At 36.4% G+C, this 72,089-nt stretch overlaps 4 protein-coding genes and 1 pseudogene across 4 annotated transcripts; 3 read left to right on the top strand and 2 right to left on the bottom strand.

The window, feature by feature from the left end:
- Positions 1-6,795: 6,795 nt before the first annotated feature.
- On the top strand, positions 6,796-14,225 carry LOC103433727 (uncharacterized). Its single transcript, XM_008371999.4, has 24 exons — positions 6,796-7,222; positions 7,347-7,418; positions 7,505-7,548; positions 7,624-7,735; positions 7,852-7,923; positions 8,027-8,089; positions 8,408-8,485; positions 8,592-8,684; positions 8,894-9,013; positions 9,177-9,254; positions 9,372-9,581; positions 9,670-9,717; positions 10,044-10,292; positions 10,749-10,831; positions 10,931-11,175; positions 11,390-11,458; positions 11,543-11,607; positions 11,721-11,890; positions 12,055-12,133; positions 12,640-12,895; positions 12,981-13,026; positions 13,370-13,478; positions 13,589-13,651; positions 13,930-14,225. The coding sequence occupies exons 1-24, from the start codon at positions 6,899-6,901 to the stop codon at positions 14,017-14,019; spliced, it is 2,838 nt and encodes a 945-aa protein (XP_008370221.1). The 5' UTR covers positions 6,796-6,898; the 3' UTR covers positions 14,020-14,225.
- Positions 14,226-16,869: 2,644 nt separating this feature from the next.
- On the top strand, positions 16,870-20,258 carry LOC103433728 (probable inactive purple acid phosphatase 28). Its single transcript, XM_008372001.4, has 5 exons — positions 16,870-17,540; positions 17,632-17,779; positions 18,528-18,946; positions 19,315-19,793; positions 20,087-20,258. Exons 1-4 carry the CDS (start codon positions 17,280-17,282, stop codon positions 19,777-19,779), a joined length of 1,293 nt encoding a protein of 430 aa, XP_008370223.1. The 5' UTR covers positions 16,870-17,279; the 3' UTR covers positions 19,780-19,793; positions 20,087-20,258.
- Positions 20,259-32,684: 12,426 nt separating this feature from the next.
- On the top strand, positions 32,685-33,979 carry LOC103434020 (uncharacterized; annotated as a pseudogene).
- A 3,624-nt stretch (positions 33,980-37,603) lies between these two features.
- On the bottom strand, positions 37,604-38,308 carry LOC103433726 (wound-induced protein 1-like; the record flags this gene model as incomplete). Its single annotated transcript, XM_008371998.3, has 1 exon — positions 37,604-38,308. A coding segment is annotated over one exon (510 nt), but the record flags the coding sequence as incomplete, so codon positions are not given.
- A 29,891-nt stretch (positions 38,309-68,199) lies between these two features.
- On the bottom strand, positions 68,200-68,820 carry LOC103434019 (uncharacterized). The gene is made up of 2 exons (XM_008372332.1): positions 68,589-68,820; positions 68,200-68,468 (listed from the first exon to the last, which is right to left on the bottom strand). Exons 1-2 carry the CDS (start codon positions 68,818-68,820, stop codon positions 68,200-68,202), a joined length of 501 nt encoding a protein of 166 aa, XP_008370554.1.
- Between the last annotated feature and the right edge of the window lie 3,269 nt (positions 68,821-72,089).

Below are 72,089 nucleotides of genomic sequence, written 5' to 3'. Positions count from 1 at the left end.
TTGGACAGTTTTTCCAAGTCCAGTGCATGCAGTCCATGCTTCTAATCATGCCAGGGAAGCCTCGCATCTCACCATTCCTCAGAAGCCTTCGCATGTCCCTTGGCGTGGGTGTCCGGAGGTACTCATTGGTGTAGAGGGCTTCAATTGCAGAGCAAAACCGCATCAGGGACTCCAAAACAGTTGTTTTTCCCATCCTCGCGATCTCATCCACTTGATCTGTAGATGCTCCATATGCAAGCATTCGCAAGGATGCCGTAATTTTTTGCTTGGGAATAAGACCTAGAACATGAAAATCATCCTTTTTTTGCACAAAGTATCAATCATGGTTGCAAATATCACTCATGATTTTGTTGAACAAATTTCGTTGCATTCTAAAACGCTGTCTAAAAATATGATCAGGGAATATGCTATTGGGAATAAAATAATCTTCCAATAGATTTTTACCTCGTTTTTCCCTTTTTCTATCGAGGTTTGCAACATGTCTTGGTTTGGCTATCTGACCCATGGCTTCCATGACACGGCGGGAATGTGAGGCCTTCTGCCTTCTATGGTGATCATCCTCATCCTCCTCCATGAAGAAAGCCTCATCTCCACCTCCACTTCCACCTTCCTCGAGATTGGCCAATTCTGCCTGTTGTGCCAACAACCTTTGTTGTTGCTCCTGCAACTGTTTATACACCATTCTTGAAGAAGACATTGTAATAAGAACTCAAGATTTGAAAACGATGAACAAGGATTCTGAGCTAAAAAGAAGGATTGAGCTTGGTGTGAGGATGGATGTAGGGATGTAGGGTTTATATTGACAAAAAAAGAAAGGATGAGGTTCTGGACAATGCCACGTGGCACTACGTGATTGGTTGAAAATCTTATCGAAATCTTGGCTAAATTATTGTAAACCGGAAGTGACATGTGGCGTGTCGGGATTGGTCGAAAATATTATCGGAAATCTATCCACAAAATAGTACGTTCAAATAATGACACGTGGCATGACGTGATTGGTTGAAAATCTTATCGAAATCTTGGCTAAATTATTGTAAAACGGAAGTGACACGTGGCATGTCGGGATTGGTTGAAAATCTTAGCGGAAATCTATTCACAAAATAGTACGTTCAGATAATGACATGTGACGTGACAAGATTGGTTAAAAATCCTATCCGAAATTAAAACTATTTTATTTTTTTATTCTTTTAGACAAAATTTAAAAATATTTTAAATGGGCTGGGTGCCAACGCATTTTGTAGGGATGGAGATCGTTTGTGCCAACGCATTTTTTCACTAGGTGCCAGCGCATTTTTTTAGGGGTGGAGATGCCTTGGCCTATTACTGTTCATTGGAGTCTGTTACTGTTCATTTGAGTGGATAAATGCGCTGGGTGCTGGCGCAAAGTCCTTAGGGGTGAAATTGCTCTAAAGTTAAGAGACCATAGCTAGAATTTACTCTAATAAAAAGACACGAAAATTCACTGTAGCTCTTACATATTATTTTGTCTTAATTCACCATGTGTACTCATCTTTTGTGCATGGCAGTAAATATAGGAATACGTTAACCAAAAAAAAAAAAAAACTGAGACCATTTTCAGTATTGAGATAATAATTATTTTCGCCAACACTAATTTACTTATCCATTTTTTTTTAGGTTTATTTTAGCTATATATTCTTTGTACATTACATAAAATTTAACTTTAGCTCTTACATTTTGTTCTGTCTTAATTCACAATTTGTACTCATCTCTTTGGTGACATTTGTACTCATTTCTTTGGTGACAGTGAACATAAAAATACATTAAAAATAGAATCTTTCAGTATTGAGAAAATAGTTATTTTCTCCATCACTAATTTACTATATTTACATGTCCAAGTGCGTGTAATTATTTAATCTTTGTTGTCTCACAAACTGACGATTGAGTCAACATGACCAACAGGTGATGGACAAAGCTCCTTAGCTGTAAGCCTTAATCTAATCTTACGCTTATCATTTTGCAACTAATTGAAGGAGTTAACAGCAGTAATTAAGAAGGTCTACATTTACACAAAACGTTACTTTTATATATCAAGCGGCGCCGGCGACTAGAATTCTTTAAAAACGACTTAAAGTTTGCAATATTGTTGTAAGTGACATAGTAGCTTTGCTGTTACCCTTCAGTTTGTACAGAAATTATAAAGGGGTGTAATATCTACACATTCTATTTTACTTCTCACACACCTTTCTAATTTTTGACCGTCAGATCGGATGAATTGAAGAAAATCAAAGGATAAAAATTAATAAAAAGTGTGTGAGAAATAATTTGAAGTGTATAGATAGCATATCTCATTATAAAATAACAAATAACAATTCCTTGCTTACCGAAAAAGAAGATTATCATTGGAATTAGAGACTGGGCCATTCGTGTTACATATCTGCCTGCCCTACATCCATGTATAACTTTATGATCTTTCCAAGATATATAAAACCATATCCTGATTCCTGAGCATGAGGCAGCGTCATGGTGGCGTAAGGTCTAGGCATCAACTTTGTTAGGGTTTTAGGGTTTCCATCCAGAACCCTAAAATGGATTATGCTGACTATTACCAGTTATAAACAGTAAGTACAATGGGATTGGGTAAAATGTAAGCATTACGTTATCTTCAGACTTCACGAAGTAGGCCGCTGCAATAATCAGCCGCTTACATTCATTTACGTGCGGTTAAGAGAACTTCATGCACTTGAAATGACATGAAAATAACGGTGTATAAATATTTGAGATATTGACATCGAGACATTTCAGTAAAAGCAATTAATTTCTCTCTACGTATAAGTAACCGAGCTTAAATGTATTTATGCAAAAAGTGAGAAGTGTAATTAATGAGTCTGCAGCCTTAATGTTTGACGAGTGGCACCATTAGTTCAATTGTTAGTGACAAGCATGATTAGTACTATATTTTGTCTAATCAAGTGGAAAATTGTCGGAACGATTGTCCAAGATCCTCATCTTTTCTTGTCTTCACTCAAACGGATATTTTAGCTTGTCACACAACCATATGTTTAGAAGCCTATAATTGTATGTTACCATGTAATCCTTGGTTTATATAAGAGATTGATTTCTCATTAATTATTAATAAAAATTTGTCACACCCATATGGGATAAACATGTCAAGACTCATGGACGAATCTTTCTTCTCAAATAATGATAGCTGATTAACAATTAATCCCAAGACACCTGTCTACTAATTAATTTGTTGAACTAAACTATGGTCGCACATAATGTCATTAACTAAATCAATTAAATTAGCAGAGGTTTCTGGATGGAAACTGTTTCCGTTTCAAACTTAATTTGATGGCTCTGCACTCGATCAATTATCTCATGCTACGGCGGTGTACAAGTTCACTAGTCAAGTTCCTAATGATTTGTCCAGTTGGATTGGAAGTTTGGAAATAAAAAACAGTTGGGAATACGCATCGTCTGTTTGAGTTTCAGAAACTAGGGTTTATCAATTAGTTTCCTTAGTTTCATGCTAGAAGAATTGACATTTCCATCACAGTTCAACTTGCAAATGTCCTCCAAATTATTTTCTTTGTCAAGCGGAACCAAGGGATTTGAATTTAAATTTCAAAGTCAAAAAGTGAAATACCATTAAATTAAAAGCTAGTTGCGCCTCACATTCTTTTAGCGATAGACGAAACAAACGTATAGGTTGTGACTTCAAAGAATGTGAAGCAACCACCTACACCAAATAGGAGGCAAGAACACTCGAGACCAGAAAGCTTCTCACACTTTTCAACTTTTCTAGAGGGTGTGCATAAGACCAAAATATGGATGATAGGAAAGCGAACCCTAGAAAAGCTTTCTTACTCTAAAGGAGAAACCTAAGACCGAATGAGGGTGAGACCAAAAATAGGGTCGATCAAGAAAAGTCATTAGCTTACATGTAAGAAGAAACATAGGACCAATAGAGAATGTGGTCACTTTCCAAACCCCTTCAAATGCCCAAGTTTGATATCTTTCATAGAAAGCTATAGCCTTATATAACTAGGATATATGATACAAAATTGCAAAATAAAATCAAATAATAACCTACCAAGAACAACAAAGAGAAATCTTTATAGATATCAGGAACAAAAATTTCGAAATTTACAATTTTCGTGTTGTAATAAGAATGGAGGACAAGGTTTATATGCCTCACTTCTAGAGTATATTAATATAAGCAAACACACATATTAAAATTTGAGTAAAATAATAACAACCACATTCTAAGCACTGAGCGAGAATCCTTGGCCATCAATAGGCATATAAAGTGGGCCCTTTTTCTCATGAGATTTTGAAATAATTGAGGTTGGTAAGAGAAGCAACATGCATGCACGGGTCCATGAGCTAAAGCCACAACTCAGAAGATTGATAGTCAAATGAAAGCGAGAGCAGCTAAATTGATGTAAGAACCAAATAAGAATCCCCAGTACGTACTAGTTTAAGATCGTTATGAGATTCTTCTCTAATCAGGATTTAGACTAGACATATATTGGTTGGTTGCGTTTAAGAGACGTCCATGGCCATACTTAACACAATCATTTAGAGTTAATTCTGTTTTTTTTTTTAACAAACGATATTATCTACATTAAGGGGAATGAGGTAGGCTAAGCCTCACAATAGGCTAGCAATAATATGATTCAAATTCGCCTTTAGCAAGAATTGAACCTAAGACCTCTCACTTACAAGTTAATTAATATATACATTGGAAGACTCTTATATCTCCCCTAATTAATTTGTGTTAGTTTTGTGTTAAACAACAATTTGTTTGTGATACTTTATGTAATCAACTGAGAATTAAGATTAGAGTTTGGAGAAAAAAAGAAACAAAAAAATAAAAGTCACCCGTCGAATGCATACCTCATAAAATGTCCAGGCTAGATGACAAGAGTCATGTGTGAGTTGTATTTTGATGTAAATGCCCGTGAAAAATTCAGGATGTAATGACACATTGTTCATTTTTTATGATATTTTTCACAGAAACTAACAACGAGGATGAAATTGATGTGTTGTTTATAACGTGAGATAGTTTAATAGACCTTCAAAATAAGGGACGAAAATGAGGAGTTTTGTATGTGTCCAAAGACAAAAGGTAGGTTGTAGGATCATTCGGAATTTAACAAAATTCTTAGAGAATTGTTTTTCTTTATTTTTTTTTTAAGTTTGGGCCTAATGTCAGACTTTCATTTACCACAACATTCTGGACTCTGGATCCTCCGACTGAACCTGGCCTATCCACATTGCCCACCCTCAAATAAAAGTTGGACCCAATTTTTGGGTTTTTTCAAGGGTTCGGCCTATGCTTTTGTTAATATACATTTTTAGGTTTTTTCAAGAGTATGTTTTATTTTCAGTAGTTGTATCTACATATCCATTTTTACTTTTCACATTCCTCTTAATGAAAAAATTAACAAAGATTCGTAAGAGGTAAAAATGGATGTTTGAATAACATTTTCCTTTATTTTTTGTTAAGTTTTCAATTTATATTTTGTTAATTAAACTTGGGCTTTTAGCTGAAATGGTTTAATTTCAATCTTTAGCTGCTAAAATATTATATTATTAATTTAATTTGAGCCTGAGCCCGAGTTCATAGTTTCACTGAGATTGAAAATGCTTTTTTAATGATCAGTTTTCAATATGTCACTAATATCTCATTGATGTATCGTCTATATATATCAATTTTTGATATTTCATTTCGATCAGTTTAACATTTTAGAATTGATTTTACATTATCTTAACCAAAAGATTTTGGATTTGCTCTAAAACCTCACTCCACCATTTAGAACTAATTTTAGATTATTTTATCCAAAAGATTATGGATTTGCTCCCTTATCCACATCCGTTTGGGCCACGGCTTAAATCCTCACTCTACCACTCCTGAACTTTTCTTATTAAAGTGGAATAATTAAATTAAAAGTAACTAATGATGGCAATTAAATTAATAATACGACAAAATTATGTGATAGGTGAGGACTAATGGTGTGATTTTTTCCCTTAAATAATAAGACAAAACTGTTTGGAAAAAAGAAAAGGAAAAAGATGAAGTGCTCTTTGAATTATCACTTTAGTGAAATTTAGGTTTTTGAAATATTTTTTTGGTAAAATAAATCCATAAATTCATTAAAAATTACTAATTTCATCTATACTATTATATTCAAAGTTGTTTTAACTAATTTTTCGTCAACTTAAGTCACTTAACATACTTTAGAGTGTAATACCGTCATTTTGTCGTCTATAAGCCTTTAACATTTCATATAGGTTGTGAATCTAACGTCTATTTTACCCTTCAAAGTTAACTCCATACACTATTTCTTTATTAAAATTACCAATCTACCCTGCAACGTATATCACATGCAAGTAATGTGACTTAAATTAACGAAAATTTGAATATAGTAGCTTCGAATCTCATGTTAGGGATGTAATTTCCTCTGATGGTGTGCGGCAAATGTTCGAGATGACGGGGAGAGGGAAGTAAAGGGGTTGGTGTGCTTATTTTTATTTTTTTCTCTCTTTCTCTTATGTCCTTATTATTAAATAACGTTAATAGATGATTTTTTTTGTTAAAATTCAAAGTTTTAAAATTTTTTTTGTTAGTTTTCGTTCTAATTTTCATTAAGATAATAATTTAGAAATTAAATTAGCAGTTTACTCAAAAAAATAATAAGACAAAACTGTTTTCAAAATTAATCCAAAAGACCTTTATCAAATCAAAATTAGTGAGCAGAATTACATATTTATGTTTATTTTTTATTTTTTTAATTTGCAGAAATTAAAATCAATTTACAAAGACAAACGACAACACCAACCGCCAACAAGCAGCGCTTGCTCCCTCCAAAATTTGGCTGTGCTCACTCACTCACTCACTCACTACCGCTTCCGACTCGACGATCATTTCCCGATGGCGACGATCGCATTTGGTTCCAGCCTTGTTTCAGTTCGCGCCGAGCAAACCGACGCTGTTCGGAGCTCGCTGCTGTACACCCAGAACTTCAATTTCTTGCGGTTGAAGAGAAGCTGTGCTTCGTCGATGACGCGGTGGCGCGGCGTCGGAGTTCCACGCGCCACTGCGGAGGCGGTGGGCGGTGGAGTTATTGAGAGGGGAGAGGAGGTGAAAGAGAAGGACAAAGGCAGCGTTCTGAGAGTTGGCGTCGTTTGCGGAGGTCCCTCGGCGGAGCGTGGGATTTCTCTCAACTCGGCTCGATCAGTTCTCGATCACATTCAGGTAAGAGTTTCTTCACTATAAAGTGTAGAGCTGGCTGTGATTTTCTTTAGGTTCTGTTTGGATGCTGAGAAAATAGTGTAGTAGATAGTGAGTGAGAAAATTGCTTTCTTTGAATTTGAAACAGGGAGGTGATATACATGTGAATTGCTATTACCTTGACGCTGGCCTCAATGCATTTGCAATATCCCCTGCTCAGGTTCGTTTATGTAAAAATGCATTAATTGATTCGAAAATTTCGTAACTTGATCTTCCAAAGTTTGTTAATTTTGCACATTTATATAGGTTTACTCAAACACTCCCGCGGATTTTGATTTTAAACTCGAAAGGTAAAATTTTGTGTATTTGAAGTTTGGAATTAGGTGACCTTGTATGCTGATCTGCCCAAGTATTTGCTTCTGTAGCCTTGCCCAAGGTTTCCGGTCTTTGTCTGACTTCGCTGAACATCTAGCTGGCTCTGTGGACATAGTGTTCCCAGTCATACACGGTCAATTTGGTGAAGACGGTGGCATTCAGGTGTACTATAGCATAACCTTTACTACCATTGCAAGTTTTCAAGATATACACATAACGGTGCATTTATTTTCTGTTTCTTCCTTTGGAATTTAATATTTGAACACACGATGTTGCAGGAGCTGCTGGAAAAGTATAACGTTCCATTTGTTGGCACGGGATCAAGTGAATGTTGCCAAGCATTCGATAAGGTATCAGATGACAATCGACAGTGATTTTTGTTTCAATAAATATACATATGTAAAGGAAAAAGAAAGAAGATGACAGTATCTGTGTGATTTTGAGTTATCGCAGTACAATGCTTCGTTGGAGCTCAGCAAACAAGGATTTATAACAGTACCAAGTTGTTTAGTACAGGTACTTTAGCTAAAATTTTCTTTATCTAGATAGACGTGCTTTTTCTAGAGACACTAGGATTAGCATCTGTACAGTGGTACGTGACTAAGTCATAACATTTCCAACAACCTAGACCGGGTAGTCTTCTGTAAGTTGCACAACCTGTGTCCATGCATGATGACATCGTTAGTTGAAGTTTTGATGTTTGTTTCTGTCACTGATTTTTAGTATTGATATTGGTTTTTGAGGACTTTAACTCAGATATTGATTTACATTTTTGTGAATTTTGGCATTGGATGTACTTGCTCCTTCAGTTTCTCTGACTTTAATGACCTGTAGGGAAGTGAAGCAGATGAATCTGAACTGTCAAAATGGTTTGCAAGAAATCAACTGGATGTTGAGTCAGGGAAAGTTGTGGTATGACACATATCTAGTGTTGTAATGTAAACGAACCCATTTTTTAGTGCGATACTTTATATTTGGTCAGGTTATAAGATATAAGGTCTTTATTATTTTGTTTCAGGTAAAACCAGCACGAGCGGGATCAAGCATTGGTGTTACAGTTGCATATGGTGTGGCTGATACTTTTAGCAAGGCTAATGCAATTATTACAGAGGTAGTTTTCGTTGTTTCTTTTTTGTCCTTTTTGAACTCTTGTAAATATTTCAAGAAAATTTAAGTAGCGTGCATGAAGTTGGACCGGGTTTATGTGAATATGAGTTTTTATGAAAAAGAAGGTGCAATATCTTGATATTAGTTTTGCAAGAACAAGGTTTTAGTAAAAAGCATTTCTCATGAAACTTGTGCTCTTTTTATGTATGATAGGGAATTGACTCCAAAGTCCTTGTAGAAATATTTCTTGAAGGAGGGAGTGAGTTTACAGCAATTGTTCTTGATGTGGGGTCTGGATTAGATTCCCATCCTGTTGTATTACTACCAAGCGAGGTATGAATGGGCCATGACTGCATTTGCTTCATTTCATTGTATTGGAATTAATTGGTTGAAATATCATCCTCACCGTGTCGAGAGGATGTAGGTATACTACTTATGCAATAGGGACCACTGTACGATGAATATTTGGATTAATAATAGTCTATAAAATGACCAGGTAGAACTTCAATTCCATGACAGTGTTGATAAGGATGCAATTTTCAACTACAGGAGGAAATATCTTCCAACACAACAGGTAGACCTTACAGAATCACACGATATGTGTCAGACCTCTAGACCTTACAGAATCACACGACATGTCTTAGACTGCTAGTTCATCTTTCTGATTTTTAGTATATAAATTGCCAAACAGGTTGCTTATCATACCCCACCTCGTTTTCCGATTGGTGTTATCGAAAGTATTCGAGAAGGAGCATCTCAGTTATTCAGAAAGCTTGGTCTTCGTGACTTTGCTCGTATTGATGGATGGTTTCTCCCTAATTCTATTCATGTACCAACATTGTCAGATAGCAAATTCGGAAGGACTGAGATGGGTACAATATTCTATACTGACATTAATCTGGTAGGAGTGGTGTCTTATAATCTCAATGATTTACATTCCAGGTGTTGATCCTTCTTATCTTTTGATACTCTCTTTGTTGATTCATCAGATTAGTGGGATGGAGCAGACCAGCTTTTTATTTCAGCAAGCCTCGAAGGTTAATCTGTTTTTAATTGTCTTGTAATGGGAGTCATTTTAGCTTCTTTATGGTGTGACCATGTAACTGATTGTTGTTGTTCGGGATCATAATATTTTAATATTTTATATTAATCACTACAATAGCATTTGTTATGAAACTGTTAAACATTCCTTTAAGAATGATTTTTAGAGTATAGGCAATACATGGCGTGCAAATCATGAAAAGCTTGTTATGCATGATACTCCCCAGCCCACACACCATTCATTTTTTCCATTCACTCAGTACTTGTTACGATAATCCTTTTGGTGCCACGACCTTGCCTGAAAACCCCATTTTGGATCCAGGTTGGATTTTCTCATTCAAATATTCTCCGGAGCATAATCCGGCGTGCTTGTATGCGGTATCCAAACCTTGCACCATTTTGTAGTGCATCAGATCATGTTCCTAGAAGATCAAAAACTTCACTGCGTAGTGAACCAGTTTGCAAGGGTAAGCGCAAAGTTTTTGTTATTTTTGGAGGAGACTCATCAGAGAGACAGGTATCTCTTATCAGCGGAACAAACGTTTGGCTTAATTTGCAAGCTTTTGACGATGTAAGCATCCAATTCATGGACTGATTTTTTTAGTTTACAATATGCGTAATGGTTTGATATGCTGAAGTTGCGGTTTGAAATGTTTAGAATGGGGACACTGATTGAATTTTCATGACAATACATAGAAGTATGGAGGAGGATTTGGATAGAAATCCTATTTTGGAATTAAACTGCTGAATGTATTAGCATGAGTCAACTAGCTTTTACACTCATTCAAAACTTATAACATTTGTCATTTGCTTTCATTTAGAAGAGGAACATTTCATCAAATCTTTGAGTCTGTGTTTGAAGAGTTTTAGCAGCTTCTTACGAAGTTCTTGAGACTATCTTCAGTACTTAATGATTTGGAACTAATTCACTCTGTAGATAAGTGTATTTTCATTGAAAGTATTATTTAATTAATCAAGTGCATGACAGTATGATTTTGTCTAAAATTAGCAATCTTGTTGCCTACAGCTTGAAGTGATTCCATGTTTGCTTGCCCCCACAATTGTCAAAAACAAGGTTGATTTGAGTTCCAGAACCGTTTGGTCTTTACCGTAAGTCTCTCCCTCTCTTGAAAGTTTTCTCATTTATTCGAAGTACAAGTCCCCTAAACACTGCTTTCATAGGATTTAATTAGGTTTCTTTGTGAACAGTTACTCTCTTGTTCTGAGACACACCATAGAGGAAGTTCTTGATGCATGCGTAGAGGCAATTGAACCAGACCGAGTTGCTCATACATCTCACTTAAGGGACAGAGTTGTTCACGATCTTACAGAAGGCTTGAAGAAACATTCTTGGTTCACGGGGTTTGATATCACTGACGAACTGCCCGTAAAATTATCGGTTGAACAGTGGATCAAGCTAGCCAAGGAAGTTCAGGCTACAGTTTTTCTTTCAGGTTTTCTTTGCCAACCATTATCTGCTAGTGGTAGAATGATGATATTTGATTCTCCCCATTATATCAGTACAGTATAACATAATTACCATATCTATGAGAAGAATTGGTGAGAATCAAGAACAACTTATTAGACTGTGACTCGGCTCTATGCAACTGTGCTTAGAGATCAGAAGATTCAGAAATACTTATGAGGTTTATCTAATGTTATTTACAGTGCATGGAGGCATTGGTGAAGATGGCACACTTCAGTCTTTGTTGGAGGTTGAAGGGATTCCACATACAGGTTCATTCTAATCCACACTCGGTTGAGGAGGACATAGTTGTCTTTTTTTTGTTGTTAAGCATCCTTTTAATCTTTAAATTGAAGGTCCTGGGGTGATGGCATCAAAGATTTGTATGGACAAACTTGCAACGTCCCTTGCTCTTAATCATGTATGCTAATTAAATGTCCAAGAAGATGAATTGGGCTTTTTTGATAGTTTGTGTTTGTATGATCCATATATTTTGCTACTTAACAAAGCATTCTGATCTCTTATAATGAACAGCTGTCGGATTTGGGAGTTCTTACTATCAACAAAGATTTGAGGAGAAAAGAAGATCTCATTAGTTCATCAATACCAAATCTATGGCATGAATTGACCTCAAAGCTTCACTGTGAAACATTATGTGTTAAACCTGCAAGAGATGGATGCTCAACGGGGGTTGGAAGGTTATGGTAGGTTTATGCTTGTTTACTTTTTCCTTTTTTTTTTTTATTATGTTTTGTTCAATGGTAGTGAATAGACTGGTAAGCTCTTTATGCACTCAATACCATAATTGCCTTGTCCTGCAATGGAGTTATGATGTACTCTTTCGGGTCAAATTTATTTTTGCATGCAGCTGCGCTGATGACCTTTTAGTGTATGTAAAAGCATTGGAAGACTGTCTTCACCGGATTCCTCCTAATAGTTTCTCTAAGGTATAAAATGGTTTAATTGTAGATCTTCTCAGGATGGCTTCTTATCTCTTTCTGGAGTTTCATTTCAGATATATTTGTTACAAATGTTCGTTTATAGAGTTTCATTTCAGATATATTTGTTACAAATGTTCATTTATATTATTTGTCACTAAAAATATTGCTCTGTGTTTTCTGCGACTATTATCAATAACCACGAGAAAGTAGAATGTAGCTTGTCCTTTAGGCCGTACAACATTTGGCTTCACTGCCTTTAAGTGATTGAGATCCATGCTAATTCAAGTCTTTCCATTCTCTGGCTTCCTCCAAGTATTCACAAGCCTTGTCACTCTTCTTCACTAAGTGTGTATTGTCATGGAAGTTAACATCTTTACCTAGGATTAGTAGGTGATACTAGTTGGAGAGATACGAATTATGTTTAATATATATATATATATATTGCTTCTTCTAATTTTATTTAGCCATTTTATAGAAACTACCTTCGAGTTTGATCTTGGTTTCTGATGTAGGCGCATGGAACAATTGAGATGCCAAACCCCCCTCCAGAGCTCTTAATCTTCGAGCCTTTTATCGAGACCGATAATATAATTGTTTCATCAAAATCTAGAAATGAAAAGGGGCATCAGATCTTGTGGAGCGGAGAGAGTAGATGGGTTGAAATAACTGTCGGAGTTGTTGGAACACAAGGATCTATGCGCTCGCTGACTCCTAGCATCACGGTCAGGGAGAGTGGTGACATTTTAACACTTGAGGAGAAATTCCAAGGTAATCTTTTGTTGATTTTTTTCTTTGCCCCTTCGTTAATTTCCTGCTTACATGTTATTAATGATAAGTTGCTTGCATATGGCAGGTGGGACTGGCATCAATCTGACTCCACCTCCATCATCTATTATTAGGTTTGTCCAGAACCTGTATCCTCCTGTCACTGTTGTTAGTGGAGCTCTTCGTTCTCTGTTCTGCATTCTGTTATTCGAGTCAAAGATGTGTAGAAACTGCCGTTAAATAGGTCCATACATAGGCAGTAAAACTTTTTCTCATACGCCAGATGTTCCAGTGTCATTATCGGACATGTTATTCTAAACTGACTGATTTCATTTAAAATGCAACTTCCACACTATGTTGCTTATTCCGTTCATATTGTATGATCCTCTCTCGTGTTTGAGTTAAAAAGCTATTTTCCTTTTTGAGCTTTGCATGTTCGAATCATTAGTCTAATTTCTTTCTCCCCTCTTAAATCAGCAACGAGGCCTTGCAGAAATGTAAAAAACATATCGAAATAATTGCAAATAGTCTTGAATTAGAAGGATTTTCACGGATTGATGCATTTGTCAACGTGGACAGTGGAGAGGTATGATGTTCGTTCTCTGCTTAACTGATCGAGTTTGGAGTACTCTGCAAGAATTGTGCGCATGTTATTTGCTAACTCATTTTCATTCTGTTGTCAATTTCTTTCCGAAGGTCTTGATGATAGAGGTCAACACAGTGCCTGGAATGACGCCTTCGACTGTCCTGATTCATCAGGTACTCTATTTCTACTAAAAATTTTCTTTCGAGGGTTACTTTGCATCGATAATATTCTTCTGAGCCTGCAACAGAAACTAAATCGAACTATTTTGGTTTTGCATTCCATTAGAGGAAACACATTCGAAAAAATTTGGTATTTCAAACTTATTGAGGGAGTTTAAAACCTGTTGAAAAGAGGATGATCAAATGCAATACTGTTTAGAGTGAGGATGTGTATTGAGGAAGGAGGAACTGCTAACTAGGTCGACATTTTTCTTGTCCGTTTCAATTTTCAGGCGCTAGCCGAGGAACCTCCCTTGTACCCTCACGAGTTTTTCCGGACGCTGCTTGATTTAGCATTAGAGAGGACCGTTTATACGCCTTAGTAAATTACTGTAGATATATCTCTGTTGTTTTCATCTTGATAAACTCGTTTTATTGGCGTTGGAGGGTACCCTTTCAGCTGTGACCTTATGGAATCACCATTTGTATTTGTTCACTGTTCATGTTTGTAGTTTATGTAGTGAGAAGATGTTTGTAATAATATTGTAATGTCAACTGGCGTCTGGCAATTAGTCCTTTTTATTTGTTATTGTTTTTTTATGAAAATATATTTTAGAACATAATAAACTTGCTAACCACTTATAGTTTCGCTTGGTGGGTGGTTTTTTGTATTTTTTATTTTGTTGTGAATTTGTTTTTTTCTTTTGAATCCCTAACGAGAGAAGGGCAATTTTGAAATTATGCACAAATTGTTTGGAAACAATGAGTTTTAATCCAATATACAAGTAAAAGCAAACAAAATATATGAGAAACTATACACAAGAGACCAAACTACACACACACACACACGCCCTTTGATCTTCATTTAAAAAAAAAAAAATGGGGATTTAGTGTGGAGCTTACTCAACATCGAACTTCAAGGATTCGAACCTCGATTCATAAATCATCCTTGCAAAAATTCAATTTAATCAGAAACCATTTGCCTATATAATTATCAAGATAAAATTTTATTATTTTTTATATAACAAAGTATTTGTTAATTTATTTGAACCCAATTAGATGTCTTAAATTTCCGATTTGACTAATATTTTGCAAAGATAATCCATAAGGTGCAACTTGAAAAATAGTCGGTTTTGATCGTTAAAATTTGATGTAATGTGGATTAAAGTTTGATGTAATGTGGACCCCACAACTAATCCTCATTTTAATAAAATAATAGATTTTGTGTGTGTATATATAATAATAATAATAGATTTTGCATGGAAAAATATATTTTGAAGAGTAAATACGATAGTTTGTTGTAGTGGTAAGAGAAAAAAAAACAAAAATGATTTAAATTATTTGGGGTGGCAGAAAGTCACGCGTGGCATATACAAGTAGAAGTAAATAGAATATATGAGAAACTATACACCAGAGACCAAACTATTCATATGTATATTATAATAGATTTTGCATGGAAAAGTATATTTTGAAGAGTATGAATAAGATAGTTTGTTGGTAGTGGCAAGAAAAATAAAACAAAAATGATTCAAATTCTTTAGGGTGGCAGAAAGTCACGCTAAGTTGTTCATATGCGACCTCCTATCTTTTAGCGCAAGTCTCCGTTGACTAGCGAGACAATGACGATCGGTGACATTGTGGCAGCCAAAAAGTCATGTGTGAACACCCCAAGAATTTGAATCATTTTTTATTTATATTTTTGTTAATTTTTCTTACCACTACAACAAACTATCATATTCATGTTCTTCAATAATATATTTTTCAATGTGTGGAGCCCGACTTTTTTTCTGAGCGCAGGGAGTTCACCTCGTTTTGCGTTCGCGAAGCCGGCCTCGTCTTGTGTGCCTGGGTTTGCCTTGTTCTGCATATGAGCTGTCCACATCATTTTGCATGTCAGAAGCCTGCCCCTTTTTGTGTCCACGGAGACCACGTCGTTTTGACGTGCACGAAGCCAACCTTGTTTTCCGTGTGCAGGGCGAGTCTCGATTTGTGCAACGTATCCTACCTCGTTTTCTGTGCACAAGCATTTTCCATCCTAGAAGCCCACATCGTTTTCTGTGAGCAGAGCTTGCCTTGTTTTGTGTGCCATGGTTTGCGTCATTTTGCACGAGTTGAGTCCATCTCGTTTTGGTGCGTCGAGCCCGCCTAATACCCATGTTTTTTGACAAATTTTTTTTATCTTCGCAAAATATTTTTCCTGAGCATTAAGTTAAACTTTTTAAGGAATTTGGAAGCAATTTTATAGTTTATTGAGCAACAAATGCATTTTAGTAGAATCTTTAAGCCGAAAACTAAAAAAATAAGTGAAAAACATAGTAGTGAGTCCTAGAACATTGTCAAATGGGGTTCGACACTCAAAGAATTTCAACGAAAAGTCTCAGCTTAATGTTTCAAAACTTCACAGTGAGGACGAAGGTGAAAATAAATAGATTGAACGGTGACTTATGTACGAATTTACAAAACCAATTGAAAACCATGAGTGTTAATCCACATTTTTTTTTTTGTAAAAAATGTATTTTGTGAGTATTAAGGAAATTTTTATAATGTATTTGGAAGCGGATTTACAATTTATGGAGCAATAAGTGTCTGTTTGTAGAATATTTAAGCTGAAAAGTAAAATAATAAGTGAACAATATAAAGATGTTAAAATGTGTATATATATATATATATATATTTTTTTTTTTAATATTAAAGCTGTTAAAATCATCTATGGGTGAGGTTTAAACAAAAAATAGCAAAAATTTTGTTTTGTTAAATAATCTTTCACCATCTTTTAGTTGACAAAGAAAGTTCTATTAATACGCCAATCTATTGCCAATATTAATCTTCTCAGAGAACCAATCTGATATGAAAACGTAACCTATACAGAAAGAGTTAAGGTAATTTATCAAATTTTAATTTTGAATAAATTTAAAATTTACAACTTTGGAAAAAAAAAAATAACAAAAACAAAAAACTCCAACGTTAGTGGTGGTTTCATGGTTATGCTTCATTTCTTTTTTTAAATGACTTTTTAATAAAATTACAAATTAGTTATTTAATTAAAAATTTTAAAAGGCATAATCTAATATAAAAAAGTTAATTGTTAAACGCGTATGCATGTAGTAAAAGACTAATTATTGTAAAATGTCAAGATATTTAGTTTGTTTTTGTTGTTCTTAACTAGCCGAGACAAATAATTTTTTTCAAATAAAATTGAAGCGTGTGGCAAGAGGCTAATCGTTGTAAAATGTCAGAATTCATTTTATTTCTGTTGTTCTTAACCGCCGAGACAAACGAATTTTGTCAAATAAAACTGACAATTTATTGTTCACAATGGCTCAAAATTTTGTTAGAAATACCAAACAAGTTAAAAACTTTCCTGTTGTTAACTTGTTAGTTGTTTCAAAGAGGCTATTTTAGGTGGCTGCCGGTCTGTTGTTACAAAACTCCCCAGTCCCCAGTCCCCAGCCACCCCCACCACCCACCACCCCCATCCACTCAGCCCCTGAAAGCCACTAAGCCGGTCACCCGTGCCTTACTCGTCGCCATCCCACGGCCCGCAAATCCGACGCTGTCCGAAGACGTTGGCTCTTCAGTGGAATCCTCGTCCTCGGCGGCAAACCGGAAACACCCGACGCTGTCCGAAGACGTTGACTTTTCAATGGAATCGCCGTCCTCGGCAGCAAACTGGAAATACCAGACGCTGTCCGAAGATGTTGACTCTTCAGTGGAATCGTCGTCCTCGGCAGCAAACTGGAAACACTCGGTCCTGTATTTGTCTTTCCTCTGCTCAGTCATCTACTTTTTTCACACCCAAATCTCTCACAATTTGCTAATCGGCCATCGGCCTGTCAGAGTAAAAAAAACCAGCCCAGATCTTCCCCTTCGTTTCCGGTCCGACGGAACCTTCAAAATCCTGCAGGTAATTACTCATCGTCTTCTTATGCTTTTACTGTATGATCTATAAGATTAGCTAAATGATTAGGATTTTAATGGGGTTTTCGTTAATTAAGGTGGCTGATATGCATTACGGGAATGGAAGGTTGACTCGCTGCCGAGATGTGTTGGACTCCGAGTTTGACTGGTGTTCTGATCTCAACACCTCCCACTTCCTGAGGAAGATGATTGAAGCTGAGAAGCCTCATTTCATTGCTTTTACAGGTACATTTTTTTGTTTCTCCGACATAAAAAATGTTTTATGATTTTTTGTTTTGTTTTGTTTTTGTTTTTGTTTTGGTTGGCTGTCTGAGTTTTTAGGTATATATTTTCTTTTTGTTTTTGTGGATTTTGTTCCATGATAATTTGATTAGGATGCTAAACCAACTTAATTGGTTATCAAAGCTTAATTAAACATCTAAACCAAGAAAAACAAGAAAAACAGTCATATCAAAGTCCACAAGGATGAATGCTTAAAACTAAAACTTGTTGATTATCTCTAGGTTATATATTAGGTGCAACTCTTGCCTCTGGACCTTCATATTTTTTTACCTTCTATACCAAGGCCTAAGTTCTTCATGCAGCACATTTACGAGGTGGCAAAAAGTTAAATGTGGTCTTAGTTAATTTAGGAGTGGAATTTTTTGCCATTCTACCGTACCATACTATTACCATACCGATTTTGTGCCATTTTATATGCCAAACGGTAATTTTATCGAACCAAAGATATTTGGTATGGTATTGGTATCCAAATCCTACCGAATATATCGAATCCACCCAATTCATGCATCCAATGAAGCCATAATCCAGTAAACTTAATTCCTCAGTTATGCAAGTGTTCCTAAGTGATTGTTGGCACAAATTATCTGAAAAGAAAGCCAACTGTACTTATAGTTTACAATGTGTTATGGCCCAACTTTCAACTTACAGATGCACACACAAGTATCGGTTTTGACTTGGTTCTTGCAAACAGGAGATAATATATTCGGGTCAAGCTCTGTTGATGCTGCTGAATCCATGCTTAGAGCATTTGGTCCTGCCATTGATTCAGGAGTTCCGTGGGCAGCAGTTTTAGGAAACCACGACCAAGAATCTACGATGACACGTGAGGAACTGATGTCTTTTATCTCACTTATGGATTATTCAGTTTCACAAGTTAATCCATTAGCTGAGGATCTCTCTAAAGGAGGAAGCGCGAAAAACATTGATGGATTTGGCAATTATGATCTGAGAGTATATGGTGCCCCGGGATCCTATTTGGCAAACACAAGCATCCTCAATCTTTTCTTTCTTGACAGTGGAGATAGGGAAACTGTTGAAGGAGTTCAAACTTATGGTTGGATTAAGGAATCTCAACTCCATTGGCTTCGTGACATTTCTCAGGGATTTCAGGTATACTTTCAACAAATGCAATGCATAAGAACAATGCTGCTGCATTTTGTTTCATTTGTTCTGATTGGTTTCTAATTGTTCTGATGATTATGAATTGAATTGAGAAATTTTTTCGTACTTGCTTGGTAAAGTGACATTTTCATTAAAATTCACATATTCATTTCTGTATTTAGTGGAAATGTGTTCCCTATGTTTTCAAAAAACATTAACACCCCCCACTCTTGTTTGCAAAATTGCAATTCCATACCTGCATCAAGTTGTTCATCCTGTATTTTGTATGATTTGCTCATCATGTGCGTCCTTTCCCCACAAGGGAGGTTTCGTTAGATTTAGATTTCATTAACATGTTGCAAGAAACACACTAACAGGGCCACATTGGATATCTAGATCGCTCAGCAGAGGCTTTTCCTCCGGACAAACCACCAGCGCTTGTATTTTTTCATATCCCAATTCCAGAGGTCCGGCAGCTGTGGCACAAAAAGATTGTTGGCCAGTTTCAGGAGGCTGTGGCATGTTCAAAAGTGAACTCAGGAGTTTTGCAGACCCTTGTATCCATGGGAGACGTGAAAGCCGTGTTCATGGGACACGATCATACCAATGACTTCTGCGGGAATCTTGATGGTATTTGGTTTTGTTATGGTGGGGGCTTCGGGTACCATGGTTATGGAAACGCTAGGTGGCCAAGGAGAGCAAGGGTCATATTGGCAGAACTTGGGAAGGGAAAGAAAGGCTGGATGGGCGTTGAGAGGATTAAGACATGGAAGCGTCTTGACGACGAGAAACTGAGCAAGATTGATGAGCAAGTCTTGTGGAAACATGAACCAGCAGGATAGTCCCGATTCATAAGGTATCCTATTTCTACTAAAAAAATTCTTCTTTTGAGGGTTACTTTTGGGCCTGCAATGGAAATTAGATCGAACTATTTTGGTTTTGCATTGCAATCGAGGAAACACGTAATTATTCAAATAAACACTCTTTATTGGTAATTTAAAAAAATTGGTATTTCAAACCGTTGAGGAAGTTTAAAACCTGTTGAAAAGAGGATGATCAAATGCAATACTGTTTAGAGTGAGCATGTGTATTGAGGAAGTAGGAACTGCTAACTAGGTCGACATTTTTCTTCCCCGTCTCAATTTTCAGGCACTAGCAGAGGAACTGCCCATATGCCCTCACGAGTTTTTCCGTACACTGCTTGATTTAGCATCAGAGAGGAGAGGACTGTTTATGTGAAATTCCGTTCCTAGATTTCACTATTGCAAACTCCGTATTTGTATTAAGGATATTTTATATTATTTTTGGGAATTTATATTAAGGGTAAAAGATTGTTTATTACCCTCATGTTTCATGGTTTTCAACATTTAGTACATCAAGTTTTTTTCGTCTCAGTCATACCTAAAGTGTAAATTTTGGGACAGTCTCATACATCTGTTAGTCAAACTGTTAAGTCTTCTGTTAATCGATGACGTGGCGTCCACGTGGACAATGACTGGGCGCCACGTGTCAATAAGGGGTCCACTTGGAATTAAAAATTCAAAAAAAATATTAAAATAATTAATTTAAAAAATATTATATATATATTTTTTTAGAAGTTGTCTTCTTCCTGAACCCCCCCAAATGACCCTCCCTCCCTTCTCCCTCCCTTCTCTCCTCTGCTCCCACCCAAGTCGCCGCCGCCACCCCATCCCCGATTGACCAGGCCCACCTCCTCCGGGTTTGCACCATTCAACAGAACTCGCCCGAGTCACATCTCCACTCGAACCTCAACTGTTTCGCCTTCCAACTCACCCACGAGTTCTTCCTTCAAATCTGCAACTCCTTCCTCTTTTCATGGCGGCCTGTCTTCCACCCAGATCTGCAACTCCTTCCTCTAGATTTGCAACTCATTCCCACCACCCCGATTTCTTTAACGCCATGAATGGGTTTGGATTTGGGTGCGATTTGGGGAATTTGAATGTGGTGGTTGAGGATTTATGTGGGTCAAAGCTCGTTGTTGAGGCGAGATTTCTGGTTTTGAAGTTGAAGGAATCGATTCGGCCCGATGGATGTGCAGCGAATAGAAGGGAAGGAGAACGGAGGGAGAAGGGAAAGGGGTCGGGGGTTTTAGGAAGAAACACCTTTATTTATTATTTTTTTTTGTAATTTTGTAATGTTTAATGTTTAATACCCGGGTGCTCGGGTGGAGAAGATGAAAGGGGTGGAGGGGATGAGGGGTGGAGGGTGGGGATGGAGGAAGGGGGTTCTGGGTTGGTTTTGGGCTTTTTTTTTAATATAATATTTTTAAAAGTAATTATTTTAATATTTTTTTTTTCAATTTTTAATTCCAAGTGGACCCCTTATTGACAGGTGGCGCTCAGTCATTGTCCACGTGGGCGCCACATCATCAATTAACGGAATACTTAACACTTTGACTAACGGATGTATGAGACTGTCCTAAAATTTACACTTTAGGTATGACTCTGAGACGAAAAAAACTTGATGTACTAAATGTTGAAAACCACAAAACATGAGGGTAGTAAACAGTCTTTTACCCTTATATTAAATTTAGATTTTAATTAAACTAATTACGAAGTTTGAATTTTGGTCAGTAATCATTAAAAGTGGACTTTATGGGGTCACACTAAGTATAATTGGATAGAGTTTGATCCTACGAGTGCGTAGGCAAAAACAGTTCGCGAATTGAAGTTGAAATGAAGAAATTAGAGATGTTTTAGTTGTTTGAAAAATAAAAATAAAAAGAGAATTGGGCCAATTAGAGGGGGAAGAAAGGAAGGGAAAGGAGGGAGAGAAAACCACCCCAAACTAGATCCCCTAACAACCTGCGACCCGACCCGATGGCATCCATGTTTTCCAATGCCTATCATGGTGGTTTTTCGGCGAGTTGAAGCCACTCACCACCTAGAAAACATTCCCCATTGTTCCCTTTACCAATTCCACCCCAAAATGGAAGAAATTTGGCTTGATTTCACAAAGAACCACATCGGTGGGTACGGATGACACACCCCGACCGAGATCAAGGCATGGTGGCCGTCACGTGAGAGTGACGTAGCCATGTGCACAATGCGGAAGCAATAATGAAAAGAAATATATGAATAATCAAAAACCAAATTACTATAGTACACAACTAAACAGGAAGTGATCGGAGTTAGTTACAAACGTAAATACTCCTAATCAGAGCATAGTAAGTCTAGGTGCAGTCTAGTAGGACAAGTACTAGTTATATAGTACCAGAAATGTCCTACTATTATTTAGGTAGGTCAGAATTGCTGACGTCCTTAAGCCACCAACAGCAAGCTTACTTAAAACCTGGAGGGGCGCAAAACAGAAAACGTGAGTGGGTAAAAACAAATGTTTTACAAAATCAGTTTCTTTATCAACATATCTAACCCCTCGCTGTAAAACATATATAATTTTTCCCAGAATCAAAATATAAGCATATATATATATATATATATATAAAATCATATCAATTCAATTCATGCTTCACATAATCATTTTCAAACATATGTCATGCCAATATTTAACAGAGTAATCAATTCAGGTAAGAATAAATTCATAGAAATATGATATGTTATCCGGAACCCTAAGAATAAATTCATAGAAATATGATATGTTATCCGGAACCCCTGTGGTAGTCTATACGGCTGAATTCATAGCTCAAAGTTACTCTAGCCGGAGTCACTACAATGACCTATACGGCAACATACTGCACATAAGTCGGAACCACTAAAAAGGAGTCTGTACGACAAGATTGGGTGTAATATAATTATGCTCAATTCTATTCTCTCATAATAGCCGGGCGATAAATCGCTAGTCACTTACGAGTCGGAACCATAAATAAGGTCTGTACGACAAGATTGTGCACTTAAGTTGGATCCAATTTGAGCATATAGTGCGGGAGGTGACGTAAATAAACAGGCATGTACTTTATATCTCTGGCTAAATCACAATCACCCTAGGTGCAATTTTATGAGCTCAACATTATTCAATCACATATCAAATAATCGATGATTCACATAACCAAACGTAACTTACCTGAACTTACCTGTGTCTTCACAGCACCACATTTATATATATATGCAACCATGAAATGCATATTCAGAATATAAAAGCATTTGACATATTATTTCAAAGCATACTTTCCTAAAAATGCATTTCTGGGAAATATATCAAGGATATAAGTATATACTGAAAACAAAAGCCCACTCACTGATATGTCGACGGGTCCCGAGTCGCCCCTGAATACGCTCGTCTTTGGGATAAGCCTCACCTATATGCGAATTAACTATAAAAACGTTATTTTAAAGCACATAGACAAAACTATCTAATAACTTCTCATACAAAGCTCAATTTTGGTATTTGAATATACCAGTGTGACCTACACAACTCACGAACATCGTGAAATTTTTAAAATAATTTTTCTGTGGCTCACGCGCCCTCACGCGCCGGGGAAGGCAAGGCGTCACGCGCCCTCACGCGCATCACCTTCAACCTCCAGACACCGGACAGCGTCGTCGGCACCGGATTCTGGGCAGACCTGCAACTGCCTTTTTCTCGCTCGTTTTTGCACCATTTTTTATAAAATTTTCACCAGAATGTCATAAATCACGAGAGAAAGAAGGTTATACCTCTTGGAAGCTTCAAATCCCTCGAAAACTCGTCGGGAGAATCTTACCAAAACCGGCCACCTTCGAACCTCGTGATCCCGATGTCAAAACTAAGCCAACGAAGCACTCCGAGCTTCATGAGAACCTCATAGAGCTCGCTGTGAACTTGAATTGTCCTAAAACATAACCATTCAAAAGTTCATAAATAGTGCTCAACTCGGAGCTTGAATTTTCAACGTGATATCGAACGAGTTCTTCCTTGAAATGGGTACCTTTGAACTCGTATGGTCCTCATGAACACAATGGTACCATTTTCTGCCTCAATCTGTGAAGATTTGGCTTGGTTCAAGGTTGTCCGTACGGAGGAGAGGGAAGAGAGAGTGAGTCCGAGAGAGAGTACGGGAGAAAATAGAGAGAAAAGGTATGGATGTGTGTGTGTGGTTCCAAAATGTACACCAATCAAAACTCTTTAATCTTTTAGCTCTAATTGGGTCCAATTAGTTAGGGATAAAACTAATTGACCCAGTCTCTTAACCCAAAATACAAACACATACTCGACGCTCAAGGGTAAATTCGTCTTTTCACAACCACGATAATTATTTCTTGGGACAGGCTGTGACAACTGAGGTTCTATGGTGGCGATCCATCAATCTTGAAGCTAACTCCGTCAACCATTACCACCAATAGACACCCCTCACCCCCAGGAACAAAGCCCATGCTTTGGTTGGGGCGTCAAAGTTGTTTTGGAGTCGAATTAAGAACACCCAAATTTAAGGGTTTCCGATGGTTCGAGGGCGATTTGAGGTGTTTCTCGGCCAAATTGAACTTCGACCCAGGTATGAAAGTTATTCCTCTCGTTGAACTCTACTTGCCTGTAAACTTTGGTAATTTTTAGCTTTAGTCGGAAAATCAAGTTTTCGTTCGCCAGAAACCGCCACTTGCGGCGACGCGTGCCCAGTGGGCCGCCGATGCTATCTTAAGCTAAATTGATGTCCTTATATCAGATTTGATATTTGTATGGCGTGGTTTGATTGTTTGAACCTAGTTTCATTACGATACATCACTTGATCATTATATGAATTGACGATCTGATCGTTGGATCGTCACCAAACCTTAATATGTTATGGTACATAACTTTTGAGGACCATAGGAACTGATGAATTGGAAATTTGATGTACAGATCTTCCCAAATTGAATTTCTAAGTTTTTAAAACCAAACGTTGATAACAACCTAAATTCTAGCAATTGACGGATATCCGACTGTTGGATTGTTCCGAAATTTTAGAATATTGTTCTAGAAGACAAATGAGATCCTTGGGAAGTTACGGATCGGAAATCCATAGGCAGATGTTCCAGATAGACTTGTATAGGGTTATGGACCCACCATAGACGGAAAGTTGATCTTTGGTCAATATGTTGCGAATTGAGGGTTTAGTGGGCCTATATTGGTTAGTGAGTTATCTTGGTTAATGTATACATCAGTTTACATGTATGGGACATCATATTGTGAAATATATATGTGTTCATTCATCTTCTTAATAATGTGAATGATAAGTATGATAAATGTTATGACAATGTGATCCTAGAATCCTATTAGATGTATTCGGTAGAATTTATATACTTGTGTGACATATTAGCTGGTGGCTATGAGAAGTTGATGGTGTAGGTGACTAAGTTGTAACTCATAGGGGTTGAGTTGTGGGTAGGTTGTGTGTTGAATTTACTGCACCATGTAGCAGTGGTGCATGGATGGTCCTGCTTGGTATATCCGCGTTGGGGGACCATACGTATTTCAGGGGTGATCATGCTTGGTATATCTGTGATGAGTGATCACTACCTGCACAATGAGATTATGCTATGGGCTTGGTATATCCGCGTTGGGGGGCCATACGCATTCTAGGAGTGATCATGCTTGGTATATCCGCATTGGGTGATCATTACCTAAAGCTATATGATACAGTCCTGCTTGGTATATTTGCGTTGGGGGACTGTTAGGGGTGATTATGCTTGGTATATCCGCATGGGGTGATCACTGCCTACGTTATTAGACTATGCATATGGTTCTGCTTGGTATATCCACTTTGGGGGACCATACGCATTCTAGGAGTGATCATGCTTGGTATATTTGCTTTGGGTGATCACTACCTAGAGTTTGGATGTGGTCCTACTTGGTATATCCGCGTTGGGTGATCACTACCTGCACAATGATGATTAGTTGTACTTGGTACATTCCGACAGGCGATTATATTTTAGTTTGATTTCGTTGAGTGGTCTGGAATCCTTGCTCTTACTCATTTTCATAAGGTTAGTCCGACCCTAGATTCAAGTGAATGGGGAATACCCACAGTAGACCTTGTGAATATAAATGAAATTCACCATGTTATTACTTATAATCCAAGTGGGGAATTATGTAGAGTTCTTTAATTAAATTCATGAAATGATATGTTATTTCATTGATTGATTAACGTAGTTAGACGTTAATATCGTGCATCTTTGATTCATGGATTTGATTAATTGACGCGATTGTGGAGTATCGTTGGATATGATTGTTATTAATACAATTAGATTAGTTGATCAATGTGACTAGAGGATACTATTGTGCTTTGTTGATTCTTTGATATATTACGTGCTATGAATTGTGATTTTATGTTGAAACGTAGTGATTTATATGATGGATGAAATAGAAACCTTGATTGTCATGTGGGTTCGTTATGTAGCTTGAATCCAATAATTCATGCTTGTCCAAATGATTGATTGAGGAATGTTATGCCTTTCGGCTTGAACGGACTGTGATATATGTCGAATTATAGCGAGGGGTGAACTACAAATAGCTTGATCCCTTTTTAGAGTACGTAGGCAGTCTAACGAGGAGGTTAGATACATCCATAAAGTATATGGAAAATTACTATGAGATTCGATTCTCGAGTTATGCTTTGCCATATTCTGCCATATCCCGAAAGCGGGGTATGTTAGATATACATGTAATTGGTGACTTCACGTATTGATTTTGGATGTACGTCGGAATTGGGACGTGACAGTTTATACGTCTTAGTAAATTACTGTCGACAAATCTTTCTGTTGTTTTCGTCTTGATAAACTCGTTTTATTTGGGTTGGAGGGTATCCCTCTCAACTGTGACCTTACGGAATGACCATATGTATTTGTTCACTCAATGTTCATGTTTGTAGTTTATGTAGTGAGAAGATGTTTGTAATATAGTAATGTCAACCGGCAAACAAACTTGAACAAGGCAAAAGCATCAGAATTTCACAGCTGTCAGGCACATTTACGCCGTTTTCATTTCTTTTTCTCATGTAAATATTTGTTTGTTTTAATGAATAACATGCTGTGATTACATTCAGAAGACGAATGTTGTGGTAATTAAAGAATGCCTTTTTTGTTTCATTTGGATTGTGGATGAACTTTCTGGGCTACATTTGGATTGTGGGCTACTTTTTGACTAAGATATCATCACTACCTAAAACTTCAGATATATCGTCACTGCTATTATATAGGCCTGGCAATTTCTGACACGACCCGATAACCCGACACGACACGACACGAAATTAACAGGTGTTCGAGTCGACACGATAACGAAACGGGTCGTTATCGGGTAACCCGATAAGCACCTGTTAAGATAACGGGTTTGTTCGGGTATACACGTGGGTAACACGATACACGATAAGCAGAATATTAATTTAATAATTTATAACCCTAAAAAAATACTATAATAATTATATATATATATTAATTTAACAATTTTATACCCCTAAAAACTATAATAATTATATATATATATATATATTATATTAACTATAATAATTATACCCAAAATATTAACTATAATAATTATATATATATATATTAAATTTTATACCCCTAAAAACTATAATAATTATACATACAAAATAAATAGATTTAAATCTACTTAATAAATAAATACATATATACACACACACACACCATTGAACTTCATGGGATACGAATTATACGAAACTAATTTCAACGATCCAACCGTCAAACATGTTTGTATATACTTCGAGATCGCATACATCAAAAATTGCAAAAAACAAACATTCACAGATCAAGTAACGGGACAAAACTTTTCGACGGTTATAAACGAAAAATCACGATTTAACGGTCATTTTAACTCCGATTTTGATGATTTTTTACAAACACACTCCTTGACCCTATATGAATACAATGATTGAATTCGATCTTCAATTTAAAATATTTACACTAGTGGATACCACAAAATCTTATGTTATACTTAATAAAAGTATGAATAAACTCTTAAGTATTAGTGAATCTATTGTTTTGATGGGATACTCATTCTACAAAACTAGTTTCAATGATCCAACCGTCAAACATGTTTGTATATACTTCGAGATCACATACGCTAAAAATTGCAAAAAACAAACATTCAGAGATCAAGTAACGGGACAAAACTTTTCGACGGTTATAAACGAAAAATCACGATTTAACGGTTATTTTAACTCCGATTTTGATGATTTTTGACAACTACACTCCTTGACCCTATATGAATACAAGTAATGAATTCGATCTTCAATTTAAAATATTTACACTAGTGGATACCACAAAATCTTATGTTATACTTAATAAAAGTATGAATAAACTATTAAGTATTAGTGAATCTATTGTTTTGATGGGATACTCATTCTACGAAACTAGTTTCAAAGATCCAACCGTCAAACATGTTTGTATATACTTCGAGATCGCATACGTCAAAAATTGCAAAAAACAAACATTCAGAGATCAAGTAACGGGACAAAACTTTTCGACGGTTATAAACGAAAAATCATGATTTAACGGTCATTTTAACTCCGATTTTGATGATTTTTTACAACCCCACTCCTTGACCCTATATGAATACAATGATTGAATTCGATCTTCAATTTAAAATATTTACACTAGTGGATACCACAAAATCTTATGTTATACTTAATAAAAGTATGAAAAAACTCTTAAGTATTACTGAATCTATTGTTTTGATGGCATACTCATTCTACAAAACTAGTTTCAATGATCCAACCGTCAAACATGTTTGTATATACTTCGAGATCGCATACGCCAAAAATTGAAAAAAACAAACATTCAGAGATCAAGTAACAGGACAAAAGTTTTCAACGGTTATAAACGAAAAATCACGATTTAACGGTTATTTTAACTCCGATTTTGATGATTTTTGACAACTACACTCCTTGACCCTATATGAATACAAGTAATGAATTCGATCTTCAATTTAAAATATTTACACTAGTGGATACCACAAAATCTTATGTTATACTTAATAAAAGTATGAATAAACTATTAAGTATTAGTGAATCTATTGTTTTGATGGGATACTCATTCTACGAAACTAGTTTCAAAGATCCAACCGTCAAACATGTTTGTATATACTTCGAGATCGCATACGTCAAAAATTACAAAAAACAAACATTCAGAGATCAGTTAACGGGACAAAACTTTTCGACGGTTATAAAAAGAAAAATCACGATTTAACGGTCATTTTAACTCTGATTTTGATGATTTTTTGCAGCTACACTCCTTGACCTTATATGAATACAATGATTGAATTCGATCTTCAATTTAAAATATTTACACTAGTGGATACCACAAAATCTTATATTATACTTAATAAAAGTATGAATAAACTATTAAGTATTAGTGAATCTATTGTTTTGATGGGATACTCATTCTACGAAACTAGTTTCAATGATCCAACCGTCAAACATGTTTATATATACTTCGAGATCGCATACGCCAAAAATTGCAAAAAGAAAACATTCAGAGATCAAGTAACGGGACAAAAGTTTTCGACGGTTATAAACGAAAAATCACGATTTAACGGTCATTTTAACTCCGATTTTGATGATTTTTTACAACCACACTCCTTGATCATATATGAATACAACAATTGAATTCGATCTTCAATTTAAAATATTTACACTAGTGGATACCACAAAATCTTATGTTATACTTAATAAAAGTATGAATAAACTATTAAGTATTAGTGAATATATTATTTTGATGGGATACTCATTCTGCGAAACTAGTTTCAAAGATCCAACCGTCAAACATGTTTTTATATACTTCGAGATCGCATACGTCAAAAATTACAAAAAACAAACATTCACAGATCAAGTAACGGGACAAAGGTTTTCGACGGTTATAAACGAAAAATCACGATTTAACGGTCATTTTAACTCCGATTTTGATGATTTTTTACAACCACACTCCTTGATCAAATATGAATACAACGATTGAATTCGATCTTCAATTTAAAATATTTACACTATTATATTATACTTAATAAAAGTATGAATAAACAATTAAGTATTAGTGAATCTATTGTTTTGATGAGATACTCATTCTACGAAACTAGTTTCAATGATCCAACCGTCAAACATGTTTATATATACTTCGAGATCGCATACGCCAAAAAGTGAAAAAAACAAACATTCAGAGATCAAGTAACGGGACAAAAGTTTTCGACGGTTATAAACGAAAAATCACGATTTAACGGTCATTTTAACTCCGATTTTGATGATTTTTTACAACTACACTCCTTGACCCTATATGAATACAATGATTGAATTCGATCTTCAATTTAAAATATTTACACTAGTGGATACCACAAAATCTTATGTTATACTTAATAAAAGTATGAATAAACTCTTAAGTATTAGTGAATCTATTGTTTTGATGGGATACTCATTCTACGAAACTAGTTTCAATGATCCAACCGTCAAACATGTTTGTATATATTTCGAGATCGCATACGCCAAAAATTGCAAAAAACAAACATTTAGAGAGCAAGTAACGGGACAAAACTTTTCGACAGTTATAAACGAAAAATCACGATTTAACGGTTAATTTAACTCCGATTTTGATGATTTTTTACAACTACACTCCTTGACCTTATATGAATACAATGATTGAATTTGATCTTCAATTTAAAATATTTACACTAGTGGATACCACAAAATCTTATGTTTATACTTAATAAAAGTATGGTATAGTACTATTGTTTTATTTTTTTTCATAATTATTTTGGTAAACTTCTCATAATTTGAATGATTTTTAATGTTTGGTTTTTCTATGCTTAGTTTATGCAGAAGAGAGTTATGACGTGGAAAACCTTACTGAAAACATCATCAACATAACTCTTGAAGGCAATAGATCAAGCCAAAGTTCCAATGCAATTTCATGATGATCGATGTAAATCGAGGATTTTGTAAATTGAGGTTTAAACTTTTGAGAAAGATTTCACAACCTTGAAAACAAAAACTGTTTCATTTTGCATATCCTTGCACATTTAAAATTTGTAATAGATTAGTAGTGTATGTATTATTTTTTTATTAGGCTCTTATTTTCGAGTGTAGATGTAGTACTTAAACGACAAATGTATTTTAATGTTTTGAAGTAATATTTATGTGGTAATGTGTGGTATGTGCAAATTTAAGAAAAAATATATATTTTTCTTAACGGGTCATAACGGGTCATAACGGGTCATAACGGGTCGGGTCACTTTACCCGTTGGGTAAAGTGACACGACCTGTTAAGGACCCGTTAAGATAACGGGTGTGACACGACACGACCCGTTAAGATAACAGGTGTTACACGAAAACGACACGAACACGACTGACACGACCCGTTTGCCAGGCCTACTATTATAGGATCCGATCTATTGCAAACACTAATGCCCTGTTTGAGATTGGTCCTATAGGGGCTAAAAGTGATTTTTGACAACCATAAGTGCTTTTAACTACATTCAGTAGAAAATTTTAAACGCACATCTTGGATAAGCATGTTTTCATGAAAAATTTCTATTAGTTAATACTAAAATCACTTTTAGCAAAAATGGTTATGGTTAGAAGTGCTTTCTGCAAAAGCAATCTTAAATCAACGTTAAGATTTTGGTTTCGAAAGAATCGGAGTTTCATCTTACAGTGAACAGAAATCGGCCTTGGGAGTTGTTACTATCAACAAAGATTTGAGGAGAACAGAGATCTCATTACTTAATCAATACCAAACGTAAGACATGCCATGAATTAACCTCAAACCTTCTAATCTTCTCCTCTCCTCGGGTACCAAAAGATAGCAATGCGGGAGCATATCGACTGATATTCCACTCCATTCCCTGCGTTCCGTTGGTACCAAAAGGCCAATTGTGACCGTGGTATTAGACCGATGCAGCTTAGTTTTTGTGCTGTTTTTCTTAAACCCTGCAAAACAATCCAAAACTTTCTTCACTCCAATTTCCCTCGATGTACTTTCCCATCAGATAATTGCAATGCACAAAGACATTTCAAACCGGTAATAGGTTTGTCAAAACACTTCTCTAGAACTTGGTTAAATTAAACCGTTTTTTAGCTGTCTGTAAGCTGCAGATCTTTTTATCCTTCTTTTTTGGTGGGAACTAAGATGACATATGTCGCTAATTGAAAGACCGGAACATGTGAAGGACTTGGTAAAGACAGAAGACTATGTGTTCCACTGTTCCTCTCTGATCATCAGTAGCCACAGCAAGATTTTTGAATTGATAGGTAACAATTCTCTCTCTTCTGGATTTCAATGAATTTGATCATGGGTTTTCGCCCTAGTGACGTCTACTTTAGCCTTGCCTAGTGTAGTGATTCAACTTCCATGGCGAATGAATTTTTAGTTTGTAATCTTCATTTACATGAAGGAATTTTTTTGAGTTTTGTCAATTGTTTGTTTCGAACTCTTCATCAGCTTCTTGGGATAACCAACTTTCAATGATTAGCTTGTTTTTCGTGTTATGTTTATGACCAGCTTCTTGGGCTAATCAAATTTCCATGATTAGCGTGTTTTTCGTGTTATGTTTATAATTTGGGACTCTGGCATTGAACATCTGATGTAATTCTAGGATATCGAACGTGATTCCATGAACTTGTAAAAGATACCGATCGAGGTACAGTCTGGTTCAGCATTCTGAATTGCAGTTTCTTTCCGAATGCAAGAGATTCATTCTATGAATTTCAGTTTTGGCTGCAATGTGACTCCAGCTGTGGTAGTAGCATAAAAGAGATTGATTAAAGACTTAACTTGAGAGTGAAGTACCACTAAGATGGTTACGAGGCTGATGACAACAATGTGCTTTGTTTTTCGAAATCACAAAAGGGACGGCTTACTTAGTGACAAAAGGTCACAGAAGAGATGAAATATCAGGTACTGCACCTTCTTCAAATAGGCAAGGTTTTCAAAAACGTTTCAATGGGATTCTTGCTCAGAAGATTGATAGGGCACCCCCGAGTAAAATCTGCAGAAAATGGATCAAGAATCATCTGAATATGGCACTCCTTTTGTGGATAGTTTGTGTTGCTGTCTCCGGAGCAATCCTTTTTCTCATGATGACAGGAATCTTAAACCATGTCCTACCGACGCAGTCACAGAGAAATGAGTGGCATGAGATTAACAATCAAATTCTCAATGCTCTCTGCACTCTCATGAGTCTTTACCATCACCTGAAAAGGATATACCGTAAGAACGGAACTTACAAGCCCCATGAACAGTTAAACATTATGGTCGTTGTTGTGTTACTCCATCTGGATTGCTTTGCTCGGTATTCCTTGTGTACGCTTAACTTGGGATACAAAAGATCTGAGCGACCGGCTATTGGTGTTGGTGTCTGCCTTTCAGTTGCAATTGCTGCTCCTGCAATTGCAGGTGTGTACTGCATTGTCAGCTCCCTTGGCACGGAGTATGAAGTTGATAGCAAATCGCAGGATCATATTCTCACAAACCGAACATTTGCATCTAGAAATGAGCAAAAGATTGCTGAATTTGAACCCCAATGGAGAGGGGGGTTTATTTGATTTTCAAGATGATATTGCAACATCACATCTTTCTTTTTTCTGCTCCTTTTGTGTTTTTGGGTGGAACACCGATAGGCTTGGATTTGGCAACATGTACGTGCACATTGCAACATTTCTCCTCTTCCGCACAGCCCCATTTGGATCCTCAGTTTGGCTGCCTCCCATATCGACAACGAAATTGCAAGAGAAGCCTTGATTTTAACTGGCATTGTCGTTTTGTATATTTGGTTTGCTGTACGGTGACTTCTGGAGAATCCAAATGAGGAAGAGATTCAAATTGCCGGCGAATAACTTATGCTGTGGAAAGCCTGCAGTAACAGACTTTGATGAAGCTCCTGTTTCCTCCAAAACACAGAGAGAAGAAAATATTGAACCGGAGACATAAAGAGGAAGGAGCTACTGATGAAGCTCTCAGAAGAGTGCAGGCACTATTATGTGTTTTTGAATCTTCATATATACTTCCTCAGTTCTATCAGATCCTCTGGTATGTCTTCAATCAACTTTACCTGTAGTATGTTGCAATGAACTATAAAAGTATACAGCACCTTTAATACATATTGGAAGAATTTGGCAATCAGTTCACCCTCTGGCACTACTGTTGTGTGTAGAAAAATTATGAAAAACGCAATTTGGAGGGCCGAAATTGCTACTCTTATTTTATCAGAAGAGAACTTAAGGTATTGAAAGCTAAACTGGGTATACCGAAATCGCTATTCCTATTTTATCATGGGAGAATCAAAGGTATCAAAAGATAAATTGGGAGTACCGAAATAACTATCCTTATTTTATCAAGAAGTGAACTTAAGGTACTAAGTGAAATTAAACTGGGAATGTCGAAATCACTACCCTTATTTTTAAGGGTATAGTTGGTGATGCAACGCAGCAAGTGTATCGAAATAAGATATCTTTATTTATTTATTTATTTTTTATAGAAAAACTAATGTAAAGGGCTTCAAATCTTTGCATTTTAATAAAAAATCATCCACTAACTTTATTTAATGATAAAGGACAAAATAAAAAATAAAAAATAAAAAACACCACATGCGCTGGCGTGCATACACCCCACCCCATTTCCACTCAATTTTCTTTCCATTCTCAGCTAACATTAAGCCATTATTATTTTTTATTTTTATTTTTATTTTTTTTGCTTAGAATAAGAGAAAGATTTCAAATTGAATTACATTTTCTCAGTTTTATTTTTGTGGTGTTGTTTCCCAATAGTAGTCAAGATGACGAGAAATTTTTCAATGTGCCCGGAACACGGAGTGATACATATAAGTGGTAAGATTATTGTGTTAAAAAATAAAATTTCCTACCACTTACATATAATAACACGTGGAATAGAAAGTTAAGATTGTAGGTGGAGGAGAAGAGGAAGCTGCAAAATATGGGCGGACAATAGAAGAAATTAAGTAATTGGTGTAGAAAGTTAGGAAATTGAAGAGATACAGAGAAAATTTGATGAGTATCGAAGAAAATTAGAAGAAGAAAATGTGTTTGGAATGTGAGAATGTGCCAAGAAAATTCAAGAAGAGGAAAGAGAAGAATGTAGAATTGTAAAATTTCATAAATAATGTAGTGCCGTTAAGTTTTATAAACAGTGTAGCATCATTAAATTTCATAAATAGTGTATTATCGTTAAGTTTTATAAACAGTGTAGTAAGTTTCATAAATAATGTCGTAGATTTCATAAACATTGTAATAAGTTTTATAAACAGGGTAGTATCATTAAGTTTCATAAACAATTTGTGTGAGAATGCGTGGATCCGCGCGTCAGATTTTTTTTAAATTTTTTTTAATATTAAAATTATGTCTTTTTCTTTAAAATTTAAGTTCTTTTGTCCTTTGTATTAAAATTTAAGGGTACTTCATTAAAATTTTAAGTCTTTTTAATTAAATAAAATTATAACATGATTTTTTTATTAAAATAAACTTAGCACAAACATTTTTCATGAAAGTTTCTTTTTTTGTTTTTTGCTCAAAAGGAGATTTTATTAAACAACAACCACATACTTACAAGCAAACAAGGCCCAAGACACACATATTAACAAACAAAAAGAGGGCCTAAGACTACAAAAACAAACAAGCAAAGAAAGAACCCACAGAAACAATAAAGCCTAAATAATTGCACTGCAGTCGAGAAATTGAGAAGCTTCCTCTTTTGTCATTTTTATTAAAATTTAAGGGTTTTTCATTAAAATTTAAGTCTTTTTAATTAAATAAAATTATAGCATTGCTTTTTTTATTAAAATAAACTTAGCACAAACCTTTTTCATGAAAGTTTCCTTTTTTTTTTTTTTGGTGCTCAAAAGGAGATTTTATTAAACAACAACCACATAATTACAAGCAAACAAGGCCCAAGACACGCCTATTAACAAACAAAAAGAGGGCCTAAGACTATAAAAACAAACAAACAGAGAAAGAGCCCACATAAACAGTAAAGCCCAAAGAACTGCACTGTAGCCGAGAAATTAAGAAGCTTCCACTGCCATTCCACCATCAGTATTCTAGTCCATCCAAGCAAAACCCAATCCACCGTTGCCGAGTAATACCTCACCAGAAGCCATTTCCAACCCCGAAAAGCTACCCGAGCACAACCATATAAGCAGGGGATAGTCGGCAACAAAGTGAGAGAAACTAAATACCCGTATGAAGTTTGAGGAAACCCACAAGTGACATTGCCGAAACCAGCAGATAACAAAGAGAAAGTGGTGGTGTTGGAAACACCCGAACCGGAGTAAACTCCAAAACTCTACACACGATCTCAATAGGAAACATGGCTGAAGATTGGACCATGGGATAGCCGGGATGAGAAATACCTTTGGGGATATAAGAGTTGGGCAGACCGGATTTAAGGAGAAACAACAGTAAAAGCAAAGAGAGAAGAAGGAAAAGGGAGAGAAGAGGACACGACAACCGACCCCAGCCGAAGCTAGGGTCGGTGCCACTGGAGAAACATAGGTTTAAAAATCTTACACAAACAATAAGAATGACTCTCAGTTTGGAGAGAAAATCTCTCACCTCGGAGAGAAAGTTTGAGAGGCGGACTTTTTCTGATAAGTGAAAAAGATGGGAGTTTTACTGCGTTTGCTTTTACTGCAGTAAATAAAGGAGAACTACATCTTTATTCCTTTTTAACCACACAAAATATGCATGCATAGAGCTAATACTACTATGATTTTTGTGACAACTCGAAAAATCCACTAATTAATGGTCGTGATGCTGCTGAGGAGTAAACTCAGGTTCAAGCCTATGGTGCAGGATGAAGAAAGTTAAGGTTCTATCATAAAATTAATTGGCGATATGAGAAGTAACGCCCAACTTACTTATAAGTTCATGCAAAGTCCTTATTCCCATCAATATGAGATTCATTCTCAACACGTCCCCTCAGGTGTGGCCAATTTTTAAGCTTAAGACGTGGACAACACATGACATGTGATGTCATAAAGAAAGTTGAGGTTTCACCATAAATCAATTAGCAATATGGGGAGTAGCCCAACTTAGGGAGTAACCTAACTTACTTATAAGCCCATACAAAGTCCTCATCTCATCAATATGAGATTCATTCTCAACACAGGACATTCTTATTATTAAAAAGATCGTACAAACTAAGACATCATCAATTCATCAAACAATTAAATAAATGGTTCCATTTTGAAGAAATTGAAGTACTTGAACCAAGCTTATGTTCGAAAAATTAAAATGGGATGACAACTTAAGAATTCGGTCGTATTAGTTTGTTGGGAGAGTCGGATAAAGGGGATCACACTGGAAGATTTCTCTCCGAGAGTCTAACAGGCAATTGAGTTGGGATAAAATGAAATGGTTTGACTACAAACCTATTTATAGACAACCAAATGTTACCATTCAATATACGTAACTCTTGTTGAATGGATGTAATCCTTATAGAGTGTAACCATCTATTCAAGGATTGTACCTCTTTATACATTCATCATATCCAGTTCAATATTGGAGTGACGCATCTCTTCACTATAAAACAATACCTATTTTTTTAGAGTCACGCATCTTAGCAAATAGGCGTATCTTTTTATGTGAAATCACCATCATCTGGATCATTATTATTTCATCAGAGGCATTCATTTCATTTTCAGAAGTAAAATTTTGAATTTATTAATGACAAACTAGAAATTTTTTTTACCAATGATGTTTTCATTAATCAAGAACGAAAGTTAAATCTTCGAAAACATTTTTATGAGTTGTTCCATTTCATCCGATAAAGTACAGTTGAAATTTTTTTAACACATCCAAATCATGCACTGTTCGAACTCAAACCTCCAAACCACAAGCACCCTTTATTTAATTTTTCTCCATATCCCATATTTTTTTCTTGCTAATTCACAACATCAAGTCCTCTAATTAAAATTCTAAATAGCAAGCAATAGGGCTGGCAAGGAGCGGTGGAACAGGTCATTCGGCATGCTCTCCCACACAGTGAAGCTCTCCCACCCCTCCAGCTTCAGATCCCTCACAGTCAGCCACGTGTTAAAATACTCCCTGAACTGCGTAATCAACCCATCTTTGAGGGTCCACGCATGGACCCAGTAGGCCTTGGCCCCTTCCCATCCCTCGGCAATGATCACACCATCTCCAATCTCTGTGATGCTTCTGGGCTCGAACCTGAAGTCAGTGTGGCTGGACTTCCCTGTGAGCACGCGCATCATGTGCTGGCTCTTTGGGGGGCCATGGAACCACCATTCTAGGTCACTGGCTAGAAGCTTTCCCACTGTGTCTGTTTTGCCCTGTGCCAATGCCTTGTAGAGAGCTTCAACAATTGCCTTGTTCTGCATTTTTGGTAGATTGTTAGAGAGAGAGAGAGAGAGAGAGAGAGAGAGAGAAAGAGAGAGAGAGAGAGGGGAGATAGGAGGGGAGCGGAATTAACTGAGAATATTATTGGCTTTTGCTCTCTAATTTGGGTGCATGACAATATGGCTTTATTGGACCACTATTTATAGCGAAACGAAGAGCCTAAAGTTACATGGCTATGGTTTAAGAATAATAGAAAAATATTTAGATCCCTGTTAACTTGTTACTGGTCATTGTCTATCTTCTTACAAATACATCGTAGTTTTATATTTGTATATATTTTTATCTGCTTTAGTGATTTATTTGAGAAAATTGTAGCAATAGTATCTCAACTTTAATTTAATTGGAGTAATGATCCATCAACTAAAAATTTATGATCATTAGTTCCTTAACTCATCAAAACATGTACCTGTTTTTTTCTTTTTAATTATTATTAAGCACATAAATAAGAATGATATGCTCACTTAATTATTTTTTACAAATTCATTCCTTATAAGTAAACATGTTTGTATTTTTTTATTCAAATTATAGCGTACAGATAAGAAGATATACATTACAAGTAAAGAAGTAAGTAGCCTTCTTGAGAATATACTATTTGTGGTGAACGATTATTTTCATGACATGTATGATTCAATGGTAAGGAATTGCTCCAAACACAATGGATGTATTTACTATTTAGAATGAGATATTATTCTCCTTTCGGCTTATTACATAATGATAATATGTTTTTTAATGAGGTTAAAGTTCTCGGTACTGTTCACTTTAACGAAAAATCAAAATTTTACATTAAAAAATCAATCATAGTAATATTCACTTTACCCTTTATTTTGTTTTTATCATTAAAACGAAAGGGGTGATTGTAGTTCTTTTTAGCTATAGAATTGCCGATGAACACTAAAAAGTTGCTCATGTAACTTTACCTGTGCATCATCATCGAACAATTTTCTCTATTTTTTCTGAGATCTCTGTGCTCGAAATTGTGTTATACATACCTACATGTTCAGTTAAATTTCACATTCTAATAACTCCAAACTAATCTGACTTGTTTTATTTTTGCATCATGATGAACCAGAAACTTCGTATGAAGATGTTTTTTTTTTTTAGTCTAAACAAAAATATAGCTAGTATATATTCATTTTTCACAAAATAAAACTAGACATAGTATTTATACATCTTTACTGTATTTGAACTGTCATGTTAAAGATGAAGATGCCACATCATGACTATAGTTTGTTATTAGTTGTTATAAGTTTGTTACAAATGTAATTAGTCTTAGTTAGTTGACAGTCAATAGCCAAAGGCTATATAAATGTGATTGTATTATTTAGTTATCAATTAACGAGAAAATATTGTTTTCTTCATCTCTAAGAAAACTCTCTCTTCTCTCTTCTCTCTCTCAAGAACTCTGAGTTTCTATATGGTATCCTTCGCCTTTTGCCTCACGGCTAATTCGATCTTCTCTTCCGCTTCGTTTCTCTGATTCTCGATCTCTTCTTGCAATTCTTGTCTCTAATTGCAAAGGCTTCTCCATCTGAGTCTTCTTCTCCTCATGAATCTCTTCATAATCCAACCCTAAATCCTTCGTCAAACCCTAATTTGTCGAATTCGTATGCTTCTCTCACCAATCAAAACATCGAAAGCATGGTTCCAATTAAGCTCAAGAGATCCAACTACCTTCCATGGCGTGCTCTGTTTGCACCAATTCTCCTGCGCTACAAACTTCTTGGCATTGTTGACGGCACTGAGACGTGTCCACCGCCATTTCTTCCAGATCGCTCCATTAATCCAGCCTTCGAGATCTGATATGAAAGGATCATAATCTTTTGATTTGGCTCCATTCTACACTCTCGGAAGATGTAATTCCTTTCATTGTTGGTGTGTCTTTTTCTCAAGATCTTTGGATCAAGCTTGAGCAGCACTTCGGTGGTGTCTCCGATGCTCCACCAACTTCAGTCTTGTCTTTAAGCAATTTAGAAAGGCATTCAATCTATGGCAGATTATCTTCAACAACTGAAAAAAATCTCAAATTCTCTCTCTGCTGCTGGTGCACTTATCTCTGATTGTGATTTAATGGTGGTTACTCTTGCTGGATTACCTAATGAATTCGAATCATTCATTGATTCTGTTACACATCTCTTCCACATCTTTGGATGAGTTACATGGCCTTCTACTTACAAATGAGCTTTCAATGTCTTGTCGTAAGAAGCTTTCTTCTTCCAACACTAAACCCTTTCAGGCGTTTTCTTTTCAATCTCAATCGCCTTTTCTTCCAACTTCACCGCCTTAAATTTATGTTGCTCAACCTTAACATTTATCTCGATCCAATTCTAATCGTGGAAGGACTACTACTCGGGGCAATCAACATCATAATACTGGACATTTCCACAACAATGTGGTCACAGAGGCAATTATCGTGGCCCCTCCTTCAATCACAGTCAAAATCAAGGGTTTTGACATTCATCTTTTTCTGGAAATCCAGTAACTTGTCAAATATGTGGATCTACAAGTCATAAAGCCATTGATTGCTTTGATCGTATGAACCCTGACATTTCTAGAAAGATTCCTTATGCAAAGCTTGTAGCAATGTGTGCTCATTATAGCTCTAAACCCTCACCATCTTGGCTTATGGATTCTGGGGCTACCTCTCACATTACCAATGACATTGCCAACATTTCTTCACCAACTCCTTACATTGGGGAGGACAAAGTTTACATCAGTGATGGTAAAGGTCTCTCTATACACCATAATGGTTATTCTTCGTTGCATTCATCCAATGCTACTTTTAAATTAAGCAATGTCCTTCATGCTCCTCAAATGAAACATAATATGTTATCTGCCTATCAATTTCTTAGGGATAACTATTGTGCCTTAACTATTGACTCTGATGGCTCTAAAGGATCGTTCTACGGGGAGGACGCTTTTGCAGGGTCCAGTTAAAGATGGTTTCTACCCTTTACAAAGTTGTCATTCCACTGGTTTTTCTCAAGCTCTAGTTAGTGTTACAGGTTCAGTCAAATTTTGGCACAGTCGACTGGGACTAGGGGTGGGTTGGAAAAACAAAAAATCGAAAAAAATCAGACCGAAAACAGAACCGAGGCAGAAAAAACAGAACCGAATATGTTAAACCAAACCGAAGTTCTTCAAAACGACATCGTTTTGTAATTATTTTATTAATTAATAATCCTATTCTAAACGACGTCGTTTACCCCGTGAAACCCTAGCCTTAGCCTTCACGTAGCCTGAGGCCCTGAGCCTCATCTCTCTCTCGGTCTTCAATCCTAGCGGTGACCCGCAATGGTGCGACCCTTCTCACTCTCAATCTTTTACACCTCGCCATCAGTCTCTTATCTCTCAGACCTTGCCGTCAGTCTTTCTTCTTCTTGTCGTCAGTCTCGACAACAAAAAGTTAGTCTCTCTCTTCATACTTTGCATTTTCTATTAATCTGTCGATTTTCTAGGTTTATTTTTGCAATAATATATTATATGTGTAGTGTGATCATGAGAATTTGATATATTTCAATTTTGAATAGATTGTAATTTTAGATTTTTCTGGGTCAGTTTAGTTTGGGAGCACTTTGAAAGAAAAAAAAGTAGATCACTTTTAGAGCCGCAGGTTGTGGTTTTCATGAGTTTTACCTGAGTTTTACATGGATGCATATCACTTTTCATTGTCTTTGAAATTTTTTGTGATATAGGAGCCATGGGTTGTGGTTTCCATGTGTTTTACAAATCACGTTTAGAATATTAATGCAGATCACATTTCATAGTCTCTGAAATTTTTGGAAGTGTTTGGGTTGGTAAAATACACAACTTCCCGAACACTTCATCTGATGTGAAATTGTGAATACTGGTTTGCTATGTGCAAGTCTGCAGGAGTCCTTAAGGAAGAGAAAAACTAGGTTAAGCAAATAGAAGCACTACCCTAAACTTGTTATCATACTTATAGTTATTCAAGGAGAGCAGACTGGATATCAGTAAGTAGACAAAATCAATTTGAAACATATCATGAACCAGTAATCTCTTTGAATCTGCACCTAAGAATTCATCAGATTAGATACATTGCATTCACTTGACACAAGGACTTAACTTTTAGAAATTCATACATATGAGAATTATAGATTACACCCAATTCTGTTTCTTGGTGAACGCATTAGTACCCTCAGTTAAACTTTGATGTTTATTTAACTTTGGACTTTGGAAGACTTGATTGTAATTGAACTTTGAATTTTTATTTTCATTGTCTTTGATTCTATTGGAAATTTGGAATGCTTATTTTATTGATTATGTTGAAATGGGACTTTGAATCTGGAAGATGTATTACAAAATGGTTGCAAGCTTTGTTTTCTTAGGAATTTATTTTGCTATTGAAAAAAAAAAAAACCCGAACCGAACACAAACCGACAGAAAATTAAACCGAACCAAACCAAATAGTAATTTCAGTTCGGTTTCCGATTTTGGCAGAAGAGTATTATCTAGTAATAAGCTTGCTATTCAAGGCACAACATCTATTGATTTCTTTTGCTCCAAATGTGCTATAGCTAAAAATCATAAACTGCCATTTGGTTCATCAACTACATCAACATCTCAGTCTCTTGAACTCTTACACTGTGATTTGTGGGGACCAACCCCTATCACTTCTGTAAGTGGTTTTAGGTATTACTTTCTCATAGTTGATGATTTTAGCAAATATAGCTGGTGTTTTTCTTTGAAGGCTAAATCAGATGTGTATTCTACCCTTGTAATGTTCAAAGCTTATGTTGAGAATCTTGTTGGCAATAAAATCAAGATCTTGCGTTCGGACTCAGGGGGTGAATTTACAAGCTTACTGTTTAAATCATTTCTTCATACTTATGGCATTGTGCATTAACTCAGTTGTCCACACACACCAGAACAAAATGGTTGTGTTAAGAGGAAACACAGGCACCTTGTTGAGACAACTAGGACTTTGTTAGTTGAATCCAGTGTCCCATATCACCATTGGGTTGAAGCTTTTACCATTGCCCTTTATCTCATTAATAGGCTACCTATATCTGGCAATACTAAATCACCTTCGGAGTTGTTGTTTCATAAGTATCCAGATTACTCCAAGCTTAAAGTCTTTGGTTGTAGTTGATATCCATGGTTAAAACCATATATTTCTGCTAAGTTTGATGGGAAAAGCAAAAGTTGTGCTTTCTTGGGCTATAACTTACAACACAAAGGTTATAGATGTTTGGATTTAGACACCAATAGGGTTTATATCTCACGACATGTTAAATTTGATGAAGTTACATTTCCTTTTAAAGATGTTAAGCCTATTTCAGCATCTGTTGATCACTCCACATCTCTGTCATCCCCTATTGATCTTCACTTTCCTCTGCCCTTTACATCTATGCCTAATGTACCTATGTCTATATCTATACCTAATGTGTCTATGCATTCTGACTCCTCTATACAACAAAGATCATCCTCCCAAACTGTGCAACCTCAACAAAACTCATCTTCCCAAACTGTGCTTGTGCATTTTTCTCAATCTGCACCAAATGTTCATTCTATGATTACCAGATCCAAAAATGGCATTTACAAACCTAAAGTCTTCACTGCCACCAGGCATCCCCTTTCTTCTTCTACATATATCATTCCTCATACTTATCTTCAAGCTTCTATATCTGAAAATTGGAGATTGGCAATGCAAAATGAATGCAATGCCCTCTTGTCTATTGGTACTTGGAACCTTGTTCATTCCTCACCCTCACAAAATGTAGTTGGTTGCAAGTGGGTCTTTAGAATTAAAAAGAATCATGATGGATTTATCGAGAGATATAAAGCAAGACTTGTTGCTAAGGGTTTTCATCAAAATGAAGGTCTTGACTATCAAGAAACCTTTAGTCCAGTTGCAAAGCTTGTCACTATTAGGCTTTTGTTATCATTTACTGTCCAATTTAACTGGTTTCTCAATCAACTGGACATAAGTAATGCATTTCTGCATGGTGACTTAAAGGAAGATGTTTTCACGACACAACCTCTTGGTTTTCAAGATCCCACCAAGCCACATCATGTCTACAAGCTCAGAAAGTCTTTCTAAGGGCTTAAACAAGCTCCAAGAGCTTGGTTTGACAAGTTGTTTCAAGCTCTCAAATCTCTGGGATTTAGTCAATCTTCATCTAATGCATCTTTGTTTGTACTTAAAGCTCCAACTCTAGTTATAATACTAGTCTATGTTGATGATATTCTAGTTAATGGACCTGATACTAATATCTGCAAGCAGTTTATAGAGAAATTAAGTACTCTATTTCATGTCAAAGATATCTGGCCACTGCACTACTTTCTGGGTTTAGAAGTCCAAAGAACCACTGATGCTTTGTTTCTTCATCAAAGCAAGTACCTGTTTGATTTGTTACAGAAAACAAACATGGCTGGAGCTAAACCATGTTGTACTCTTCTCAATTCTACCAAGTTAGATCACAATGGTGAATTACTTGATAACCCAACTAAATACAGATCTCTTGTGGGTGCTTTCCAATACTTAACTTGGATAAGGCCTGATATTTCCTTGTAGTGAACTAGGTCTGTCAATTCATGCATGCACCTACTGTCATTCATATGCAAGCAGCTAAACGCATACTAAGATTTCTCAAAGGTACAATTGCTCATGGCCTCTGGCTTAAGAAAGGTTCTATGCACTTGTCAGCCTACTTTGATGCAGACTGGGCTGGTTGTCCTTATGATAGAAGGTCTACAAGTGGTTCTTGTGTTTTTCTGGGAACCAATTGAAGGTCTACAAGTGGTTCTTGTGTTTTTATGGGAACCAATTTAATTAGCTGGAGTGCTAAGAAGCAATCCACCGTGGCTCGTTCATCAACTGAAGCAAAGTATACGTCCTTGGCTCACACTGCTGTCGAGGTTACTTGGATATGCAAAGTGCTCAAAGACTTTGGTTTTCATTCATGCTCTATGGTGTGATAATATCTCAACAATCTCACTTGCATCAAATCCCATATTTCATGCTCAAACTAAGCATGTAGAGATTGATTATCATTATATCCGTGAGTTAGTTCTTGCAAACTTGGTTGCAGTTCAGTATGTTTGTAGCCAGGATCAAATTGCAGATATTCATACAAAATCCTTGTCTAAAAATCGATTTCTGTTTTTGCAGTCCAAGCTTTCTCTTGGAACCTTTGATTCTTCCAAGTTTAGCTTGAGGGGGTGTAAAGATGAAGATACCACATCATGACTATAGTTTGTTATTAGTTGTTATAAGTTTGTTACAAATGTAATTAGTCTTAGTTAGTTGATAGTCAACGGCCAAAGGCTATATATATGTCATTGTATTATTTAGTTATCAATTAATGAGAAAATATTGTTTTCTTCATCTCTAAGAAAATTCTCTCTTCTCTCTCTCAAGAACTCTTAAGTTTCTATACATGTTACCTTTACTATTATGCGAAGCACTCCTAATAAATAGATAAATTTTTTAGTGTGTCGGGAACTTGATTCGGTACACCAAATATCATAATACAATTAGTTGGATTTTTATTTTAAGTTTCCAACCAATTATATCATTATATTTGGCGTACCGAATCGTGTTCCCAGCACACTGAAAAAATTCTATAATAAATTAAGGTGGACAGTAATTTCAGACACCTCTTTTTATTAAGTGTTACAGACGACGTCACCAAAATAAGAGTTGCCTAAACTTCTTTAGTTGAAAAAAGGCTCATGGAATTAGCATTTTCCCAAAAACCCAACTTACATCCCAACGTGCATGGGATAGACCGCTCACAAATTTAACATAACTTACTAAATAATGTTAAAGTATATTCCTACTTTATCTCGAAGGTAATACAGAAGACAATGAATTGCAGCCAAAAACAGCTCCGGGACACGTCAATAGTAACATCCCTATCCTAAACGTACATCGACTAATAAGAAGAGGTTGCAATGCTTGTCAGTAATTTCAAACTTTTCCCTTGGAATAATTATTTCTAAGTGTGTTGAAAACGAATTATTTGTTTTGCACCTTAAGGAAAAACAAAATAGAGTGGAAAGAATTATGGAAGGAGAAGATATTACTAAGGTTAGCCTAGCCATTAGGTTAGGCGGGTGTAGGATGATGGGTAAGGGTAAAGTTGAGCGTTCAAAATCTTCGATAGTAAATTTAACAATAAAAAAAGAATAAGCGTTGTTTGTGCTTATAAGGACTTGGATTATACTTTTTATATTGCTGATGATTTTTGTTGTGGAACCTCAAACTTCATTGTATTAGAACATATTGGCTAACGTGTAAAGTCCAACGGCTATAAGTGTTTTACGTCATTTAATTTGTATTATTCACGTCTTAGACTTGATAATTTTATCACAAATAAAAGAATGTGTTGAGAAAAATAAAAATGGGCCCACATATGTCTTTCAGTCCATATACAAAAAGTAAGCTTAGTTCTTATATTCTCATTTAGTTTTATAGTGAAATTTTAACTTATTTCGCTTCCGAAAATGGTAAAATAATTGACGGTGGCTGGAAACTGAGTCAGACGGCCTTGACTGGATTCGATTGTGTCGTCGTTTTTTAAGGATTCCATTAACCAGTGAAGGTAGCCTCCCTCGCCATCACTTTCGGCGTGCATGGACGTGGAGATACCCAAAATGTCCTTCCAAGCAGTCTTAATTTTCTTTGGTGGACCCCTAACCTAGTCAAAAATGGAGTTCCTGTGTTTTTTGTTTTCTTCCTTCCTATACAGTCCCACTCCCACCCACCTGACTAGTTTCTTTCTTGTGCATGCTGGCAATGCATAACCTTATTTTATGTAAGTCGAAGAGGAGTCAAGGGGGTGTAATCTGCATGGTTACATATATCGCATTACCATCTTAATTATATAACAAAGTATTTTGGTGTTGAAACGAGAAATTTTTTTAGTGTGCCGGGATACGACCGGTACCTCAAGCATAATAATTTAATTGGTTGATTTTTTTTTTCTTCAAGTTTCAATTGTATTATTACACTTGATGTACTCCGATACACTGAAAAATTTCTTTATTAAATGAATGACGAATTTGATATCAAATTGTTACTGATTCAATGTGAGGTTTAACTCAGTCCTATTCTCAATATGATTGCATAAAAAATAATGTGAATATGGGCCATATTTGAGTAACCAAACCTACATTTAGACTATCTCTTAAATTTTGGACCAAACCTAACCATAACTTAAGGAAAACAAAAATATGACAATGATATTTGAGTGACCCATACATTTATGAAGACCAGTTGGATCCAACCCTAAAACCAGAACCCCTCGTGCGCAAGGGGATAGACATTCCTTTCTAATTAATCCCAGTGACCCACATTAGCAAATTATTGAGAGTCCAATGAACTGAAAACTCATATGGATGGACGGGAACCATTGAGCCAACGAAGCATTATTTCTCAAATATATGTCTTCTATCCATCATTTCTAATTTTCTAGATTCTTGCTGTCTGATGACTCTTTCATGGAATGTTTGCAAAATCAATTTAATGTGATCTGCTCGCCAACTCTGATGCAAATATTTATCTTAATTAGTAGGAAGAGGTCCATTTTCCAAACTTAATTAAGCTAATTCCTTGTTAATTAAGGTTAACCAAATCAGCATTCAAAACTGGGAAACTAAATTAGGCTACAAAGTTTGCCATAGATGATTATATTATGCCCGCTTTCAGATCATATTAGGCTGAGCACTATCTTAGAAAATGGACATTGAACAGATATTGGCCCAAATTTGGGTCTATAAACCTAAAATGTGGATCAACTTAAAGTTGGTCTTAGGATTTTGTTGGTTGAATAATCAATGATTCATTACGGCTTATGATGGGTTAAGTTTGTTGTCTTAATCATTATTAATCCACATTAAGGCTTATTGTCTTGTCGACTGGCATTATTCTCTACGACATGAATGAAATTAGTACTATTTTTATGAGTGGTAGAGTTATGATAGTTATAGCTGGACGAGCCAGCTAAAGAACCAGCGTCTTGAAGTGCCTAAGTTGATGCAGATAGAGAGAAATGAGAAAATAGAAAGGGTTGAGTGAGATTTCATCTGCTAGATTCCATCTAAAATCAGGCCCAAGTTGGGTGTTACTCTCTCTCTCTCTCTCTCTCTCTCTCTGAAAGCCATAAAAAAAACCCTAAGCCCCCTTTAGCTGCTGACTCCTACTTTTGGAGAAATTTTTTATTGTGACGGGAATATGGATGGTACACAACGTGTTTTTATATAAGTCGTGGGAAATTTTATTTTTTAAGTTATTAACTTTTTAACACACATATCCCACAATTTGTATAGTGACATGTGGTGTACCACCCTGTATACCGGTCACACTAAAAAATCTCTCCTACTTTTGGCCGGGGTCAGTGGCAACTCCTCTTACTTGCTAATCACATCTACTTCTTTCTATTTCTTTTGCCTCTATGCATTTCTATTTCATTTTGGACCTTAATTTCTAGTGTTCTTTAGGCTTTTATCTCAACTTCTCTGTTGTCACGGATCATGACTTTTATGTCCCTCTCTTCCTCATATATTTCTTGTCTTTCATCACCAACCTCTACTCGGCCCATCGGGTGTCTCTCTTTGGCGGGACATTTTGGTGTTGGATGGTTGCTACATTGCTATTAGCTCTATTTATGTGATAACCCGTCCCCAATTTTACAATTTTATTAATTTTTAAAATAGTGAATTGACGAAAATGCCCTACTGGTGAGATTGTTGATTTTCATTGACGGTCATTTAGTGACACGTGCGAGTTACTATTTTACTGTACTCTCAAAGTTCTCGACGGGATGATTGTGTAAGCGTAATTTGAATCGGAACCGAAGTTACGATAGGGGTTTTACGAAACTACGAATCCAAAAAGTATTTTTGTAAAGATTACTATTTATTATTTTATATATTTCTCCTAATTATTATATTATTATTTTAAGATTATTTTGTGAGAAATGAGGAAAAAAGGAAGAACGAATTGGAGATGAGGAGAAATAGAGGAGGAAAGAGAGGGCATAGCTACCCAATTAGGGGAGAAGAGAGGGCGACTGCCAATGAGAACCAAGAGAAAGAAGGAAAATGAGAGAGGAAGAGAAAAAGAATGTGCCAATAGGAGAAGAGAGAAAGAAGGGATAGGAGGGAAGGGGAAAGGCAGCCAAAACCTTCCCGAACCCGTTTAACCCAGTTGATTATCTGGGTTCCACATCAATTTCTAACACCATCTCCAGCGTTTATCCGATGATTCACGGTGCGGAACCACTTGGAAACAACTTAGCATCAATCTCTCATCCATATTCACCCAAAAATTGAAGACATTAGTTCCGATTTCATGAGAACCGCACTGGTGGGTGCGAGGGAACTTTGTTGGCGATCCACCATTTCTGAAGCGTTTCTCTTCGATCATCACCACATTTGGAATCCTCTTGAGGCCAGGAACAAACCCCTAAACAAATTGACCTTGGCCACAGGTATAAAACTTGCTCTACTCATTGAGATCTTCATTCTTTCAAAATTAGAGAATTTTTTAAAATAGTTGAATTTTCCGACTAGTTGGGCCGGCCGACCGGCTCATGCGGCAGCACATGGGCAGAGACACCACTTGACCTCCCTAGGCTAAAATGGGTGCCCCAATTTCCAATTGACGAAATTCTGTTGTTGGGTTATATTTCCGTTAAGGGCCGCCACTTGGTTATTATATGATTCAACGATCCGACCACTAGATCGTCACCAAACTTTAACAGAGGAGGAATGAGAGGGCAGAGCTACCCAATCGGGGGAGAAGAGAGGAGGACTGACCAATGAGAACTAGGAGAAAGAAGGAAGAGGAGAGAGGAAGAGAAAGGGAGTAAACCAATAGGAGAATAAAGAAAGGAAATGAGGAAAGAGGAAAGGCAGCGAAAACCTTTCCCGACCCGTTTAACCTTCGCGACCATATTTAATATTCGGGTTCCACATCAATTTCTGACACCATCTCCGGCATTTCTCTTGTGATTCACAGCACGGGACCACTTGGAAACAACTTAGCATCAATCTCTTATCCATATTCCAGCCAAAAATCGAAGACATTAGTTTCAATTTCATAAGAACTGCACCGATGGGTGCAAGGGAACTTTGTTGGCGATCCACCATTTTTGAAGCATTTCTCTTCGATCATCACCACCTTTGGAATCCTCTTGAGGCCAAGAACAGACCCTAAACAAGTTTGGAGGCAGTGGAACACTAGAGAAGACGAATTGAAGTGCATATATTTCTAGGGTTCCGGCAAGTTCGTGGTGATTTGAGGCTTTTCCCGGCCAAATTGGACTTGTCCACATATGTAAAACTTGCTATACTCATTGAAATCTTCATTACTGTAAATTTTGATAATTTTTTAAAATAGTTGAATTTTCCGGTAAGTCGGGGCCACGTGCGGCAGCACGTGGGCAGAGACACCACTTGACCTCCCTAGGCTAAAATGGGTGCCCCAATTCCATACTAGACATCCTATTGACGGAATTTGGTTGTTTGGTTATATTTCCTTTAAGGGCAGCCACTTGGTTATTATATGATTCGACAATCCGACCATTGGATCGTCACCAAAGTTTAATGAGTAATAGTACATAATATTTAAGGATATTAGGAACTAACGGATAGGGAATCTGACATATGGATCTTCCCAGATGAGTTTTCTAAGTTTGTAAATCTAAACGTCGACCATCACTTAATTTTAGCGATTGGCGGATATTCGACCGTTGGATCGTTCTGAAACTTTAGGACGTTGTTCTAGAAGTTTATTAAAACTCTTAGGAAGTTGCAGATTAGAAATCCGAGGTGCGGATCTTCCAGATCGTGTTACGTAGGGTTGTGGACCCTACCGTCGACTCTTGACCGACAATTGACTCTTGGTCAATGGGTTACAAATCATTCTAGAACATCCTTGAGGATGTGTTTTATGTAAGTTACATGTTCAATCGATAAGAATTCAGAGACGTGATTTGATAATTGTTCTAGGCGATGATCGTTCGTGATGCCTTGATATTCGTGCTAGGGAGTTGTAGCGCGGACTTCAGGTGAGTGGGTCTTTTCTTTTATATAGTATATACATATTTGTTAGTTTCCATTTATACATTGAAAAAGAATTGACTACAGATGCCTAGCTTAGACTAATGCTCATAAGAATTAGCGAAATAACGGAAAATTACGAAGTGATCATAAATCCTACGGGATGCATAGGTATGCGTATGTTTATTGATGCATGATTATTCCTACGGTTATGAATGATATTATGTTGATTAGAACTATTGAACCATTATGGCATGACTATATTTATGTTTTATGCTCATCATTTGCTGCATCGGTGGTAATGGTTACCCAGGGGCAGGGCCAATCTTTCATATGTATGTTCACATTCGCACCGTACGCTCGCCTTGGATCCAAGTAGGTGCCAGTCCTGTCGTACAAGTTGTAATAGGCAACTCCGACTCATATGTAACCATGAATGGCGCCAATCTTCACGTGATTGTAGCACTAGAGCGTATATCATTATTACACCCAGTCATGTTCATGTCAGAATAACTCTGCATGAACTCGTGTGTCAACATGTGTCGATGAGCACCTGGTTGATATGTTTGCTTATGCGAGAGTATACGATTACTGACATCATGCACTTATATATGAATTATTGTGCTGTATTGATATCTTGATATTTTGCAGGCTACGGTGAGTATTTTCATACTATATGTAGTATGTATACCTTGGAAACTATACATGTTTTACGACGAGGGGTTATAACGTTTTCAAGGGTTTTTATTAAAACTTTATTTTCAGGCCCACACACCGTTGTTTTTCGTCCCTCCAGCTTTTAGTAGCTGAGCTTTCTTATCGACGAGGATTCTTGACAAATCTTAGTGTAGACGATTACCTTCGATGGTATAATTCTCACCCTATCTTACTGTACTGTACTTATGCTCTGACATCACGTGTGAATTGGGTTCATTCCCACTTACGGTGCACTCTTATATTTAGGCACTTTTAGGTTTAAATTTATTTACATATTCCACCACACTACACTTCATGGCTTCGTCACCTTCCAGGTGTCGGCCAGCACAACTCGATTTCAGAGTCCAAGTGGACATTCTGGGTCGGGATGTGTCAATTTAAGATTATGGGAGCATTTTTTGCATGGGTGGCTCGCTTACCCCAATTTCCATTCATCCATAGTTTGTTTGTGGTTTCTTCTTCTTGGTGGTGGTGGCAGATTTGTAATGACAGTGCAACTGGTGTGGTTGAAGTAGCAGTCTTTCATATTAGAATTTTTTGTTGTTGTGAGGTTGCTCTTTTAAGGACCATCTATTGTACATTTCCATTTGAACTATGCTTATATTTGGATTGTCTTTTGGGCTTTCCATATTATTTACTAGGTTTATTATTAGTTTGTTTAAACATAAAAAATTATCTAGTTTGGTGAAAAAAAAAAAGAAAAAAAAGAAAAAAAACTGAACGAGCCAGCTAGCCTGCTAAAGCTGTGGTGCGCATGCCTCTTAGATTTTGCTTCACAATTTTAAAAAATAAAATAAAATAAAATAAAACTGAATGAGCCAGCTAGCCTGCTAAAGCTGTGTGGTGCGCATGCTTCTTAGATTTGCTTCACAATTTTGTACCATGGTATCTGTGGGTACCACCACTATATATCAACATTAAGATGATGTACATTCTACAACTAACTCAAAGAGGATTTGATTGATCGATTCGGATCCAGTGATGTTTTGAATCTTCTAGCGTCAGACACCGCGCGCATGATTGAAATCTAACCCTTGTTTGTTGATTATGAAGACCTCACGTACATCAATGGTTAGAAATCGTCTACACGCATGTGAGCCTAGAGAAAAAACGAAGAAGACATTTTGTTTTGTCCTTAATTTGAATCAGACCTTATATTTTTTTCACACACTTATGTTATATATATCTCAAAAAATTTATCATTCATCGTGTTCTCGACAAATAAGAAAGAAAAGAAAAACCAAAGATTTATTCTCCTACATCTTGATGCGCGTCAAATTCATAGTGGATGATTGGTAGATTGAACTGAAAAGTTTTCTATTTACATTGGTTTATTAAAAGGGAAGTGATTTTGACATATCATTTTTATCTTCTCATACATCCTTCCTTATTATAACAAAAGTATGTAAGATGCTAACAAGACGATTTAAATTCTTTTTTCGTTATTAAAATACATATATATATATATATATATATTAAGAAGAGATCGTTGCATTTTCGTGTTAGGCCTCAATTTGCATTGGGACCGCTATGTAATCGACCGATCATTGCTAGTGTGTTAGGTGATAAGTGACAAACCTCTATAGTAGTTGCTAAGTCACAAAGTCAAAGAGGCTATGGCCATTCATTGAGGTTCATTTGGTGAATGGTCAAATTGATAGCATGCATTTGTCACCGTCATTCTTGTAGACCCTCATGCAGATGGCCTTCACATTTAATTGTGCCTCCAATATTTTAACTGCTGCTTGTTTGTTGGCAATGACAAGTTAGTTCGCTGCATGCATATGACAGAGTGATGCATGGCCCATTAATGATTTGGATACTAGAACCAGACTGTATTCGCTTGGTTTTAATATTTTGATTAGTCTGTATTTTTTAGTGGAGTGATTTTGTGTACATTCAAGTTTTGTGTTTGGACGCATTTGTTTTTCTGAACACTCAATTTATTTTTACACGTTTATTTAGACATCCAAAATAATTTACTAAACTTCTAAGGATGCCTTTCTTTTACCTTTTATGAATTTATTTTTCTTTGGAGACCCATTTTTCATCTGGGCAACAGAAGCAATGATACGAAACCAAGAAGCGGGGTTCAACTGCCTAAATTTCCAATGAAAATAAAAATCCTTCTAACCCAACTACGAGTAGATTGGGACACCATCGAAACTTGCAAAGAAAGCTTAGTGGAAATTCGAATCCACTAAATGAGATTACACGTGAGGGAGAGTGTTAAAGTCCACATCTGTGGTGGGAAAGGAAACCAAGTGGTTTAAATATGATTATCTCACTCTAACTAATATTGAGGTCTTTTGTGGTAAAACTTCATGCCTGACGGATTGGACATGTGGTAAAGTTGAGAACAGTATCAGTGTCGTTAGAATGGAATGTGCCTTGCGATCCAAAAAATTCCAACATTTTATACATGGTTGTAAGAGTTTCTTTTCTTTTAACATTAATGGACAAGTTTTTTTCTCTTAACTTGAAATGAACAAAAAACCGCTCTTTTTTTGTGTTATATTTGTTTTTTGAATTGAGCGCTTGAAACTTGAGGCCTACCACGACCAGAAGGCCCTGGCAGACCGGGGATGAAACTAAACTGTAAGCACCCCATACCAATGTTTAAGCCCAAACTCGGCTAAGCTAACTTCGGTCACCAGCTTTCTTTCTCATAGGGTTTGAATTTTGCTCGTCGATCACTCCTTGGCTTCACACTATAAGCAAGAAATCAAGTACGAGGAAGATGATTCATATACGAAGGACAATAACTGTTTGATAAGCTAATTACCTTCGCTGACCTAATGTGTTTCCAAAATTAGAATCTCCCTGCCGGGCAACAAGTCAAGCACTCAAACTAGTTGTCAAAGAGGATGAATAGGAATAAATGAAACAAGTATACAACGAAGGCCTCTACCCTGGGCTAATGAAAATAATAATTCATTAGGAACTAAGCATATATTTCCTCAAACTTCTCTTGATTCAAACAGTTATTTGCTTCCCACAAACCACAGTTAGCTTTCTTTTTCCATTGATTCAAAGACTATACAATATGTGTGTGTATGTGTATGTGTCAAATGAAAGTTAGAACAAATTGATCAGCTTACCTCTGACATATCCAACCTGGAAACAAAAGTTTTTATACTACATTGAACAAGTGAAACTCTTGCACTGCAGAACTAAAACCAATAACGATCTTCTGCACAGGTGAAGTGAAGCTATGAACACTAGTGAATCAATAAGTACCAATCTAGCAAAAGATAAAAACAAACCACTAAATCTGACCTAAAAATATCAAAAAATAGATGGAAATTCGGTTAATAATTTTTTTTCCCTAAACAATTTCAATTCAGACATTTTGCTCATAGTCCTTATAAGCAAAGGCCAAATACTTGCAGCATCCCAAAGATTTGATGATAAATAAGATGAATCCTCAATATCTGTTTCTTTGACCAGCAGAAAACCAAACACCAGCAGAAAATTTAAGAGTCGGTTGAAGAGAATGAAAAGAAACTCAACCCAAAATCCAGTAGAGGTATCGAGCGAAAGAGAAATGGCGTGAGGGACCTTTGGAGAGAGAGAGAGAGAGAGAGAGAGAGAGAGAGAGTAGCAGTTAGAGGTTAGAGAGAGAGAATCGGGCGTCGGAGGCTCGAAGCTCAGAGAGGGAACAAGGGATTTCTTTTTTTTGAGACTTTTATTTTTGCAAGAAAGAAAGCGGGAAATGAAAATAAAGACCCATGACGTCATAGAATTTAGCTTCGATGGCGTTAATTGAATTTCATTGACGTTTGCTAAACGCCACCATGATCAACGATGGCGTTGGAAAGACGGTATGAAGTATGAAACTGGTAGTGTTTTAACGGCGCCTTATGAACGGCATTAAAATCCTTTCACTGTTCCGGCCCTCGTGATCCTCCAGAGCCAATCAGTTCCAATTTGAAGGGACTCAGTCACAGGTGTGATCATCTCTGTAAAGTTACTGTTCGGCACTACTACAAAAGGGGACATCACTGGTGCTTTAAAACCGACAAGAAACACCAGTTAATGTCGGATATTTGGCAAAAATCCAACATTAAATCGTGCAATGTCGGATATAGTAACTGACACTAATACTACCGTCACAAAAAGGTAATGACGTCGCTTAGACCCCCTTAATCTGCCACCAAGAAGACATGTAATATAAAATAAAATAAACATTAGCGTCGCTTAAAAGAGACATAGAGTCTTACGTCGCTTTTAAGCGACATTAAAATAGGACATCATGTCGGTTAAAACCAACATTACCTAATAAATAAATAATTAAAAATGACACTTACTGTCGGTCCAAACCGACATCATAAATAAAATACTCTAGGTACTGTCGTCCATAAAGCGACACCACATATATTAAAAATAATAAAAATTGACGTTCTCCCTCAATTTTCAGTTAATAACAAATACACCAAATTATAGGAAAATAATTTCAACTATATTTCATTTATAAACCAAGGCTACCATTAACAAAAACTCATAACAAATATTTTATATTGCACATAACGTACAAAAACTTATCCGTCATAACAAACATTAAATCTGACATTACAAATTCAACATACAAAAAAAAAAGAAATAGACTATAAATGCTAGCACAAGTGTCATACATATCCGACAAGAAAGCGAATCACAAGTGTCATACATACCCGAATGTGAGCCAGTTCCTTTCCTGGATCCTTCTTTAAATCCTCCTTGTGATCCAAAAACCATCCCCATGCCAACATCTAAAGGAGCACCATCGAGCATCCTAGAAAACCTTGGAACATCATCAAAAGAAGGCATCTCAGGTCAATATACAAGCATTTCATATGGCAGCTATTGCATGTATGGCATGTGTGGCTGCTGCATGTATGGCATGGGTGGCTGCTACATATATGGCATTGGCTGTGTCGGATACATCGGATGTGAATGAGGTTGCTGATAATAACCTGTATATGGATATACAGGTGCGGCAGGAGGCTGACTTTGGGCTGACTATTGGGTTCCTTGTGGGCATAGATACGGAGGAGGCTGACATTGGCCTGACTGCTGGGTTCCCGGGCTATAGGGTGGTGGCGGTTGAAATTTTTGCAAAAACGCCGCAAACAACTGATTGTTTACTTGTTGCTGGCTGCGTGTTTCTTCAAGCTTAACCTCTAGGTCTGCCACCCGTTTAGCATTAACTTCTTCCTTCCTTCTCAATTCATTATTCTCAGTCAACAAAACTGCCATGGAACTCCTAGATGATCTTCTGGAAGAATTAGAACTAGAAGCTAAAGAAGATGCATACGACACCATGTCCATACCCTCGTACTCTATTATGACGCTCGGGACCCATAGTCTCTACATAAACCCGGGTCCTAAGGTCATCACTATCCTCTTGCCTAGACTCAATCATAGTTTGAATATGCCCCTCCGTAGTTGCCTAGCAATAAAAATTTTAAAAATAAAAATTCAACTGCAGATAATAACAATAATATACTCCCACAAAAAAAAAAACAATTACCCCAGTAAGCTCAGATGTTTCATCAATCCAAGAGTTATCCTTCCGAGTATGACAATAACGAAAAAACGAAATAGGATCCACCTCCTTCCCATGCTTTTTCCACTATAATTAGAAGTCAATTAAAAAAAACCAATTTTCAGCAACCATCAAACTAAAAATAAATTTCTACCAATTATATACTAAATTTAACATTATCTACAATTCTTCAAAATGTACAACCCTTACAAGTTATGCTCGTATTCTGGCATAAGATTTTGCACCCGTTGTGTGATTTATTGTTTTCAATCGTCGATTATGCTTATTTTGAGGCAATCTCCTGAAGAAAAAAAAACAAAATTTTATGCCACCAAATTCTTTGAAGCAATCTACTGAAAAAAAAAAATTATAAACATTTACCTTTGCTTTTTCCTTATTCCAATGTGTCACCAATTCAGCCCACTGTTGTGGATCCACATTAGAAGGAGGCTTCCGTTGCTCCTCAACTGGTTTATCAGTATAATTTTTTTTTTAAATTTATTTATATATTCTTTATGTGCATGCTCCGCAATATGAAGTGTCATATGACGGATCATTAGCATTTTCGGAATATCTTCTTCTTAAAAAATAATAGTTTCCTACACACATCATAAAATTCAAACAAATTAACAATTACTATAAATATTGACTTATTCTACTCTTTTCAAGTAACAAAAAAAAATTATACCTTTATTCTATTCCAAAAAGCTTCCCTGCCATCTTCCTTGATCTTACACCAATCACTCACCAATAACATTGTTCTACAATCTCTAACCTATGCCGCTACATGCTTTGAAAAAGCACTAGAATTTTCACTAATGCATTTCCCAGAAGCATCAAAAGAACAACAATGTTCCTTCCAATTGGGTATTGAAGGTCCTCGACCTCCATGAGTTGTTCCTTATAAATAGCAAGGAACAAAAATCATTTTTCAATGAAGGTATCATAGTAGCTACAATACAAAACCAACAACAAAAAATAATAACCATAATAAATTAAAAATGGACCACCTTCAACTTCTTCCTCGTCAGCATGTTCATCTTCAAAATGATAATCCATAGCAACAACTTCTATAGGGGAAGCACATAAACTGAAAAGGGAGAAGAAATGGAAGTAAAAATGAAATTGTGAAGGAGAAGGGGAGAAAGAAATTTGGGAAGAAACGAGAGCATGGATGAAATGGGGAAACAAGGGGTTTAATATGGGTACTAAGTTGGCGTCGGTTAAAACTGACATTCACTAACTGACGTCGAAATAAAAAACACGGGCGTCGAAATAACTTGCACTTAGTGTCGGTTTAAACTGACACCAACCACTGACAAACATCTAATCCAACCACTTCTGGCAAAATTAATTACACTAAAAGAGGTGTCGCTTTAGTTGCACTTGGTGTCGGTTTAAACCGACAACAACTTCTGACAAAATTTATTAAACTAAAGGAGGCGTCGCTTTAATTGCATATGGTGTCGGTTTATATTGACACCAACGTCTGACATCTTTACTGACATACCCCTCAGCCAATTACTTCTGACAAAATTTATTAAAATTCAAGTGGCGTCGGTTTAATTTCAATTAGTGTTGGTTTAAACCGACACTAGCGTCTGACATACTAAACTGACACACGCCGCATTAAATCAAACCACCAGACGCAATCATACCACCAAACATAGTTTCACAAACTCACGTGGCGTCGGTTTAGTTGACCTTGGTGTCGATTATAACCGACACCAAGTTCTGCTTAGCTTTCCTGCGATGCACATTGCGTCGAATTAAATGTAATTGGCATCGGTTAAAATCGACATTGGCTCGTGCAAAACAAGAAGCAAAGTTCCGGCCTAGTGCATTTCAAATTATTCACCCAATGTCGTCGCCTAAAACCGACAGGAAAATAGTTTTTTAAAAAAAAATTGTTTAACCCATACAAAATTTTTTTGTTTTTTAACCCATACAAAAAAAAAAAAGTTTAACCCAGACAAAATAAAAAAGTAACGATTTTTTTTTTTTTTTTTGGTTATCTCATATAACATTTTAAGATTTTAATAAATAAAAATGAACTTAAATAAAATTCGTAATAAAAAACAAAAAAATAGTCTAATTAATACTTAAAACACATAAAACAATTAATATATTTATTCCATATCTTCATCTGCTGTGTCGTCATCGGCATTGGCATAACTAGCGAACTGTGTAGACAATGGTAATAATTCATGAAAAAAAGTCTCTTCTAGGCCAACCCTTGTATGCAAATTTTCATGGTCGAGTATCTGATCATCCAAATTTGGTATGGCATAATCATCAATTGCATCATTATCCTCTAATACGTCAAACAAATCCCTTGGCTGCGTTCGAACAACTATGTGCCAATCTTTTTCAATTGTGTCATCGACTTAAAATGCTTGTAATGCTTGTGATGCTAATATGAAAGGATCCTTTTTAAATCCTAATTGATTGAAGTTCACCATTGTAAATCCATATTGGTCAGTCTTCACTCATCGAGGACTTTCACTATTAACCCATTCGCACTTAAATAACATCACAGCTCGACCCCTATCTCCTGCCTCAGCATGACCACAATATTTAACCTCAAACATATCTACAACTTTGCCATAACAATTCACTTGCCCAATTGCACCAGGAACATTTGCAGGTACAAAGACACCACAATTTTGATTCCTATGTTTATCATCCACAAATTTTATACGAAATATGAACTCATGAACAATGTGACTTTTATATCTACTCACAACCCTGCTAGGATAATTAGCCAACCAATGCAAGTCTTGAGATATCAACGTGTCATTAGGATGACATCTTGAATTCATCTGTAATAAAAATGAAGATCAAAGTTGACATGATAACTATAAACATGTATTAATTAAATTATAAAAATATAAATAAATAATGTGACTGTTGTATCAACTCACATGTTGCTTGAACCATTCTGAAATTTCTTTCTTGCTTAGCTCCTTGATTTGTCGCAAAGTTAACCTTTCTCGATGATGTTTAGTTTTCAAGAATTCCTTATGCTGCCTGGGCATTTATGTCCAAATTTAGATAATTAATTTTTCAAAGTTAAGCAAACCAATAAAACATTAAGACATATGATTAAACGTTCTTACCTTCTAAATGGGTTAACTTCATCACAATTATTTAGAATGTATCTATGGCACTGATCAATAACATTTAGATCGAGCTCCACATTTTCTCTTGAACCCATATAACATCCTTTGGAGTAAAAAATTGATAACCCACTAGACACTCCACGTCCAATACCATCTTCATTTCGGCATCTACGGGTGCGACGAGACTCGACATCTCTAAGATACATGGAACAGAAGGACAAGCACTCATCCACCAAATATGCTACAACAATAGAACCTTCAGGACGACTCTTATTACGAACATAGCGCTTCAATGTTTGCAAATACTTATAATTATAAACGAAACACAAATTATTATAATTAAAAATTAAAGTTATGACTACAATTGTAAAAAATTTATTAATTACCGTTCAATTGGATACATCCATCTATATTGAACAGACCCTGCAAGAGCTACTTCATCTGCCAAGTGAACTGAAAGGTGCACCATTATATCAAAAAATGCAGGAGGGAATATTTTTTCAAGTTGACATAATGTCAAGGCAATTCTTGAATTCAGTTGCTTGAATCCTTCCTCAAACTTCTTCTTACTACATAACTGTCTGAAAATTGCACTCAACTCTAATAATATCATAGTAACAGTTTTACGCAAAATCGGGCGTATTGCAAGCGAAAGTAACTGCTGCATTAAAACATGGCAATCATGACTTTTCAACCCATGTATTTTTTGTTCATTCACGTGCACACATCACGATAAATTTGATGAATATCCATCGGGGACCCGAATAGTAGACAACACTTTGCAAAACGCAGTTTTTTCTTCTCTTTTCAACGTGAACAAAGCTGGAGGTAGAAATGTTCTATTTCCTTCCCTACGTGGGTGTTGACTATGTCTTATGTTTAAGACTTCAAGATCTGCACGTGCAGCCAATCTATCTTTAGACTTTTCTATATCTAGCAATGTCCCCACCATACTGTCACATATATTCTTCTCGATATGCAAAACATCAAGATTGTGTCTAATTAACAGATGTCTCCAATAAGGTAGTTCATAAAAATAGATTTATTCTTCCACTGACTGTTACTACATGTACTGCTCGAAGTTCTTTTTCTGCGTTGCCCAACTGAAGCATCTTTCTTTGGTTTTCCAAAAGTAAATCTTAATGTACAAAGTTTTCGAGGTATTGTAAACCAGTCCACTACCTTGGTGCACTACGATGCTCTCGACGACCATTAAAAGATGTGGTTTGCCTTTCGAAACCTATTATTATCTTCAAGAAAGCGTTGATGCCCCATATAACAAATCTTACGACTCGCCAGCAAGTAAATAGATTATTTATCATGCATGCAATGTGGACAGGCTTTATAGCCATGTGTACTCCATCTTGACAACATTCCATAAGTCGGAAAATCACTTATAGTTTATAAGACGGCAGCCTTCATCGTAAAACTTTGGTTGGAATACGCATCAGAAGTGGGAGTGCCCACCTCCCACAACTCATTCAACTCGTCAATCAGTGGACGCATGTATACATCAATCTTTTTACCAGGACTGCGTGGTCCTAGTACTAATAAAGACAACAAATTGTAAACCATAAGCACCACAGGCCATGTGCTATGGTCATTCTTCATTTTCCCAAAAGAATTAAATCCATCACTGGCTAACCCTAATCAGACATTTCGAATTTCTGACACAAAATCCGGATATAAATTATCCAAATGCTTCCATGCTGGAGAATCTGAAGGATGCCTCATAAACTCATCCTTAGGACATTCAGTTGTGTGCCACCTCATATGTTGAGCTGTATGTTTTGACATAAAAAATCGTTGAAATCGTGGTTTTAAAGGAAAATACCACATAACCTTAGTTGCGATCTTTTTTCTCGACCTATCCTCTGTGTTGGTAATTTTATATCTTGATTCACCACAAACCGAGCACACGGTCAAATCCGAAGTATCTTTCCAATAGATCATGCAATCATTGGGACATGCATCAATTTTCACATATGTCAGAACTAAGTCATTTATAAGTTTTTTTTACCTTGTAACAGGATTCAGGCAAACAATCCCATTCAGGCAATATTCTTTTAATTAACTTCAGTAAAGTGGTGAAGATCTTGTCTGGCATTCCCGCTAAACACTTGATCTGATAAAGTCTTACAATTGCTTCCAATTTCTTAAACTCCTTACAACCCGGCCACAAATCTTGATCTGCATCTTCAAGCAACCTAAAAAAGGTATCCACCTCTTATAGACACCATTCCCTAATAGGGGGTTCAGTGGACGGCCCAACACCTTCTTCTGTTAATGGTTGGACAAATACATCATTAAGAATATCATGCATGCCAATCACCTCATCACCTGTTTCTTCTTCTCCAATTGCCACATTTTTTTCTCCAATGTTTTGCTCGCCATGATGTCGCCACAAGCGTTTTTATAATCTTTATCCATACCATACAATATAAGATGTTCAACAATAGTGTTCCTAACAAAAGTATATCGATTACAACATCTTTTGCAAGGACTTCTAAACTTATCAGGACCAACACCATTTGCAATTGCTTGATCCAAAAACAAATTAATTCCAGCTGTATACGCTTCAAAATTTCGAGGTATCGTCAACCAACTCTTGTCCATGCTTTACCACTTTATGAGCGCAAAATATTACGTGAACACTAAGATGCCTACGATCTTTCAATCCCGATCATGTAGGCATAACTATTAGAATTTTCAATTTCAATCTTTCAACCCTCGAACTCTATCACGATTGCAATTTTTTAATTTTCAATGCCTATTATAGTAAATAAAATTAAAATAACAACAAAAAGTTATCAAAATTATGCTCATCTAATCCATTCTAATAAATAACAACCAAAAGTTATCAAAATGACAAAAAAAAAACAAATTAAAATAACAATTAAAGTGCAAAACAAATTAATTTAACATAACATATTCTTATGTTAGTTTAACATAAATGCTTATAAATATTATTCATTTCCATTTTCTCATAATAATTCAAGTGATAAAATTAATTAATTCGACTAAATATTTATTAATTTAACAAAAATAGTAGAAAATTATCTAAGTACTTAAATTAGAATTTTTAAATAAATAAACTTGTGTATTATACAATTTAAAAATTAAAGATTTAATGATAGGAACCTGTATTATGGAAGAATTTCGACGTCGATCAACTCTTTATGTACTCAACCAGCTCAAATAAATTCCCTACAAAAATAAATTGTAAATAAAAATTAAACATAAAAGGAGAAAATACAAATATTAGAATCAAGAAAAACTTACTATTATGAAGAAGGATCAAATGAAGTTGGAAGAACAAATAAGAAAGGCGCAAGAGAGAAAACATGGCTCGGGGGGTTTATAAATACCATCAAGTTGTCGCTTACAACCGACACCAGGTTTCAAAATATTTAAAAAACTAAAATCTATGTCGCTCATAACTGACGCAAACTTTAAAAAATTTAAAAAATTAAGGAAAAGTTTGTGTGTCGTCGAAATAAGGACAAGTTTGTGTCGGTTAAAACCGACATGTCCCTGGCAGCCTCGATAGTTGTATCAGCGGCCTCGAAATAGGACAAGTTTGTGTCAGTTCAAACCGACGTTATGCCCTACACTGATACTTTATGTGGTTTAAAAGCGACACCAGTGTTTAAAAATACTGAAATGTATGTTTACGTCAGTTTATAACCGACACCAGTATTTAAAAAATATTAAAATGTATGTTTACGTCGGTTTAAAAGCGACACTAGTATTTAAAAATATTAAAATGTATATTTATGTCGGTTTTAAAGCGACACCAGTACTTTATGATGCTTATAAGCGACATTAAATCTGACGTCATGTTCAGTTAGTGTCGCAACTGTCTTGTCTGCCACTATATCAGATTAAACTGACACCACCCACTGACACTATAAGACCATTTTGTAGTAGTGCGGGCAGGAAATCTGGTTGGTGGGCGTTCCTGGCTTGAGCACACAGCTCCCCGAGGAGTTGGCACTTTGGTTGATTATCGGGCTCCTGCTTGCCACAACACTGCAAGATGAAAATAAAGTTAGTTCTAAAATGTGCCTTTATAGGGCCTTAGGTGTAGACCTTGAGGCTCGCAATCAAAACAAACTAAATGCTTAGGCATGCCACTGCCATCTCTGCATGGCAGATGTAGAACAAGTATGTTTTAAGCCGATTACTTGCGCCCCAAGTTATTTCTAAATTCTTGTTTATCAAAGGATTGTCGTAGATGGGTTAAGTCTACATTAAGTTCTTTCTATGCCTTGAGATCAAGGACTTTTAGTTATCTTGTATGCTCAATGGGTGAAGGTCCAGATCTGATCAAGTCATCAGTTTAATTCATTCAAATCTTGATAAAACCACTAAGTGAACTAGATCTGAGAACTGATGGGGTTTTGAATCATAAAAAGACTAGAAACAACTTGAATATAAACTAGGGAATACATTATAACTCCAGATCTAATAATTAAAAGACAAAACAAAGAGAGTAGGGCAAGATTTCACCTTGTCGGGCAAGGTAAAACGTTTTGCGGTCTTTTCTCTTTGCAGTTTACAAAGGACTGAGTATTAAAGGGGATGGCTGGAACAGAGTTTATACACTAGAGATTGATACTACAACATTTAAGAAAATGTAGCAGAGCTTTTACATAGACAAAAGATGTCTTTCTAAGGAAATCTAAGGCTAAAATGGTGCAAAGTCTAGACAAAGCACGGCTTTCTGGGCATTTGCTTAGCTGAAAGTCAAGTTGTATGTCTGTTTGTTTGATTGGTTGAGTGTCCTTGTCTCTGGGCCCTCTTCCCCCTTTTATAGATGAGTTGACTTGATTTGTGATGTTCCTGTTCTTGCCCGAAAGTAATTTGAAGGCTAGGGAACCATTGGTATTTACATGCCATGCCATCCATAAAGTGCTTTTGGGCCTAGAGTTAGTGAATTCCCATCGGTTGTCACTTCTTGTGAGCAACTAACCTTTGCATTAATAGGGGGTGCCAACTGGCTTTTAGGACGGATGATCTGGGCTCAAGTGCTAGCTTTGGGCGAAATCTCCTTCTTGAGCTCTTCTTTGGGCTTCTCTTCCTGAAAGCCCAAAGTTTAAATATCAACCCAAACAGTGCCCCCTTCAATAGTTGTTAAGCCTGCAGATCGAGGTGTTAATAAGGATTGAACAGTCACCATTCATTAACCACCGTCGCACGCCTTCGCTCGGGACTTGCGTTAATTAAAACAGCAGTCGCATTTTAGACTCTTGCGCTACCCCATGAACCCTATCTCCAGGTTAATTGTTCACTATAAATTCCCCCTTACCACTTAGTTAAGCATCATAGTACCTTTAAGCTTTCAATACTTTCTGGACTTATCATAATTTTCAGAAAATCTTCCCTGGCCTTCTCAATTCTTGATATCATCTAGAATTTCGAACTCAGCCTTCTTATGGGACTAGTGAGGAGATTTCCACCATGCGCAGCTTGTTTTATAGCCCTCTGGCCTTCAGGCTGGCCTGCACACTGAGTTTTTCTTTTATGAGGGCGAAGTACTTTCCTTAGGACCTGCATGGGTATCCCAGGCTTCAATAGTCGCAAAAAGCAACATACTTAAGGCAAATATTAACCCCTGCATTCTTGGTCACTTCATCATCATAGATGTATGCTTTGGGATCAATATCAAAGTTTTTGGGGGACTATTATCAGCCCGAGCCTTCTTCTCCTCAAGTGTCAAAGTATCCATCAGCTTCTCATTGATTCGAATGACGGGTTCAATCATGAGATTGGTAATGGGTCCCAGCCCAAGTCTTTGCTCCTAATTTTTCCATTCCACAGAGAGACTTTAGTGTACCCAAGTACCTTCTTGGGTCTTTCAAGCGTGGATGCAGAGGGGTTTTATTGCTTCAGAGGGGTTGAGTAGAATCTTCAGGATTATGCCGTCATATCATCCTAGGATAATTGTTTCAGAGGAGTTGAGTAAAATCTTCATGTAATTTCATCTTTTGATAAAATAAAAAGGGTAAAAGACAGTTTACTACCCTCATGTTTGGTGGTTTTCAACATTTAATACATCAATTTTTTTTCATCCCAGAGTCATACCTAGTGTAAATTTTAAGACAGTCTTATACATCTTTTAGTCAAACCATTAGTTATCCCGTTAAGTGATGATGTGGCGCCCATGTGGCGCCCATGTGGACAATGACTAGACACCACGTGTCATTAAATTATTAAAATAATTCATAAAAAAAACACCATTTTCCCCCGCCCCCAACCTAGAAGAGGAAGAAGAAGAAGAAAAAAAAAACGAAATCTGGGCAGAAGAAGAAGAAGAAGAAGGAAAAAGAAGAAGTAGAAAAGAAAAAATATCTTGGCAGAAGAAGTAGAGGCAGGAAGAAGAATGAAGAAGAAGAAGGAAAGAAAAGAAAAAAAAAAGGAATTTGAGCAGATAAAGGCAGAAGAAGAAGAAGAAGAAGAAGAAAATAGAAAGATAAAAAAAACGAAATCTGGGCAGAAGAAGAAGAAGAGAAGAAAAGAAAAAAAAAGAAAAAAAACAAAATCTGGGCTGGGTAGAAGAAGAAGAAGAGAAGAAAAGAAAAAAAAGAAAAAAAAAACGAAATCTGGGCAGAAGAAGAAGAAGAGAAAAAAAGAAAAAGGAACGAAATCTGGCAAAGAAGAAGAAGAAGAAGAGAAGAAAAGAAAAAAAACAAACGAAATCTGGGTAGAAGAAGAAGAAGAGAAAGGAAAGAAAACAAAAAAAAAGGAATATGGGCAGAAGAAGAAGAAAGAGAGAAAAAAACGAAATCTGGCCAGAATGAGAAGAAGAGGAAGGAAGAAGAAGAAAAAAAAAACGAAATCTGGGAAGAAGAAGAAGAAGAAGAAGAAGAAGAAGAAGAAGAAGAAGATGAAGAAAGGGGTGTTGAAACTGCGTTTTTTTTTTTTTCTTCTTCCTCTTCCGAGTTGGGGGCGCAGGGGAAAAGGGTGGTTTTTGTTATTTTTTATTTTTTTTAATTATTTTAATATTTTAAATGACACGTGGTGCTCATTCATTGTCCATAAGGGTGCCACTTCATCACTTAACGGGAGAATTAATGGTTTGACTAACGGATGTATGAGACTGTCCCAAAATTTACACTTTAGGTATGACTCTGGGATGAAAAAAAATTGATATACTAAATGTTGAAAACCACCAAACATGAGGGTAGTAAACTGTCTTTTACCCAAATAAAAATGTCCTATTTTCTTCACTTTAGCTTGTATTCAACTGCGATGAGAATATCAATCATCTTTAGATCTCTCAAATTATTTAAACCTCTTCGACATAACAATCCCTAACATCCCATAAGGTTGGATGATAATTCTTCAGAAATTTAGCATTAATTGGATGTTTATGTAAATTTCCCTTTAAATCGGCCAAATAATAACCCCCTTTATCTAGTGCTTGATGAATAACGAAAAAACCTTCCTAAGTTGGACTCCATTTGCCGAAGCCTCTTACTTGGGCTCCCAAGGGCAAGACCGTCTTCCCCACTAAGCCTCATTCCTTAAAAGTCTTCAATTTTACCCTTTTGTTGTAGGCTTAAGCAACAACTCTCTTTCCTTCTTGAATTTTATTTAGAGCTTCAATTCGGGCTATATCAAGGTCCTCAATTCCTTGACACATAGCCTGAATATACTCTTCACTGTGGAGCTCATATTGATTTTGAATTCTGACCGAACTTACATTGATTTCCATGGGAATAACAGCATCTTGCCCGAAAGTCAGAGAGTAAGGTGTAGTCCCAGTTCCTGCCCTCTTGGAAGTTCTACAAGCCCACAATGTATCTCCCAGCTTCTCGTGCCACTTCTCTGGACTATATGCCACCATTCTTTTGATAATGTTAACCAATATCTTATTGCTGGCTTCTGCTTAACCATTTGACTGGGAGTAGTAAGGGCTAGACCGAATCATCTTTATTTTGAACTTACTCGCGAACTCTTCTACCTCTTTTGAAATAAAAGATAGCACGTGGTCTGTGACAATTATCTCGGGTACTTCAAATATGTGTAAGATCTTGGTTTCAATGAACTTTTTAACAGTAGCTGAGGTTATGGTTTTTACTGCTGATGATTCTACCCACTTGGTGAAGTAATCCATTGCCACAATTATGAAAGTGTGTCCCTTGTTAGAAGCTGGATGAACTTGCCCGATGAAGTCCATTGCCCATCTTCTGAAGGGCCATGGTTTAACTACGGGGTTCAAGGGCACTTAGGGTACATGCTAGAGTGGCCCATGTCTCTGGCATTCTTCACATCCTCAGGCATAAGCTTTACAATCATTCTCCATTTTGAGCCAGAAATAACCATATCTTTTTAGTAACCACCTCATCTTGGTTCTGACTTGGTGTGCCCCACAGATCCCTTCATGCACTTCGGCCATGACTCTCATAGACTCTTTTTGGCCTAAACATTTTAACAACAACCCATCTGGAGTCTTTCTTAACAGATTCTTTTCCCACAACACATATCTAGTGGCTTGTTGTCTGTTCTTCTTACTTGTGGGAAAAGAAGGATCTTCCAAGTATTGAATAATAAGTGACCTCCAATCATCTATTTTGGACTCTTAGGTCATTATATCCAAGTTGAATCCTCTATCAAAGCTAGAAAAGAGATTCCTCTTCTGCACCTCTACTTCTATCTTGAACTCTCTTTCTTGGATCTGCACTCCAGCAACTAAGTGAGCTATTTCATTGGCTATTGTATTTGATTCTCTGGGGATATGGCTGATTGAAATTCCATCCCCCCAATACCTTAATAATTGTGTGGCCGTCAAGTAATAACCAGCCATAGTAATGTGTCTGCATTTGTATTCTCCATTTAGCTGATTGATCACCAATTCTGAATCACCAAAAACTTCAACTTCGGTTGCCCCCAACTCTATTAGAATTTCTAAGCCAATTGTCAGTGCCTCATATTTTGCCCGATTGTTGGTAATCTCTTGGTAATCCAAGAGAAATGAATAGTAATGGTGAGAACCTTTGGGATTGATGATGACAATCCCAGCCCCCACATTTTTCCGAGTACAATATCCATCAAAATATTAGCTTCAATGAGAGATCCAGATGCTAGTTATTCTTTTCACTTCTTGCCGGACCCATTCTTCCTTGTCCAAACAGGCTCTGTATGGCAGGATCCATACATTTGCCATTTCCAAAGTTCCCAAGATGTTAACCATTTCTTCTTGAGACTATTGGTGCTCGGCTAAGAAGTTTGCAATTGCCTGCCCCTTGATTGCCCTTTGAGGCACATATTGGAAGCTGTATTATGAAAGTGCAAGGATCCATTTTCCAATCTTTCCAATTAGCATTGGTTTTGACAGCATATACTTGATTATGTCGGTCTTAGCAATGATGTGGATGTGGCAGGGCAACATGTAATGCCTTAGCTTGCAAGCAGTAAAGTACAAAGCTAAACATAATTTTTCCACCGGAGTATATCTTGTCTCTACCTCAGTCAAGATTCTACTGAGGTAATATATGGCTTGTTGTTTCCCACCTTCATTATTTTGGGCCATCAAGCTTCCAATTAACCTCTCTGAGGCAGAGATATATAGTTTCAATGGCTTTCCTCTCTGAGGTAGCATGAGCACTGGCAGAGAAGCTAAATAAACTTTTATGTTGTCGAAAGTCTTTTGGTGTAGTGGGCCCCATTCAAATTCTTCCTTGTCTTTTAGTCTTAGCAGAAGAGTTAGCGGCTGAATCTTGCCCGCTAAATTAGCAATGTTCGGGCAGGAAATATGGTTGGTGGGCTTTCCTGGCTCGAGTACACAGCTCCTCGAAGAGTTGGCACTTTGGTTGATTGTCAGGCTCCTACTTGCCACAACACTACAAGAGGAGAATAAAGTTAGTTCTGAAATGTGCCTTTATAGGGCCTTAGGTGTAGGCTTTGAGGCTCACAATCAAAACCAACTAAATGCTTAGGCGTGCCATTGCCATCTCTGTATGGCAGATGTAAGACATGTGTGTTTTAAGCCGATTACTTGCGCCCCAAGTTATTTCTGAATTCTTGTTTATCAAATGATTGTCGTAGATGGGTTAAGTCTACATTAAGTTCTTTTCTATGCCTTGAGATCAAGGACTTTTAGTTATCTTGTATGCTCAAGGGGTGAAGATCTAGATCTGATCAAGTCATCAGTTTAATTCATTCCAATCTTGATAAAACCACTAAGTGAATTACATCTGGGAACTGATGGGGCTTTGAATCATAAAAAGACTAGAAACAACTTGAATATAAACTAGGGAATATATTATAGCTCCAATTCTAATAATTAAAAGACAAAACAAAGAGAGTCGGGCAAGATTTCACCTTGTCAGGCAAGGTTAAACGTCTTACGGTCTTTTCTCTTTGTAGTTTACAAAGGACTGAGTATTAAAAGGGATGGCTAGAAAAAAGTTTATACACTAGAGATCGATACTACAACATTTAGGAAAATGTAGCAGAGCTTTTACATAGACAAAAGATGTCTTTCTGAGGAAATCTAAGGCTAAAAAGGTGCAAAGTCTAGACAAAGCACGGCTTTCTAGGCATTAGCTTGGCTGAGAGTCAATTTGTATGTCTATTTGTTTGATTGGTTGAGTGTCCTTGTCTCTGGGCCCTCTTCCCCCTTTTATAGGTGAGTTAACTTGATTTGTGATGTTCCTGTTCTTGCCCAAAAGTAATTAGGAAGGTAGGGAACCATTCGTATTTACATGCCATGCCATCCATAAAGTGTTTTTTAGCCTAGAGTTGGTGAATTCCCATCGGTTGTCACTTTTTGTGAGCAACTAGCCTTTGCATTAATTTGGGGGTACCAACTGGCTTTTGGGATAGATGATCTGGGCTTAAGTGCTGGGCTTCGGCTGGGTTTCGGCTGAAATCTCCTTCTTGAGCTCCTCTTTGGGCTTCTCTTCCTGAAAGCCCAAGGGTTAAATATCAACCCAAACAGTTATATTCTGAATTTATGATTAAAGCATGTAAAAGCACCATTTACCTGTTCTGTTCCCTTTAGAATTTTCACACTTCGATCGACTCAAACCCAGAATGGAAATGATCATATCACTCAACTAATAGCCTTTTCTATGGAGTTGATTAGTATTTATAACTCAGTTAATTGTTGTATTTATAGAGGAATACTAGATCATCACATTCTTATAAGCCCATACAACAGTCTTTTCTCCCATTAATGTGAAATTATCAACACGCTACCTCACGTATGACGAATTTTCAAATTTAAATGTGTAGACAACACAAACTTACCTCTATTTGAATTATAAATAAAATTGTCTTGTGTGAAGGATGTTTCATATTATTTATTTACTTATTATACAGTTTGTTTTCATTATGGTTATGAAAATAACAAAATCAATAAATAAAATAAAATTCAAATGAGAAGAATTCTTAGGCCATCTCCAACCGAAGGCTGGCCAAAGGGCTCGTTTGAGCCCTCTGGCC

Source organism: Malus domestica, chromosome 04 (assembly GCF_042453785.1).
Source record: "Malus domestica chromosome 04, GDT2T_hap1".
Classification (NCBI taxonomy): Eukaryota; Viridiplantae; Streptophyta; class Magnoliopsida; order Rosales; family Rosaceae; genus Malus; species Malus domestica.
The sequence above is the reverse complement of the archived record's forward strand: the minus strand, read 5'-3'. Positions and strand labels throughout refer to the sequence as shown.

What these genes read in the sequence shown, in the direction of transcription:
- LOC103433727 (XM_008371999.4), top strand. Translation starts at nt 6,899, where the DNA reads ATGGCGACGATCGCATTTGGTTCCAGCCTTGTTTCAGTTCGCGCCGAG. An exon ending in GTGAAGACGGTGGCATTCAG is followed by an intron (nt 7,736 to 7,851) that starts GTGTACTATAGC and finishes ACGATGTTGCAG; the next exon opens with GAGCTGCTGGAAAAGTATAA. An exon ending in TTGTATTACTACCAAGCGAG is followed by an intron (nt 9,014 to 9,176) that starts GTATGAATGGGC and finishes TAAAATGACCAG; the next exon opens with GTAGAACTTCAATTCCATGA.
- LOC103433728 (XM_008372001.4), top strand. Translation starts at nt 17,280, where the DNA reads ATGGAATCGCCGTCCTCGGCAGCAAACTGGAAATACCAGACGCTGTCC. An exon ending in TCATTTCATTGCTTTTACAG is followed by an intron (nt 17,780 to 18,527) that starts GTACATTTTTTT and finishes TCTTGCAAACAG; the next exon opens with GAGATAATATATTCGGGTCA. An exon ending in ACATTTCTCAGGGATTTCAG is followed by an intron (nt 18,947 to 19,314) that starts GTATACTTTCAA and finishes ACACACTAACAG; the next exon opens with GGCCACATTGGATATCTAGA.
- LOC103434019 (XM_008372332.1), bottom strand. Translation starts at nt 68,820, where the DNA reads ATGGACTTCATCGGGCAAGTTCATCCAGCTTCTAACAAGGGACACACT. An exon ending in AGAGGTAGAAGAGTTCGCGA is followed by an intron (nt 68,469 to 68,588) that starts GTAAGTTCAAAA and finishes CATATAGTCCAG; the next exon opens with AGAAGTGGCACGAGAAGCTG.